Source organism: Henckelia pumila, chromosome 3 (genome assembly GCF_033568475.1).
Source record: "Henckelia pumila isolate YLH828 chromosome 3, ASM3356847v2, whole genome shotgun sequence".
NCBI classification, from domain to species: Eukaryota; Viridiplantae; Streptophyta; class Magnoliopsida; order Lamiales; family Gesneriaceae; genus Henckelia; species Henckelia pumila.
The window spans coordinates 71643121-71715209 of record NC_133122.1 but is presented as its reverse complement, the minus strand read 5'-3'; the positions used below and the strand labels follow the sequence as shown (position 1 = coordinate 71715209).

At 37.3% G+C, this 72089-nt stretch overlaps 1 long non-coding RNA gene and 2 pseudogenes across 1 annotated transcript; 2 read left to right on the top strand and 1 right to left on the bottom strand.

The window, feature by feature from the left end:
• The first annotated feature begins 25095 nt into the window (after window positions 1-25095).
• LOC140888998 (6,7,8-trihydroxycoumarin synthase-like) lies at window positions 25096-37122 on the top strand (annotated as a pseudogene).
• LOC140893205 (uncharacterized) lies at window positions 33337-34933 on the bottom strand. Its single transcript, XR_012153060.1, has 3 exons — window positions 34800-34933; window positions 34689-34712; window positions 33337-34343 (listed from the first exon to the last, which is right to left on the bottom strand). It is a non-coding gene; the product is annotated as an uncharacterized lncRNA (long non-coding RNA).
• Window positions 37123-41406: 4284 nt separating the features above from the next.
• On the top strand, window positions 41407-44114 carry LOC140888997 (6,7,8-trihydroxycoumarin synthase-like; annotated as a pseudogene).
• The last annotated feature ends 27975 nt before the right edge of the window (window positions 44115-72089 follow it).

The window sequence follows — 72089 nt, the reverse complement described above, 5'->3', positions numbered from 1 at the left end:
TTTTTTTAATGTATATTTATTAAAAAGTATTTACGAAATTAATATCATTTACATGCAGGCCTGCATCTAGTTGACAAGGTCTATTAAATTTTTAAAAGTAACGGGGTTTCGAGTCTGACCCATCTTTTCATTTTTTTTTTACATTTTTATTACCTCTCTTGGGTTTAATATCTTAATTGTTCCACCTACAATCTTTACAAAATTTGTTGGAAAAAAAATTAATTTTTGAACTTTAAATTAACTTTCAAAAATAAAGTGTAAAATGACACCAAAAAATATTAAAGTTTTTATTAAGTTAAAATTTGATAGTAGATCTCTCTGACCCCTAAAATGTTAAAACCTTATTTCTTTATAGAATAACACTTACACATATATATGTGTGTACACACACAAACACACATATATTATTTATTGACAATCCAGTATATATTTATTGCTGGTAGATTTGTTTCTTTCTCATATTTGAATCTTAGAGAATTGGGGTTATTGATTGTTTTGGGTTGAAAATCATCACTGTCGTTACAAGTGGAGTCGTTTGTGGGAAACGGTATAGTGATGGGATTGGGAACAATGAAGCTTGACATTGAGAAATTTACTGTGAAGAATGATTTCTCCCTGTGGAGAATCAAAATGAGGGCAATACTAATTCAACAAGGTATTCTTGTGGCATTGAAAAAGAAGGATGAAATGTCTAGTATAATCAAAGATAAGGATGAAATCAAGGCGAATGCACACAGTGCCATTATACTGTGCTTAGGTGATAAACCCCTTCGAGAGGTTGTGAGAACCCAACCTATGATGAGCCATAACCGAAGAAATGAAGGCATGAGCCATAACCGAAGTCAGATTTTGTTTCAAATTCAAAACTGAAGAGTTGTAACAGCTAGTGTAACAGTCATGTAATGGAGATTAGCATGGGAGGCTTTTCAGTAGCTACTTGAAGCCTATAAGTTATGGATTTAGCTGATGGGAAACACACCAATTTCGAGCACTCCAATACTCCATACTCGAGCAGCAGCAGCAACATTTCTTAAGCTTTGATTTTTGTTCAGTTCGAGCTTCAGTTTTCAGTCATTCTAAGCATCGAATTTCTGTCTAGTTGGCAAGGTTTCAAGCAGCTGATTTCTGGCCCATTTCACGGATCAGTAGCAGCAAATTGAATCGAGCAATTCAAAGCATTAAGTTGCTGCCCAGAATCCTCAAAGAGATCGGCATCATATCGGAAGGATTTTTTTTGCTATCTTCGAAAACCAGTAAGCAAAAATCTGAGATCATATTTCTGTCCAAATTTTGAGCGTATCTCCTTCCTAAATTCGAATCCAAATAGCAGCAGTTGAAGCCTTGAATTCTGCTCATTGTCGAGTGCAAAATTTTGCCTAGAACATCGAGTGCGGCATCGGTTCGAAACTGAATTTTTGTCCATCTTTTGAGCAGAGTTTTGGTCCAAAGTTTGAACAACTTCTGGAAATTCTTGAAGCTTCTGAGTCTGCCCAAATCTGAGCTCCAGCAGTAGGAATTGAAGCTCTAGGTTCTGCTCATTTTCAAGCACCTTTGTTGTCCAGAAAACTCGAGAACGCGGCATCATTTTGAGAAAAGGATTCTGGCCATTTCGAAATACGTAAGCAATATTCTGAGATCAAGTTTATGTTATGTTTTGAAGCCTTTGGATTTGTCTAAGCGTTGCAACAAACACCTGCAGCAGCCATCAAAGATTTAGAAGCGATCAAAGTTCATAAACAGTCCAAAGCAGTGCTACATTCGATCAAGAAGTTTCATTGTTTTCTGTCCAAAGTCCAAACAATACCTTCGGTCCTTCACTTGGTTTTGAGGATTGCTTAAATTCGAGATCATATAACAACATCTACTCCTTCACAATTTTCTTAGAAATCGAATACTGTAAGTGGGCTTCTACCTTTCTTTTGTGTGATATAAGTTTCTATACTTATATTTATTTTGTGTGTGAGTTAAGTTTTATAAAATAAATAATTATGCTTTTGAAAATTCGATCGACATGATATGTATATTCGTTCCACTTTGATAAATATTATTTGTTGGATATTCGTGATATTATTTGAAACATGTTAGAATTAATTGGAAATATTTGAGATGCACTGTTAAGATTCGATTTAGAAATGGATAAGGAATTTCCGATGATTTGATTTGATTTGATATGGCCCTGATGCGGTGGGTTATAATAACCGTTCCTTTGGCCTCGCCCCTTAGAGAAGTAACATATAGGGAACTGATCAGTAAAACCACAGAAAATGAGATAATTAACAGTGCAATATTTGCTTCGTATTTGTTCGAATTCAGCATGCTTATTTTGTTTCGAGATTATGAAATATACATGTGTACATGTAAATATATTTTTGGTGTTTATCGTGCTCGATCGGCCCCCACTTGCTGAGTGTTTTCCAAAACACTCACCCCCTTACTTTCCTCCCCAGATACCGAAGAACAGTTAGAAGAGGATGAACAATATGCATTCTGGGGTTGGTGTTCTGTTTGAAGTTTTATTAGTAGTTATTTTCTGTTATTTTGTCGCTTCCGCTATTGTCGTATTCCCTATTTTGTAAAAACATATTTGATTATGTAGAAAACTGGTTGAAGACTATTTTCTATACTACGTGGCTTGTTGTTTTACAATTCGAAATGTTAAACAACGTCAATGTTAACTAGGCTCGGTTTTGGGGCGTGACAGAGGTGGCCAAGGAAATGAGTGCAGCAAGTGGGTTAAGCTGGAATCATTGTACATGACTAAATATTTTGCAAATAGATTGTACTTGAAACAGAGGCTGTACACCTTCAAGATTAAAGAGGGTCCCAGTCTTGAGGATCAGATCGAAGTGTTTTAATACAAGGAAATGGTTTTTTTATGAATCAAAGATGGGCTATCTCTAGAAAGACAAAAATTTAGGACTTGAAGCCATTGAAGGTGGTAAATATCAAGTTGAGATGGAACATTGCACTGAGCAGGTATCACAAGAAAAGGAAGAGATAAACAAATCTGATGATAGTCTACAAGATTCAACACAAGGTTGGGAACCGTCAAAAGATCTCAGTACATACAAATTAGCAAGAGACAGAAAAAGGAGACAGCTAAAGCCACCAATCAAGTATGGTCGTGCTGACCTAACATGATATACCTTAACTGTCACGCCCCGAGATCAGAACGCATCATTGGCGTTGTTAACAATCTTAAATCGTAAAACAACAAGCCATGTAGTGTAAAAATAGCCTTCAACCAGTCTTTTACAAATCCAGAAATGTCTTTACAATATCAAAACATGACAATAGCGGAAGCGAAACATAAAAGATAATAAAACTAATAAGACTGCTAGCATTTCCATAATTTTAGACTTGATCACCAACCTCGGAATGCGTGTTGTTCATCATCATCCAACTGCTCTTCGGTATCTGGGACGGGAAATAAGGGGGATGAGTGTTATGGAAAACACTCAGCAAGAGGAGACCAATCGTACATGCAAATGTCGAAAATACATATATATAGGAGTTCAAAGGGAGCATGTTCCAACACATGTCGCAACATAAATCAAGACAAGGTAAAACTCGAAACTGAGCATCAACGCATATCATGACTGAAACGTAAACTTAGACATAACACTGTTATTCATCTCGTTAATCATGGCTACTGACCAGTCCCGAATTTTTACTCCTCTAAGGGGGCGAGACCTTAAACGGTTATTATAACCCACCGCATCAGGGCCATATCATATCTTCTCATGTTTTCGGAATTCCTTACCACTTCTTAAGTCGAATTCTAACAGTTCATAACAAGGAGTTTCATGGAATAAACATGTACGAAATTCAAAGAAATTTGAACCAGGCTATGTACGATTGAACTTTCACAAAAAATATCATGAACGTTTTTAAAACATATATAGATATAAGCCCTCTTACCTTATGTGATTTGTAAGAAAATCGTGCAGAAACTGATGTTGATGGTAAGCCTCAAACGTGAGCAGAAAACTTCTTCAAAAATAGAACAGAAAGCTTGCTTTGAACTGACGCCGTATTCCAAGACTTCTGGCAGACCTTGTACTCAAAAATCCAAGCTTCAAAATGTTACAGCTGGCTTCGAATTACAGCTGAAATCTCCCAACTTCAGCAGCCCTTGGTTCACTCGAAAATAACCAGAAATTGGTGCACGAAAATGAACAGATCAGCAGAGTTGCACTCAGTTTTGTTGCTCGAAATTGGTGTGATTTCCCTTATGAATCTGCCACTATTTATATGTGTAAGAAGCAGCTGAAGGGCCTCCCATTCATGGTCAATAACTCATATTAACAGCCATCATTCTCCATAATTGTGGATGTTACATTTCTGGCTGTTACATGCAGCATGAATTCGAAATTGACAGCATACTCCATCAGTTTCAGCAGCCACTAATCTCCATCATTGTGACTGTTACCATTCCTCATGTTCAGTTGGTTCTTGCCCCTTTGTATTTCGAAATTGAATATCATTATACCATCAGTTACATTTGATTGTATATGACTGATAAAGTTACAACTTTTGCCTTCAAGTACATGCATATAACTGTGGCTTCACATTCCTCCCACCTTGGGATAAGTTTCATCCTCGAAACTTGGATTGGCTTGTTCTGCAAAGAGGTAGGGATACAGGTTGCGCATCTTCTCTTCCAATTCCCAAGTGGCCTCCCTTTTCGTTTGATTAGACCATTGGACCTTTACATACATAATGGTCCTTCGCCTCAAAATTTGATCCTTAGTATCAACTACTCAAATTGGAACCTCTTCATACTTGAGCTCCTTATTCAGATTCCCTTCAATTACAAGAGGTTCAATTTCAAGGGCATGAATGGGGTCCGGGATGTACTTTATTAATTGAGAAACATGGAAAACATTGTGAATCCTTGACATATCTGGTGGTAAGGCCAGTCTATACGCCAAGGTTCCTACTTTGTCCAGAATCTCGAATGTTCCGACATATCTGGGATTCAATTTTCCAGTTTTACCAAATCGAACTAATCCTTTCATGGGTGAGATTTTTACATACGCCTTTTCACCTACTTCCAATTCCAACGGTCGTCTCTTCATATCAGCCCAACTATTTTGTCGATCTTGAGCAGCTTTGAGTCTTTCCTTGATGATGGTTACTTTTTCTACCATTTCTTGAACCAATTCAGGTCCAATGATGGCTTTCTCTCCTATTTCATCCCGGTATAAAGGTGAGCGACACTTTCTCTCATATAAGGCTTCGTATGGTGTCATTCCAATACTATTGTGGTAACTATTGTTGTAAGCAAACTCGATTAAAGGCAAGTGTTAACTCCAGTTACCACTAAAGTCTAGAGCACAAGCCCTCAGCATGTCCTCCAATGTTTGGATCTTTCTCTTTGTTTGGCCATCAGTTTGAGGGTGATAGGTCGTACTGAGAGTGACCTTGGTTCCCATGACGTCCTGAAAGCTTTTCCAAAATCTGGACACAAACCTCAGGTCCCTATCTAACAAAATACTAGCAGGTACCCCTTGTAATCTTATGATATTGTCCATGTACAAGGTAGCTAGCTTATTCAGGTTGTAGTTCATGCGGACCGGTAGGAAATGCGCGGTCTTTGTAAGTCTGTCTACAATTACCCATATTCCGTCATGACTCTGCCTTGACTTGGGTAAGCCGACAACAAAATCCATAGAAATGTGTTCCCACTTCCATTCTGGAATTTCCAAAGGTTGAAGTAATCCTCCAGGTCGTTGATGTTCAACTTTAACTTTCTGACAGACCTGACATCGAGACACAAACTCAGCGACATCCTTCTTCATTCCATTCCACCAAAACTTTCCTTTTGAATCTTGATACATCTTGGTACTGCCGGGATGAACTGAAAATTTTGATTTGTGTGCTTCAGACATTACCTCCTGACGAATATTGTCAATGTCAGGTACACACAATCGTCCTTTCATCCACATAACTCCATTTTTATCTATTTCAAGATTTGGTGCCTTTCCTTCTCCTGCTTGCTCCCTGAGTTTTACTAAAGAAGGATCTTGGTTCTGTTTCCACTTGACTGTTTCTCGAAGACATGGTTGCGCTGAGAGTGAGGCTAAGATCACTTTACCTATGTTCTTCCGACTTAGAGCATCAGCTACCTTGTTTGCTTTTCCAGGGTGGTAGCTTATTGTCAAGTCATAATCCTTCAATAGTTCAATCCACCTTCTCTGTCTCATATTCAAATCTTTTTGAGTAAAAAAGTACTTGAGACTTTGGTGATCAGTAAATATTTCACACTTTGCACCGTAAAGATAATGTCTTCAAATCTTTAGTGCAAAGACCACTGCGGCTAATTCGAGGTCATGCGTGGGGTAGTTTTGCTCATACGACTTTAGTTGTCTTGAAGCATAAGCAATTAACCTTCCATCTTGCATGAGCACGCATCTCAATCCTCCTTTTGACGCATCCCTATAGATGGTAAAATCTTTGTCTTCGGACGGTAGTGCCAATACTGGTGTAGGTGCCAACTTTTTCTTCAAAATTTCGAAGCTCTTTTCACAAGTTTCATCCCAGTTGAACTTAGAGTTATTTTGTGTGAGTTTGCTGAGAGGTATAGCTATTGAGGAAAAACATTCCACAAATTTTTGATAGTAGCCAGCCAAACCTAGAAAGCTTCGAATTTCAGTTACAGTTTTTGGTCTAAGCCAATCCATAACTGCCTCCACTTTCTTAGGATCCATAGATACTCCATCTTTGGATATTATATGTCCCAAGAAGGTGACGCTTTTAAGCCAAAATTCACACTTCTTGAATTTGTCATAGAGTTATTTCTCTCTCAGCGTCTGGAGAGTGAGCCGGAGATGCTTTTTGTGGTCTTCTTCACTTGGTGAATATACGAGGATGTCGTCAATAAACACCACCACAAACTTGTCGAGGAACGGCTTGAATACTCTATTCATGAGGTCCATGAATGTTGCCGGTGCGTTGGTTAACCCGAAAGCCATCACCATGAACTCGTAATGTCCATACCTTGTCCGGAAAGCTATTTTCGGAACGTCTTCTGCCTTGACTTTCAATTGGTGATAGCCTGACCTTAGATCGAGCTTGGAAAAGACTGTAGCTCCTTTGAGTTGTTCAAACAAATCATCAATTCTTGGAAGGGGGCACTTGTTCTTAATTGTGATCTTATTGAGTTCTCGATAGTCGATACACAACCTCATACTCCCATCTTTCTTCTTCACAAATAGGACCGGGGTTCCCCAAGGAGATGCGCTTGGTCGTATTTGCTTTTTATCCAACAACTCTTGCAGTTGATCTTTTAATTCTTTCAATTCCGCTGGAGTCATTCGATATGGTGCTTTTGAGATAGGTGCAGCACCAGGTACCAGATTAATCTCAAATTCCACCTCGCGGTCAGGAATTACTCCAGGGAGTTCTTCAGGGAACATATCCGGAAACTCTTGTACAATCGGGATCTCTTCTAATTCAAGGGTAACTTCTTCCTTTATCTCGCCTAGTATGGCTAGATATACTTCTTCTCCACTTTTCATAGCTTTCCAAGCTTGAGAAGCAGATAAAAGAAACTTCTGCTCCTTGACTTTACCATGATAAATGACTTGGTCGAGGTTTGAAGTTCGCATTTTGACATTCATCATGAGACAATCAACTAATGCATGGTTATTTCTAGCCAATCCATCCATAGAATAGCATCGAATTCTACCATGTTTAGTTGAATCAGTTCAGCTTGAAATACATGTTCACTAATGTCGATTATGCAATCTCGGTGTACCCTATGCATTTCAATTGCCTTACTAGTGGGAGTTGCTACCCTAAAAGGTTCCACAAGTACTTCAGGAATAAGTCCTAACTTCTTAGCAAACCTCTTAGATATAAACGAATGCGTAGCACCACAATCAAACAACATATAAGCGGGAGATTGATTGATTAAGATGGTACCTGCCATGACATCGTTAGATTTTCATGCCTCCTCTTGAGTTAAGGCAAACACACGTGCATTCGTCTTGTTCTTCTTTGTTTTATTCGGAGTAGAACTGCCTTTTGCCTCAGTTTCTTTGCCCTTGTTTTCTGGACAATCTGCAATGTGGTGTCCAGTCTTCACACATCCAAAACAGGCACCAAATGCTTTGTGGCATTCTCCAAAGTGTTTAAATCCACAGGTACTACATGGTTTGGTTTCTTGATTACTTGGTTTTGAAGGAGCGCTCTTGTTTGTCCGAGAAAACTGATATGGTTTCTTGAATGGCTGTTTTCCTGTTGAATATTTCCCCACAAGAGGTCTCTTGTTCGTGTTCTCGTCTTCCCTTCGCTTGATATTGGTCTCAGCTCGAATTGCAGCTCCCATTAAATCAACGAAGCTTGTGGCATGGTATACTGCTAAAGCTGTCTGAATACGACTGCTCAAGCCTCTTTTGAAATGGTGCATCTTCAAGACATCATCAACCATGATAGTAGGATCATATGTTCCGAGTGAATTGAATTTTTAAATGTATTCAACCACGGACATATCCTGAGTCTGAGTGAAATTTTTGAACTCACTTAATTTTTGCAATCTGACTTCTGCCGGATAAACTGCTTCAAGAACACATCCTTAAATTATCGCCACGTGATTGGACCGGCTACAATCATAGGTGGTGAAACTGCCTCCCACCACTTGGTTGCTTTTTCTTCCAAAAATGGTGTCACGACATCCACTTTAAACTCGTCAGGAATCTCGAGTAGGCGAAGTTTAGTCTCGATATTCTTGAGCCAATTTTGGCAAACCTCAGGATCTGGATCTCCTTTAAAGGTTTGGGCTCGATTCTTTCTCAGTGACTCGTAAGGATACTTCACCCCTTGCACCTGTGGTACTGCCTGTGGTGGTAGATTTCCATTGGCAGGCGGGTTTCCCAGCCTTTGAATGGTGGTAGCCACAATGGTTGCTAATCTGCATGATTCAAGCCTAACCCTGGTGGTGGTGGTGGTGTATTCCCTTCATTGTTGTTGTTGCGGTTTTGATAGCGTGGGTTGCAATTGTTGCGTACCGGTCTCTCGTCCGTCCTTCGGTTGCGTAAAGTTTCTAAGATTTTGATAGATTTATGTATTAGAAGTATAAATGAACAAGTTGGACACATAGATAATCAAAAGATCATTCACTGAATCTCAAAATAACAACTGAATCAACATAACAACTGATAGTTTGGTTGGAATTTAAAGCAACAACTTAATTGGAAATAAGTGGCAAAGAAACATAGCTAAATAGTGACAAATGCATCCATACTAATCTAAGTCTATAACTTCTCCATCCCCCACGGCTTCGACGGGCTCTTCCTCAACCTCTATCTTTTCCGGATCTTCCTCGGGTTCCTCCTCGGAATCCTCTTCTTTCAGCTGATTTAAAGCCTGGATTAGAATGACATTATGATTATTCAAGTTTGTCACTGTACCCTGCAATTGCTGGACTTGAGCTTCCAGCTGCTGGATGCGATCTCGCATCTATTGACGAAGCTGCCTATGTTCTGTGCAGGACTGCTGCCCCAACTTCTTCTCATGATCCACTTGTTTAGTCAAGTGGCTAACAACACCAGACAGCTCTGCTATGGTGTCATGTGATGTCCCCAATATGTCTTTCGTCTGCTTATGCTCTATTTTAGCTTCCTCCATTTTTCCTTTCTTCTTGTTATGCTCTTCTTCAAACTTAATCACTTGGTTGCACAGAGCTTCTTCATGGAAGTGATTAAGGTCCATGTCATCACGGAGGTATATGTTATCCCCCTCACTTGCTCTAACTCATAGAAGTATTTGTTGGCCCTCTTCTCCCACTCTCGTTGCTCATGTCTAGCAATAACAACTTTAGCACAAAGTCGAGTAATCTTATGCTTCTGGTTATCAATAACCAGTTGCTTCATGCGAAAGATGGAATGGGCACGGGTACGAGGAAAACTTGGCGCCATTTCCTGAAAGAAAACAAATGGAAAGGCAATGCTTAGAACAAAATATCAGAAATAAAAAATTAATCAACACATGAACAGTTTCAATAATTACAAATGAAACGGGACTTTTTGGAAAACTTTTCCAAAAATGAAAAATTTTGAGATTTTTAGTTGAGCTGACAGTATCGATTGTGAGGATCGTGACACAATCGAAGGAATTGGATTTCGAGTTTTTTTTTATAAAAAGTTATAAGCATTCTAAATCTTTCCTAAAACGGCAAAAACGCAATTTCGGAGGCCTAAACGAATGAGTTCAGCCAAAATAAGAGTTTCATCATGGCGAAATGGAATTTCGCGATGACTTTGATTTGTGAGATCATTTCGGAGAGGACTACATTGGCCTTTTGGCATACTATGAGATACTGCCAAAAATTTTCTAAGGAATTCCCACCCGGGTTATGAACCTGGCGGCTCTGATACCACAAAAATGTCACGCCCCGAGATCGAAACGCAGCATCGGCGTTTTTAACAATCTTAAATCGTAAAACAACAAGCCATGTAGTGTAAAAATAGCCTTCAACCAGTCTTTTACAAATCCAGAAATGTCTTCACAATATCAAAACATGACAATAGCGGAAGCGAAACATAAAAGATAATAAAACTAAAAAGACTGCTAGCATTTTCATAATTTTAGACTTGATCACCAACCCCAGAATGCGTGTTGTTCATCATCATCCAACTGCTCTTTGGTATCTGGGAAGGGAAGTAAGGGGGATGAGTGTTTTGGAAAACACTCAGCAAGAGGGGGCCAATCGTGCATGAAAATGTCGAAAATAAATATATATAGGAGTTCAAGGGGAGCATGTTCCAACACATGTTGCAACATAAATCAAGACAAGGTAAAACTCGAAACTGAGCATCAACGCATATCATGACTGAAACGTAAACTTAGACATATCACTGTTATTCATCTCGTTAATCATGGCTACTGATCAGTCCTTAATTTTTACTCCTGTAAGGGGTCGAGGCCTTAAACGGTTATTATAACCTACCGCATCAGGGCCATATCATATCTTCTCATGTTTTCGGAATTCCTTACAACTTCTTAAGTCGAATTCTAACAGTGCATAACAAGGAGTTTCATGGAATAAACATGTACGAAATTCAAAGAAATATGAACCAGGCTATGTACGATTGAACTTTCACAAAAAAGATCATGAACGTTTTTAAAACATATATAGATATAAGCCCTCTTACCTTATGTGATTTGTAAGAAAATCGTGCAGAAACTGATGTTGATGGTAAGCCTCAAACGTGAGCAGAAAACTTCTTCAAAAATAGAACAGAAAGCTTGCTTTGAACTGACGTCGTATTCCAAGACTTCTGGCAGACCTTGTACTCAAAAATACAAGCTTCAAAATGTTACAGCTGGCTTCGAATTTCTGCTTAAATCTCCCAACTTCAGCAGCCCTTGGTTCACTCGAAAATAACCAGAAAGTGGTGCACGAAAATGAATAGATCAGCAGAGTTGCACTCAGTTTTGTTGCTCGAAATTGGTGCGATTTCCCTTTTGAATCTGCCACTATTTATATGTGTAAGAAGCAGCTGAAGGGCTTCCTATTCATGGCCAATAACTCATATTAACAGCCATCATTTTCCATAATTGTGGCTGTTACATTTCTGGTTGTTACATGCAGCATGAATTTCAAAATTGACAGCATACTCCATCAGTTTCAGCAGCCACTACTCTCCATCATTGTGACTGTTATCATTCCTCATGTTCAGTTGGTTCTTGCCCCTTTGTATTTCGAAATTGAATATCATTATACCAGCAGTTAAATTTGATTGTATATGACTGATAGAGTTACATCTTTTGCCTTCAAGTACATGCATATAACCGTGACTTCACATTAACTATGTAAATTCACAAATAAACTCACAGTGCATATCAAATAAGTAAAAAAATCAAATAATAAATAGTATATGTATAAAACTTTTGTTTTTTATTTGAAATAGTGCATGATATACTTTTTTTAAATAAATTACTTAATTAGTTGAATAGTCAAATAAAAAAATAATTGAAAAAACACATTAATTATGTAGTATTAATGGAAAAGGGTAGCCATGTAAATTTACAAATAAACTCACATATTTATATTATTTAATCAAAAATAAGGATGAAATCAAGGACAAGGCACACAGTGCCATTATACCGTGCTTATGTGAAAAACTCCTTCGAGAGGTGGTCAAAGAAATGAGTGCAGCAGGTGGGTTAAGCTGGAACCATTGTACATGACTAAATCTTTAGCAAATAGATTGTACTTGAAACAAAGGCTTTACTCCTTCAAGATTAAAGAGGGTCCCAGTCTTGAGGATCAGATCGAAGAGTTTTAATACAAAAAAAAACGTTTTCTTTGATGAATCAAAGATGGGCTATCTCTGGAAATTAGACAAAAATCCAGGACTTGAAGCTATTAAAGGTGGTAAATATCAAGTTGAGATGGAACATTGCACTAAGCAGGTGTCACAAGAAAAGGAAGAGATAAACAAATCTGATGATAGTCTACAAGAGTCACAAAAGGTTGGGATGCATCAAAATATCTCAGTACATACAAATTAGCAATAGACAGACAAAAAAGACAGATAAATCCACCAATCAAGTATGGTCGTGCTGACCTAACATGGTATACCTTAACTATATAAATTCACAAATAAACTCACAATGCATATCAAATAAGAGAAAAAAAAATCCTATAATAAATATTAGATGGATAAAATTTTAATTTTTTATTTTAAATAGTGCATGATATACTTTTTAAAATAAATTACTTAATTAGTTTAATAGACAAATTGTGGGGCCTCGGGTTGCTAATCTCAAATCTTAAGGGGCAATTAATGAATAAGCATCATTAATCTAATAAGGAAAGAATAAGGATCAATAATTTTTTTATTTTTTTTTCAAAAGGGGGTGGGCTCGGGCGGTCAAAAACTACCGCCCGGGCGCCCCTGATTTTTTCTAAAACAGAAGGCTCGCTCTCGGGCTGCTAAAAACTGCAGCTCGGGCGCTTACTAGGCAGAATTTCACCCTATTTTTCAGCAGTCATTCTTGATCCTTTCCATCCATTCCAAGCTATCAAATTCAAGTATAAAACATGTATATAAGGTCCAAATCATGCATATAAACATAAACAAGGTCTCAAACATCTATACATGTATTTTTTACATCGAACAAGTCGCTAAATAATGATAAACGACATAAACTATCTCAAGTTTCATACATGCATTCCAAACCAACAAGTTCTAAGGTTTGATGCTTTTAGATCTCAAGACTTCATCTACAACTCGAGTCCTCACGTGCTAGACTCTCTCCCAGCTGTCAATAACGTCGATGACCAGCTTCTGCCCCATCTGTTGTCATGCACACATACAAAACAAGACAACAGCCGGATAAACTCCGGTGAGAAATCAATCTCAGTATAACCAACATATAGAAAGCGTTAAATAAATCATATCGACTCTATTTAAACTCGAATCAACAAATAGAGTAAATTAACGCTTCGCATAAGAACTGATTCATATAACTTCGAGGCCATCAAGATTCATAAATGATCTTGACATGGATATCCATCTATCGTAGCCATTTCGGGCTAGAAAATAAGGTTAACAGCAACCTTGGCATATAATCAATTCAATATAGCATCATATCAACTCAAATTTAAAGATCCACTACCTGGGATGGATCGACAACATCACAATCAAATCAAAAACATAAACAAGTATGTGGTTTTTACGGGCCAACTCAAAAATAGTCGTTCTTGAGTTTCAAAGTCCCTACTTCGCGATGTCGTTATTATACCTTCTAATATCTCGGTTCTGAACTCTTCAATCTGAAATATAACAACCAAAATACTCATATCAAACTTCATTCAAGACTATTATTTCAGAAACAAATCAAAACCATTAATCGATCGTCAATCAAACTCATTTCAAACCTCAACTCTTTCTTCTTTGGTTTAACTCGGTGTCTTGAATCGTTGGCCTTCAAACTCGACTGAAATTGAAGAATAAAAATGCTATAACATTCATAACATCTATATAACAACTTCAATTTAGATATAGGCTATCAAAACGGTCCAAAAACTCGAATCGACGGCGTAGCGATTGAAAATCAGTAACCAACGTAATCCCGAAATCAGTTCTAACTTCAACACCAGTTATACGTGTATTCAATTCAACAAACCAGCTGATATATCATTCCAAACCTCATCTCAATAGCTATAACAATTGATATACATGCTGGAATCAAAGTTGAATACAAATAACACAAATTCATCAATCCGATTTCGCAATAGAATCGCATAAACGTCGATATACATAATCAAGAACTCAAAATCTGTTATCTGCCATTTACTGATTTCGAAATACATATAACACAACATAAAACTTACACGAGATCGAAGCCTTCATTGCAAGGATTCCAGAACACTTTTTGGAATCGAAAACGGACGATCGAATCAAAAGATACAAGGATTTGAAAATCAAAACTCAAAAGAAAAGAAAGGATCTCGGCTCCTATGTTCTTATTTCTGAATTCCTTAGACAATAACACGTTGACATGCTGAGTATTCAATTAAAATCTGATAACTTTAGCCAAAATTGCACTTTGGCCCCTCAATTCCTCATAAATTGCAATTCAATCCTCGACCCTTATTTTAATTAAATTTCAATCCTAAATAATTTAAGAATATTAGAATTCTAATCGAAACTCTAAATATTTCCAAATTAAATATACTCGGATTAAAATTAAATAAGTTCGGATTAATATTAATTAATCCCGGGCCTTACATTTCTCCCCCACTAAGACATGAGTTCGTCCTCGAATTCATAAACAGTATAGATATGCAGACTGCATGCTCATAAGAATAAAGAATAACTGAAAACTGAATAAGAACTCACATCAGTGGAATAGATAAGGAAATCGTTGCTTCATATCATCTTCAACTTCCCACGTCGCTTCTTCAACTCCGTGCCGACTCCATTGAATCTTCACCAATGGAATGGTCTTCGATCGGAGTTGTTTTGTCTTCCTATCAAGAATCTGAATAGGTCGCTCGAAGTAGCAAAGAGTGTCATCCAACTCAGCTTCATCATATCGAATTACATGAGATGCATCAGATATATACTTCCTCAATATCGATACATGAAAGACATCATGTATTCCAGATAAAGACATAGGAAGAGCGAGTCGAAAAGCTAGATTGCCTATCTTCTCGAGAATCTCATACGGCCCAATATACCTCGGAGATAATTTTCCTCGTTTTCCAAATCGAACTGTGCCCCTGAACGGTGAAATCTTCAGAAACACTTTATCTCCCTGATCAAAAGATAATGGCCGTCGTCGTATATCTGCATATCTGGACTGCCTGTGCTGTTCTGTTCTCATTCTCTGCTGTATCAGTTTCACCTTCTCAGTCATCTGTCTGATCATATCTGGCCCTAACTCAGGTACCTCAGAAACATCATCCCAATACAAAGGCGATCGACACTTCTTTCCATATAATGCTTCAAATGGTGTCATCTCTATACTCGTCTGATAACTATTGTTATAAGAAAATTCCACAAGTGGTATAGAATTTTGCCATGTAACACCAAAATCAAGTACTACAGCTCTAAGAATATCCTCAAGCGTCTGAATAGTTCGTTCAGATTGACCGTCAGTTTGAGGATGATAAGCGGTACTCAAATGTAAACGCGTACCTAGATATTCCTGTAGGCTATGCCAAAAGTGCGAAGTAAACCTCGGATCTCGGTCAGATACAATCGACTTTGGCGCACCGTGTAGTCTTACCACTTCTCGAATATAGAGATCCGCCATTTGATCATGACGATAAGTCATTCGGTAAGGAATAAAGCACGCAGATTTCGTCAATCTGTCAATGATCACCCAAACAGCATCGCATCCTCGAGATGATCGTGGTAACTTCGTTACAAAGTCCATGGAAATGTGATCCCATTTCCATTCAGAAATCGATAAACTCTGTAATAAGCCACCCGGTTTCTTTCTTTCAGCCTTCACCTGTTGGCAATTCAAACATTTAGATACAAATTCAGTTACACCAGACTTCATTTGTTTCCACCAGTACTGACTCTTCAAGTCATTGTACATCTTTCTGCCTCCAGGGTGAACACTATAGAAACTGCAATGGGCTTCTTTCAAAATATTTTGTCTCAAGTCTGCAATATTGGGAACAATTATTCGGTCATTCACATACAAGATATCATCGTCACTAACCTTGTACTCAGACTGATGTCCTGATCGGATCATTTCAATCGATTTCTGTATATTCTGATCAGCTTTCTATGCTTCTTTGATACGAATTAGCAATTCTGGCTCAGCACTGATTGCATACACTCTCATCGGTCTTTTATCTGTCTCAAATACATACCCAGAACTACAACAATCTTCAATAAAATTAGATATACCTACCGTAGACAAGGATAAAGCACATACCTTTCTACTCAGGGCATCCGCTGCTGCATTAGATTTTCCCAGATAGTATTTGATTTCACAATCAAAATCCTTCAATAAATCAAGCCATCGTCGTTGTCTCATATTCAGTTCGGATTGTGAGAACAGATACTTCAGACTTTTGTGATCAGAAAAGATTTCAAACTTCTCGTCGTATAAGTAATGTCTCCAGATCTTTAATGCAAAGACGATTGCAGCCAATTCAAGATCATGAATCGGATACCTGACTTTATGTGGTTTTCAGTTGTCGAGAAGCATAAGCGACAACATGTCCTTTCTGCATTAAAATACATCCCAAACCCTGGTGAGAAGCATCACAATAAACAACAAAATCACCAGTACCTGTAGGGATTTTCAAAACCGATGCTGTAGTCAATCTCTTCTTTAGTTCGATAAAACTCCTTTCACACGCTTCAGACCAAATAAATGATGCATTCTTCTGTGTAAGCTGTGTAATAGGCTTCGCTATCGATGAAAAATCTCGAATGAATCGACGGTAATAACCAGCTAAGCCCATAAAACTTCGAATTTTTGGCACAGATGTCGGTCTCTGCCAACTAATCACAGCTTCAACTTTACTCGGATCAACCGAAATGCCATCTCCTGAAATTATATGAACAAGAAAAACAACTCTCTGCAACCAAAATTCACATTTGGATAACTTGGCATACAATTTCTCTTCTCTTAATGTTCTCAGTACAATTCGAAGATGATCAGCATGTTCACACAGATTCTTAGAGTATATCAAAATATCATCGATAAAGATAATCACAAAGTCATCTAAATATCTTTGAAATACTCTATTCATCAATCCCATAAAAACTGCTGGTGCATTTGTTAGACCAAAAGGCATGACTATGAATTCATAATGGCCATACCTGGTTCTAAATGCAGTCTTAGGAATATCCTCGTCTCTAACCCTCAACTGATGATAACCGGATCGTAGATCAATCTTCGAATATACCGACGATCCCTGAAATTGATCAAATAAATCATCGATACGAGGTAAAGGATAATGATTCTTTACCGTTGCTTTGTTCAATTGCCGGTAGTCAATACATAATCTCATCGATCCGTCTTTCTTCCTAACATATAATACCGGAGTACCCCATGGGGATACACTCGGTCTGATATATCCTTTGGCCAACAAATCTTCGAGTTGGTCTTTCAGTTCTTTCAGTTCAATTGGTGTCATTCGGTAAGGTGCTTTAGATATCGGTTGTGTGCCTGGCATCAATTCAATACCGAAGTCTACCTCTCTGTACGGTGGCAATCCCGGAATCTTGTCAGGGAATACATCCGCAAACTCATTCACCACTGGTAGATCAGTCAATTTCGGACTAGTCCTCAGCATATCGACTGCATAGATCAAAAATCTCTCTGCTCCCTTCTGTAACAAATCAGTCATAGCAATAACAGATATCAAAGGAATTCTGGCTCGTGATCCCTTACCATAGAATTTCCATTCATCAGTCATATCAGGTTTGAACTTCACGATCTTCTGAAAATAGTCAACTGTTGCTCTGTACTTGGTTAACATATCGATACCGATTATACAGTAAAAATCAGACAAACCAAGAACGATATAGTCAAGTTCAACTTCATTACCTTCGTACTGTAGTACACAGTTTCTAACAGATTTCACTGACACTATACCTTTTCCCAACGGTGAAGATATAGACACTACAATATTTAATGACTCAACAGGCAATGAATACAACGTAGCAAAGTGTTCAGATATGAAGGTATGCGATGCACCCGTATCGAATAAGACATAGGTAGGATAACCATAAAGAGAACAGTTACCTGCAATCACATCGTCTGGTGCCGCTTGTGCTTTCTCTTCAGTCAATGCAAACACTCTTGCTTGTTGCCTCGAAGGTTGATTCACTGACTGACCTCCTCCTCCTCCTGTTCTACCCTGTGCTGCTGGTTGTGACTGAAATGAATGCACAGAAGATCCTGATTGAACCACTGGTCTCAATGATCCAGCACCCTGTGCACCTCCAGAACCGCGTTGTGGGCAGACTCGTGCAAAATGACCTGTCTGATTGCAAATGTGACAAGTACCAAAAACTCCTCGGCATTGTTCACTGGTATGTCGACCTCCACACTTGGTGCAATATACATCGGACCTCTGTCCAGCTTGAGACTGTCGAGATCCACTGGAACTAGAAGAACTACCACCAGGACGTTTAAATTGTTTCCCTTTGCCCTTGAAGAAATTTTTCTTTCCACTACTACTTCCTCCAGCTTCAAATCGAGGTGGTGGTGGAATCTGTGGCTGCTCTTGCGGCTGTCTCACTGGCTGTGGCACAAACTGTGCTCCTCTTTGTCTCAGTATCCCTGCTTCAGCTCCCTTTGCACGATTCAGAGCATCGGCAAAGGTATTCAGTCTTCCCGAATTTACAAGTGTGAACACATCAGGATTCAAGCCATTGATAAATTGATCGGCTTGAGATTCATCACTAACAGCAATATGTGGAGCAAACTTCAACAGGCTAGTAAACTTTGCAACACATTCCTCAATATTTAACTGTCCCTGTTGCAAACTCGCAAACTCTGCTCCTTTGTCCTTGCGATAAGACACAGGAAAGAAACGCTGATAGAAAGCAGTTCGAAATACAGACCAGGTAATAACAGTACCTTGGTTTTCCAATGCTCTCTTCGTCTCTATCCACAAACTCTTGGCAAGGCCATGTAATTGATGAATCACAAGTCTGACACGACGATCATCTATATAGTCGAGGGACTCAAATAACTGCTCAATATCTTCCAACCAATTTTCACATTCCACAGCATTCTCAGTTCCTTTCAATTTCGGTGGTTTGAATGATTGGAATCGTTTCAAAAGTTTTTCCATCGGATTAGCATCACTGAACTCATCAGTAGAAGTACTACCCTGTCCATGTTCAGTTGCTGTCACTGGGACCTGTGCAGCATTGGTCTGTTCTGGTTCATTCACTGCCAATGTATGTCTAACTCTCGGTGCTGGTCGGGGAGGCATATCTAATAATCAAATATATTAGTGTACAGTTCAATCTCAGATAGAACAAGTCTGTTTCAGTCCACAATGCCTTCTCAAAAGATTGAATCTGATTCAGTCTTAGTCATTCATGCTTCCAATCATATCAGATAATAGATAGCATGCAATTCTTAAAGCTGTAAAACAAGTCAGATAATAAACATGCTTCAAGAAGAACTAAATCAGAATAAAAGACTCGATCTACCCCGCTCATCTATTCTCAGTCCGAGAAACTTATGCTTTGATACCACCTGTTGTGGGGCCTTGGGTTGCTAATCTCAAATCTTAAGGGGCAATTAATGAATAAGCATCATTAATCTAATAAGGAAAGAATAAGGATCAATAATTTTTTTTTTTCAAAAGGGGGTGGGCTCGGGCGGTCAAAAACTACCGCCCGGGCGCCCCTGATTTTTTCTAAAACAGAAGGCTCGCGCTCGGGCTGCTAAAAACTGCAGCTCGGGCGCTTCTTGGGCAGAATTTCACCCTGTTTTTCAGCAGCCATTCTTGATCCTTTCCATCCATTCCAAGCTATCAAATTCAAGTCTAAAACATGTATATAAGGTCCAAATCATGCATATAAACATAAACAAGGTCTCAAACATCTATACATGTATTTGATACATCGAACAAGTCGCTAAATAACGATAAATGACATAAACTATCTCAAGTTTCATACATGCATTCCAAACCAACAAGTTCTAAGGTTTGATGCTTTTAGATCTCAAGATTTCATCTACAACCCGAGTCCTCACGTGCTAGACTCTCTCCCAGCTGTCAATAACGTCGATGACCAGCTTCTACCCATCTGTTGTTATGCACACATACAAAACAAGACAACAGCCGGATAAACTCCGGTGAGAAATCAATCTCAGTATAACCAACATATAGAAAGCATTAAATAAATCATATCGACTTTATTTAAACTCGACTCAACAAATAGAGTAAATTAACGCTTCACATAAGAACTGATTCATATAACTTCGAGGCCATCAAGATTCATAAATGATCTTGACATGGATATCCATCTATCGTAGCCATTCCGGGCTAGAAAATAAGGTTAACAGCAACCTTGGCATATAATCAATTCAATATAGCATCATATCAACTCAAATTTAAAGATCCACTACCTGGGATGGATCGACAACATCACAATCAAATCAAAAACATAAACAAGTATGTGGTTTTTACGGGCCAACTCAAAAATAGTCGTTCTTGTGTTTCAAAATCCCTACTTCGCGATGTCGTCATTATACCTTCTAATATCTCGGTTCTGAACTCTTCAATCTGAAATATAACAACCAAAATACTCATATCAAACTTCATTCAAGACTATTATTTCATAAACGAATCAAAACCATTAATCGATCGTCAATCAAACTCATTTCAAACCTCAGCTCTTTCTTCTTCGGTTTAACTCGGCGTCTTGAATCGTTGGCCTTCAAACTCGACTGAAATTGAAGAATAAAAATGCTATAACATTCATAAAATCTAAATAACAACTTCAATTCAGATATAGACTATCAAAACGGTCCAAAAACTTGAATCGACGGCGTAGCGATTGAAAATCGGTAACCGACGTAATCCCGAAATCAGTTCTAACTTCAACACCAGTTATACGTGTATTCAATTCAACAAACCAGCTGATATATCATTCCAAACCTCATCTCAATAGCTATAACAATTGATATACATGCTGAAATCAAAGTTGAATACAAATAACACAAATTCATCAATCCGGTTTCGCAATAGAATCGCATAAACGTCGATATACATAATCAAGAACTCAAAATCTGTTATCTGCCATTTACTGATTTCTAAATCCGTATAACACAACATAAAACTTACACGAGATCGAAGCCTTCGTTGCAAGGATTCCAGAACACTTTTCGGAATCAAAAACGGACGATCGAATCAAAAGATACGAGGATTTGAAAATCAAAACTCAAAAGAAAAGAAAAGATCTCGGCTCCTCTGTTCTTATTTCTGAATTCCTTAGACAATAACACGTTGACATGCTGAGTATTCAATTAAAATCTGATAACTTTAGCCAAAATTGCACTTTGGCCCCTCAATTCCTCATAAATTGCAATTCAGTCCTCGGCCCTTATTTTAATTCAATTTCAATCCTAAATAATTTAAGAATATTACAATTTAAATCGAAACTCTAAATATTCCCAAATTAAATATACTCGGATTAAAATTAAATAAGTTCGGATTAATATTAATTAATCCCGGGTCTTACACAAATAAATAAATAATTGAAAAACACATTAATTATGCACTATTAATGAAAAATGGTAGTCATGTAAATTCACAAATAAACTCACATATTTATAATATAATAAATTAAAATAAATTACTTAATTATTTTAATAGTCAAATAAATAAATAATTGAAAAACGCATTAATTATGCAGTATTAATGAAAAAGCGTAGTCATATAAATTCACAAATACACTCACATATTTATAATATAATAAATAATAATAATATAATATAATATAATATAATATAATATAATATAATATAATATAATATAATATAATATAATATAATATAATATAATATAATATAATATAATATAATATAATATAATATAATATAATATAATATAATGATAATAATAGATATGTAATAGATAATTAGTTGAATAGTCACATAAATAAATTATTGAAAAACCATATTAATTATGTAGTATTAATGAAAAAGGGTAGCTATGTAAATTCACAAATAAACTCAAAGTGCATATCAAATAAGAGAAAAATCAAATAATAAATAGTAGGTAGATAAAATTTTAATTTTTTATTTGAAATAATGCATTATATACTTTTTTAAATAAATTATTTAATTATTTGAATAGTCAAATAAATAAATAATTGAAAAATCACATTAATTATGTAGTATTAATAGAAAAAGGTAGTCATGTAAATTCACAAATAAACTAGCATATTTATATGTGTGTACGTAATAGAATAATATAATAAAATATATAATATATTTATATAAATAATATATATTAGATATATTATATTTATACTATATATAATAGTTGAGAACCTTAGAGTGAGAACACAATTTGTTTTTCAAAATTATCCTTAACACTATATAAAGAGGTAAAACTGATTTTATTTATATATATTAAGGAAAATAAGTTTTTTGGTCCAATAAATTTACCACCTTTGGGTTTTGGTCCATTAAATTTTTCGATGTGTGTTTTGGTACACTAACTTAGCATTTTCAATGTTTGAGTTATTTGCTCCAAACACCCTTGTGAAATATTGAAAATGCACATTTCTCCCCTGTGAAATTTTAATAGGCATTTTCAACCTTAATCTTTTAAAAAATTAGCACACTCGCCCCTTCAAATGATGATTGTTGCGCACGCGCCCCTCATGCGATTGGGCAAAAATTTTGATATTTTTTTTGCACCAAATACTCCTGTGAAATATTTAAAAAGCATATTTGAACCCTGTAAAAATAATTTTTAAATCTATTCGACTAATAATACACGGTTTTTATTAAAATCTAATTATAAAATATTTAGCAAATATTTTTGTTTTATTAATTTTATTTTTATTTTAATTTATTATGATTATATAATTGTTTTCTAAAAAATATTATTATTTTTTCTTGTTATCATTATTTTATTAAACTTTCTTCTTGTTTTCAACTTCTCCATTAAAAATGCATTCATAAACGAGATTTAAATACCTAAAGTATCAAAATATTAAATCAAAATGATAAGTGCATGATAAGTACCAAAAATTTTTATTTTTATTTTTATTTATTTTTATTTTTTATTTTAAATTTTTAATTAATTTATTTCTAAAAAAATTATTACTTTATCTCGGTATCATTATTTTAAGAAATCACTTCGTGTTTTCAACTTTTCCATTAAACATGATTTATAAATAAGGATTTAAATATCTAAAAATACCAAAATATTGAACCAAATGATAAGTTCATGAATGTTACTTTTTCGATTTAGAATTATATAAGCATGTTATTTGTTTATTATTTATTACAAATTGTGCAATGTATATTATCGAAAAATTTAAATTTTGGTTCAATAATATATAGTCCTAAATCGAAAAATCAATATGTTTAAACCTATCAGTTTAGTTCAATATTTTCGTACTTGAAATTATTTAAATACTTGTTTATGAATGCATGTTTAATGGAAAAGTTAAAAATACGAAGTGAGTTTAATAAAATAATGATAACAGGATAAAGTAATAATATTTTTTTGAAAATAATTAATTAATAATAATACATTTAAAATAAAAAATAATAAATAATAAAACAAAAAATGTTTTCTAAATATTTATAATTGGATTTTATTAAAAATTATGTATTATGGGCTGAATAGATTTAAAAATTATTTTCACAGGAATCAAATATGCATTTTTAATATTTCACAGGGGTATTTGGTCCAAAAAAAATATCAAAATCTTTGCCTAGTCGCATGAGAGGCGCGCGCGCAACATTCACTCATCTGAAAGGGCGAGTGTGCTAATTTTTTAAAAGGTCAGGGTTGAAGATGCCTATCAAAATTTCACAGGAAAAAAATGTGCATTTTCAATATTTCACAGGGGTGGTTGGTGCAAATAACTCTTCAGTGTTTTTTGGTCCAACTGCATACGTGTCAGCTTCTGATTGGTCCACGTCATCATTTTGGACCAATCAGAAGTTGACACGTATGCAGTTGGACCAACAAACACTAAAAATGCTAAGTTAGTGTAGCAAAACTCACATCGAAAAAGTTTTGGACCAAAACCAAAACATGGACAAGTTAATAGACCAAAAAAATTATTTTTCCTAATATTTACATATTTTTTTCGACTAACTATTATATATCGGATATAATGATAAATAACTTTTAAATTTATTTTATATTATTTTAGAAATTGAAAAAAAAATTATTTATAACATATGATACAAATATATTATATAATTTTATATACACACAGCACATATGTGCGGTTATGCTAGTAATATATATAGAGAGAGAGCTGCACACTACTAGAGTAATTATATTTGGATCACGTGCATATGTATTTTCGATCGATTTTCCGAAAATATTCAAAAAAAAATACAAAAAATATATATAGAAAGCATTGACTAAAACCCACTAGGGTGCATGTTTTAGTTGTTTTGTTTTTCAGAAACCTCTCAAGCAAAATAATAATAATAAGTACACCAAATTAAATTGACAACTTAATTGACATATATATATATATATATATATATATATATATATATATATATAAAAAACAAATAATAGATAGATTTTTGCGGTATGCCTATGTACATACACATGTTACATGTATGAACATTTATCACAAGTTAAACATGCATATTTATTTTCGATTATTTTCCCAAAAAAAAATATAAAGCATTGACTAATAGTGTACTTCCCTAATTTAAACATATACGTCTCAACATACTTCTTTAAACATGATGTACATCTCTCTATATATATTAATATTAGCACCCAAGAAAACTCTAGCATATCACAAAGGGTAATGCTACATGTACACGGAGGGTTACACTTTGGGTTACACAATACACTTAAAATTACATGATTATCCCTACACTTTATTTGAAAAAAAATCTTTCAAAAATGCATGTTGGATAATCATGAAATTTCAAGTACATTGTGTAACCCAACGTGTAACCCTCCGTGTAATTGTAGCATTACTCAACCCGAAAAAAGCAGCAAAATCCCGTAATCCGCCATCTCCTCGGGCCTCCCTATCATTGGAAACCGTCACCAATTTGAGTCATGCAATACTCACCTCTATCTATTCAAACTCGCCAAAAAATATGGTCCTCTCATGTCCATGAAGCTAGGCAAAGTTCAAGTTCTCATAGTTTCTTCAGCAAAAATGACAAAAGAAGTTCTAAAAACCCACGACCTCGCCTTCTGCAGCAGGCCGCCATATCTTGGCATGCAGAAATTAAGCTACGAGGATTGGATATAGGTTTTTTCCCCGTACAATGATTCTTGGAGGGAGTTGAGAAAGATCTGTGTTCTTCACCTGTTAAGCAACAAACAGGTCCAATCCTTCCAGTCGATTCGGGAAGAGCAAGTGTTTGCTATGATCAAAAGTATAGCAAACGTCACTAACTCATTAGATGGTGTCAATTTGAGTACCATAATGCTTGAATTGACTAGTACTTTGATCTGTAGGATTGCTTTGGCATGAAATCAGATGAAGATGAATCGAACAAACAGAGATTCATCGATCTTCTATTTCAAATCGAGGCCATGCAGGGAGGGTTCTTTGTTTCTGAATATTTACCTTTATATAGTTGGGTGGATAAGCTATCAGGGATGTTATCCAAGCTTGATAAGGCTTTTAGAGACATGGATGAGTTCAACGCAACCAACGATTGATTGATGAGCATCTGGATACAAGTTATAGGGATAAAATGATAAATCCCAACAATATTCTTGACTAGTTAATCCAACTTAAGGAAGATAAGTCGTGTTCTACTGTGAGGGCCCATGCTCCTGATTAATGTTTAATGACCAAACAACCAGGATTAATTAGTATAAACAGCGAAAACGAGTAAAAATTTTCCTTTTTGGGCCTACAGAACTATCGGCATGACCTCCCCATAAATAGGACATCCCGAAAAATCCAAACAACACAACACAACATTATATACTTGAAAATAGAGTCACATTCAACAAACACAATTCATACAGCCGCACTGGCCAGGACTAAACACAAGCAGAGCCGGCAATGCTCGATCGCTCCACAATCAAATCAAACCAACAATAGAGTATATAATACAACTACTCGGGGAATCTCCCCGGAAAAATACCAAACCAGACACAATACATATAAGTATATCTGGGAACACAACAACTACTAGCCGTCACTGGGCACCGCTACCTGATGCTCCAACAGACGCGTCAAAAGTCCCCGAAATCCTGTCATGGCATCAAAAACAACCACGACATAAAAGAAAAACAGGGGTCGGACCCCAGTACGACAAACCAGTAAATTGCGATGTGAATAAATGACATGTAATAATACCAAGTAAATGAAATGCAATGCTATGCAATGCTTGAACGGCAACAAATGGAATAACGGATATCAAGTGGATTACTAACAAATAACGTCAACAACAGTGGCCACCCATTCCAGGAATGCAGCATCAAATCGCCGCTCGTCCATGCACGTAGCTCTAGAAATGCGGTTTGCAAGGCCGTTCGTCCCGAGCAGTCATCTGGGAATGTGGCTAAAACTATCCCACTCGTTCCTCTGATGACTCAACATACATCTCAAGAGTCCAACAAAATAGCCGTCAAAGGAGTCAAGGCTCAACATGCTATGCCATTCGATTAATGTGAATAGTTGACGAATATCCTTTTTTAATTTATTTAAAAAGAAAAAATATTATTTATTTAAAAATAAAAACTAGGGATAATTACTCAACTCAGCACATAATCTCAATTTATGTATGAATGCACATATAGTCATCCAAGGCACATAATAGCAATTAATAAGCACTTAATACAATTACATGACTTCATAAACATCGTAAAATACCGTTTTGAGCGTACCTCACTGAACACTTAAATTTACCACAATTCTTAAGGACTTTCTGAAAACTCCAAACCTGTGGCAAATATTTATTTCCAAAATTAACTTATATAAAATTCCAACAATTGACTTATTTAGCCTAAAATTCCAAAATAATTTCTAAGGCTAACATATGACAATCCTAAGGCATAATATGATGGAATAACCAATTTCTACAACCTTAGAATTTTCAAAAACCCAATTCATACTATTCTGAATTTTTCAGAAATTCCACAAAATTCCTAAAATTCATATTTACACTTTCTAATACTTCTAATCATCCAAACACAATTTATTAAGCACTAGAACTCGACAAATCCCAATTAATAAATCTGAAATTTTCGAATTAATGCTTAAATAAATTCCAAAAAATAACCAATACCTCAATTCGGCTCAAATATAGCACTTACAACCAAGAATTAAACTTATATCAATTATAGGAACTCGATTGAGCCAAAATAATCAAATTAAAACCCTAGTTCAAAAATTTTACCTCAAGGCTTCAAACTACAGGTCCAAACACTCGAAACAACCCTCCTCTAGACTCCGGCGGTGGTCGGCGGCAATAGGGGCGAACGGCTCTAGCTGCCCGAAATGGGTTCCGAAAAACAAGCTAAAAAATTGGGGAAATCGGTACCAAAACGAAGATCTCGTCGCGAGGATTCCGAAATTATTTTTGGATTTGAAATCGGGTGACCGACGGCGAAGATATAGCCGGTCAAAGGAACGAAATTGGAAATGGGAAAAGGAAACAGAAACGGGGCGTGAATAATGGAGAAGGAGATAGGAAAGGAATAATATTATCTTGTATGCATATGTGTGTGTCTATTTATTTAATTGAGTCCAGACTTGACCCAGTCAATTTTATTCCAACTCCTGTGTGCCATAAAAATTAAATATGTACTTTTATATCGTCTATATTCCGATATTTTTGCTAATACATATTTTTAACACATAATTTATTATTTGGCTTAATTATTCTAATTTAGCACTTTAAAATAATTATTAACAAATCTTGCCAAATAACAGAGTAATTAGCATCGGGTCCTCACAATTCTCCCCCACTAAAATAAATATTTCGTCCTCGAAATCAAACACACACAAGACCACATACAAAGTGGTTTAAGCATCTACCACTGATAATACACGTACAGGAAATTCAGAGTACAAGAAGTAATTCGTCACACTCTCAAATAAATGAGGCCATTCCTGACGCATTCTCGCCTCTAACTCCCAAGTAGCCTCTTCTTTCCCATGTCTACTCCACTGAACCAAAACTAAAGGAATCTTCTTGTTCCTCAGTTGTTTCTCCTTGCGATCCAAAATCTGCATTGGCTGCTCAACATAGCTAAGGGAACTGTCTAACTCCACATCTTCGGTCCTCAAAACATGAGATGGATCTGGCTCGTACTTCCGCAACATAGACACGTGAAATACATCATGTATCAAGGACAAACTTTGCGGCAAGTCCAAACGATAAACCAAAATACCAATATTCTCAACAATCGCATAAGGGCCGATATAACGAGGAGCTAACTTCCCTTTATGCCCAAATCTCATGGTACCACGAAACGGTGATACTTTCAAGAAAACAAAATCGCCAACTTGAAATTCTAAAGGTCTGCGCCTTTTATTAGCATAGCTGGCTTGATGATCTTGAGCTGCTTTCATCCTTTTTCTTATTAACTCAATTTTGTCTTTCATCTCTTGAAGAAATTCTGGTCCCGACATTAGTCATTCTCCTATCTCTTCCCAACTTATCGGAGACCTACACTTTCTGCCATATAAAGCTTCAAATGGTGCCATTCCAATTGACACTTGGTAACTATTATTGTAAGAGAATTCTACCAGAGATAAGGATTCTTTCCAACTACCACTAAAATCCATTACAACAGCTCGCAACAAATCTTCGAGTGTTTGGATGGTTCTCTCATACTGACCATCTGTCTGAGGGTGATAAGAAGTACTCATTGCCAACTTCGAACCCAAAGCTGATTGCAAATTACCCCAAAACTTTGAAGTAAATCGAGGATCACGATCTGACACTATAGTCACTGGCACACCATGCAATCTCACTATATGATCAATGTACAAATTGCCATTTTCTTATAGGTACTAGTACGATCATAAGGAATGAAATGGGCTGATTTAGACAATCTATCAACAATCACCCAAATTGCATCACAACCACGACTGGAACGAGGCAGGTGTGTCACAAAATCCATAGAAATGTGTTCTCAATTCCATTGTGGAACTTCCAAACTATGTAACATACCACCAAGTCTCATTCTTTCAGTCTTAACTTGTTGGCACGTCAAACACTTAGCCACAAAATTGGATATCTATTTCTTCATACCTTCCCACCAATAGTGAGATCTCAGGATATGATACATTTTTTTGATTTCTGGGTGAACGCTATGACGACTACAATGTGCTTCACGCAGCAAAGCTTCTTTCAAATCTATCAAATTTGGAACCACAATTCTTCCATTATAGCGCAAACATCCATCTGAAGAAACATTGAACTTGTCTGACTGTCTTGTTTGAGATAATTCTTTCAATCTATGGATGTGAGGATCAGTCCTCTGAGCTTCTTTGATGTTGGAAATTAACTGTGGTTCGACTTGGATAGATGAAACTATAAAGTAGTTACCACTCGGTTGATACGTCCATCCCGAAGTACCCAAATGTTCGTGAACCTTGTAGATGGTAAGAGATGCCATCATAGCATTCTGAACTTTTCTGCTGAGAGCATCTGCAACTTTATTCATTCGCCCTGGCTGATATTGGATCTCACAATCAAAATCCTTAAGTAATTCCATCCATCTACGCTGTCTCATATTCAAATCGGACTGTGTGAAAAGATATTTCAGAATTTTGTGATCAGAATAAATCACAAATTGTTCACCATACAGATAATGACACCATATTTTCAGTGTAAACACAATGGCCGCCAACTCTAAGTCATGAACTGGATATCTGGTTTCATGTGGCTTTAACTGACGGGATGCATATGCAATCACTCGTCCGTTTTGCATCAATACACAACTCAGTCCAGTAAGAGAAGCATCTATACACACAACAAATCCACCTGAGCCTGAAGGTAAGGCTAACACTGGTGTTGTGGTCAATTTTTCTTTCAAGGTCTGGAAACAAGACTCACACTCCTTAGTCCACACAAAACGACAATCCTTTTGTGTCAGTTGGGTCATAGGCTTGGCTATACTAGAGAATCCTTCAATAAATCGTCTATAAAAACCAGCCAAACCCCAAGAAACTGCGAATTTCAAAAACATTGCTCGGTCTTGGCCAACTGATAACAGCCACAAATTTACTAGGATCAACGGAGACTCCTTGAGCTGATATAACATGACCTAAGAACACCACTCTTTCCAACCAGAATTCACACTTCGAAAACTTTGCATACAACTGAGCTGCCCTAAGCATCTGCAGGACAAGTTTCAAGTGTTCTTTGTGTTCCTTTTTCGACTTTGAATAAATCAAAATGTCATCAATAAAGACGATAACAAATTTGTCGATGAATTCTGGGAACAAATGGTTCATTAAGTCCATAAAAATAGCTGGCGCATTAGTCAATCCAAAAGGCATGACTAAAAACTCAAAATGTCCATAACGGGTACTAAAGGCTGTCTTGGGAATATCTTCTTCTCTAACTCTGAGCTGATGATAACCAGAACGAAGGTCGATTTTGGAATACACCGATGTACCCTGTAACTGATCGAACAGATCATCGATACGTGGCAGAGGATATTTATTTTTCACTGTAGCACCGTTCAACTGCCTGTAATCGATACACATTCGCATTGTTCCATCTTTCTTCTTCACAAACAGGATTGGAGCTCCCCAAGGCGACATACTTGGCCTGATATAGCCCTTATCCATAAGATCCTGCAATTGTTCCTTAAGTTCTTTCAACTCAGCTGGGGCTAAACGGTATGGTGCTATAGAAGTAGGATTCGTTCCTGGCATTAAATCAATGTTGAAATCTATTTCTCTTTGAGGCGGAAAGCCTGGAATATCATCTGGAAACACATCAAGAAAATCTCTAACAACAGGAATGTCTGACACTGTCAATCCTATTTCCTGGGTTGCGTCAAGAGCATAAATCATGAACCCTTCATTCTCAGCTGATAACAATCGGAACATTTCCATTGCTGATACCAATGGTATACGAGACTGCGAATCACTATCATAAAAATTCCATTTACTACCATAGAACGGCCTGAATCTCACAACTCCGTGAAAACAATCAACAGTAGCTCGATAATTAGTCAATGTATCCATACCCAGAATACAATCAAAATCGGACACATATAATTTGATTAGATTAGTTATCATAATATTTTCATCGAATCTAATCATGAAGTTCAAGACTATCTCATGAGACCTCAAATAGACGCCAGCAGGATTAGAAACAGACAAGGTATCCATCAAAGACGTAGTAGCAATCTCATACTCATCGATGAACTTATCAGATAAAAATGAATGAGATGCCCCAGTGTCTACTAAAATACGTGCAAGGTGATCAAAGATATAACAAATACCTGCAATAACACCTCCTACTGCATCTCTAGCTTGGTCTTGCATCAGTGCATGCACTTGAGCCTGTTGTGGCCCTGAAAATTGCTGCTGATAGGGACCACTAGGTGGTGGATGGCTGGACTGATGTGATGACTGAGCATGAACATATGGTCTGACTGTTGGTCCTCTAGGACCCTGACTATACTGTGAAGGCCGAAATTGTTGTTTCTCACCATTAGGACAGGCCCTAGCATAGTGCCCTGTCTGACCACAAACATGACAAGTCCCCTGGACTCCAATACACTGAGCAGTGAAGTGCTTACCACCACAATGGTCACAAAACACATCATTAGTTATTCCAGCTGATCCTCCAAATGAACCTCCTCCACGACCACTAGAGCTTGAGGAACTGCTTTGAGATTTCTTTTTAAACTGTTTCCCTTTGGCTTTGAATTTCTGCTGCCTTGGCTGCTGAGATGGTTGTGAAGGTGAATACGACAATAAAGGTCGGTATAGAGGCGCACCCAACGACATTGGAGCATTGCCCCCAAAGTTCTGAGGATACATATGATTATCCTGGGGTTCTTCCAATAGTAAACCTTCCTCTATTTCCTTTGCACTCTCAACAGCATCAGCATAATTAGTAGGCTTACTGGTCTTCACCAAAGTGTAAATGGTTCGGTTCAGCCCTTGCATAAATTGTGACAACTTGTTCTTGTTATTTGATGCAACATGTGGTACGTAAGCAAGAAGAGATGAGAACTTCGAGTGATACTCCCCCACTATGGAGTTCCCCTGAACTAGTCTGTTAAACTCAGCTTATTTGGAAGAGAAGTAAGACGGTGGTGCAAATTCTTGAACAAACTGAGCACAAAATGATTCCCAATTTATTTCCTGACATGCACCAATCAAGATAGCTTCTGTAGCTTCCCACCATAGCTGGGCTCTGTCCTTGAGTTGACAAATAGCCAAATCCAGCTTCTCCTCGGAGGTATATCCCATCACTCTAAACAGGATTTTCATGCATTTCATCCAACCAGCAGCTTTCTCACCATCTTCAGTACCAAAGAATCGAGCTGGACGCATACTCTGAAATCGTGCCATCATCAACTCCATTCCCCCAATTCTTCTAGTCAAAAGCTCTACATTGTGATCAAGTTCAACATTTCTGACTTCTTGTCTTACTCTTGGGATACGTGGTACTTTCTCAACTTCAGCCTCTTAAATCACAATATGAGCTGCCCCACCAGCTGGGCGACCACGCTTTCCCTTGATGATATCATCCAGTGCCCTAAAGTTATGAGCTCCAGATTCTTGTACCACTCGCTTGCCTTTACCACCTCTCATTCTAGGCGCCATCTAAAAAGATACAATGGTTAATCCTAAAACAGAAACGACTAAAAGCAGATCTTAGTCTAATAAGGCAAAATACTAAACTAAGAATTAAAACTTAAGTCAAATACTAGCTCTGATTATGCTGAGTCAATTAATATATAACAAATAAGCAGTCAAGAGTAAGTAATCAGCCACATGTGCAATCATTTATACGTGTCTAGACTCGAGTGTCTTAGACTCTAATTCGAGCATATCCCAGTTACGCTCTAATACCAAATGAGAGGGCTCGTGCTCCTGATTAATGTTTAATGACCAAATAACCAGGATTAATTAGTATAAACAGCGAAAACGAGTAACAATTTTCCTTTTTGGGCCTACAGAATTTTCGGCATGACCTCCCCGTAAATAGGACATCCCGAAAAATCCAAACAACACAACACAACATTATATACTCGAAAATAGAGTCACATTCAACAAACACAATTCCTACAGCCGCACTGGCCAGGACTAAACACAAGCAGAGCCGGCAAGGCTCGATCTCTCCACAATCAAATCAAACCAACAATAGAGTATACAATACAACTACTCGGGGCATCTCCCCGGAAAAATACCAAACCAGACACAATACATATAAGTATATCTGGGAACACAACAACTACTAGCCGTCACTGGGCACCGCTACCTGACACTCCAACAGACGCGTCAGAAGTCCCTGGAAATCCTGTCATGGCATCAAAAACAACCACGACATAAAAGAAAAATAGAGGTCGGACCCCAGTACGACAAACCAGTAAATTGCGATGTAAATAAATGACATGTAATAATACCAAGTAAATGAAATGCAATGCTATTCAATGCTTGAACGGCAAAAAATGAAATAACGGATACCAAGTGGAGTACTAACAAATAACGTCAACAACAGTGGCCAACCATGCCAGGAATGCAGCATCAAATCGCCACTCGTCCATGCACGTAGCTCTAGGAATGCGGTTTGCAAGGTCGCTCGTCCCGAGCAGTCATCTGGGAATGTGGCTAAACCTATCCCACTAGTCCCTCTGATGACTCAACATACATCTCAAGAGTCCAACAAAATAGCCGTCAAAGGAGTCAAGGCTCAACATGCTATGCCATTCGATTAATGTGACTAGTTGACGAATATCCCTTTTTAATTTATTTAAAAAGAAAAAAATATTATTCATTTAAAAATAAAAACTAGGGATAATTACTCAACTCACACATAATCTCAATTTATGCATGAATGCACATATAGTCATTCAAGGCACATAATAGTAATTAATAAGCACTTAATACAATTAAATGACTTCATAAACATCGTAAAATACCGTTTTGAGCGTACCTCACTGAACACTTAAATTTACCACAATTCTTAAGGACTTTCTGAAGACTCCAAACCTGTGGCAAATATTTATTTCCAAAATTAACTTATATAAAATTCCAACAATTCACTTATTTAACCTAAAATTCCAAAATAATTTTTAAGGCTAACATATGACAATCCTAAGGCATAATATGATCGAATAACCAATTTCTACAACCTTAAAATTTTTGAAAACCCAATTCATACTATTCTGAATTTTTCAGAAATTCCACAAAATTCCTAAAATTCATATTTACACTTTCTAATACGTCTAATCATCCAAACACAATTTATTAAGCACTAGAGCTCGACAATTCCAAATTAATAAATCCGAAATTTTCGAATTAATGCTTAAATAAATTCCGAAAAATAACCAATACCTCAATTCGGCTCAAATATAGCACCTACAACCAAGAATTAAACTTATATCAATTATAGGAACTCGATTGAACCAAAATACTCAAATTAAAACCCTAGTTCGAAAATTATACCTCAAGGCTTCAAACTACAGGTCCAAACACCTGAAACAACCCTCCTCTAGACTCAGTGGCGGTCGGCGGCAATAGGGGGGCGAACGGCGCTAGCTGCCTGAAATGGGTTCCGAAAAACGAGCTCAAAAATTGGGAAATCGGTACCAAAACGAAGATATCATCGCGAGGATTCCGAAACTATTTTTTGATTTGAAATCGGGTGAACAACGGCAAAGATATCGCCGGTCAAAGGAACGCAAATGGAAATAAGGAAAGAAAACAAAAACGGGGCGTGAATTGTGGAGGAGGATAGAGGAAAGTAATAATATTATTTTGTATGCATATGTGTGTCTATTAATTTAATTGAGTCCAGACTTGACCCGATCAATTTTATTCCAACTTCTATGTGCCATAAAAATTAAATATGTATTTTTATATCGTCTATATTCCGATATTTATTAATACATATTTTTAACACGCAATTTATTATTTGGCTTAATTATTCTAATTTAGCACTTTAAAATAATTATTAACAAATCTAGCCAAATAACAGAGTAATTAGCATCGGGTCCTCACATCTATTGACCTGACATGGGATCACATCAAGGTTGTGCTATATGTGAGTTATCCTATCTCATTTGCATCACCATATTCGTAATTCTTTGAAACCCTCAACTGACCATATTTATACTATTACTATTAGGGAAAAGTGCAATTTTAGTCTTTTATGTTTGTCACTTCGCAATTTCGGTCCTCTATATTTTCATATTTCAGTTTTAGTTCTGTATGTTTCGATTTTTGGCAATTTCAGTCATTTTTTATTCAAAAATGCTTACATGGCACTATACACGTCAGCTCCACATCAGCACTACATTGGTGCCACATCAGCGCCACATCAGAAAAATGACTAAAATTGCCAAAAAAATAAAGATAGCGGACTAAAACTGAAATCTGAAGATATAAAGGACCAAAATCGCAAAGTGACAAACATACAGGATTAAAAAATCAATTTTCTCATTACTATTATTTAGAGTTGTTAAAGTAGATTGAGCAGGTTGGGTTGGCCTACCCTGCCCCGCCATGCTATATATATATATAGGTGGGTTGAGTTAAAAATGTTCAACTTGCCCAAATGGTAGGTTGGCCCGCCTCGTCAAGTGGTGGGTTGTGTGTCAACCCACCCAATCTACCAAATATAACTAAAAATTGGCGGGTCAGTTTCCCGCACCGTCAAATAGACAGGTTGGGTTGATAATTTCCTAACCCACCTAAATGGAGGCCCGTCCCGCCCCACCAACTTGTTGGTTTTGGTGGGTTACGGGTTAGCCCACACCATCGACCCGTCTTGACAGCTATATTATTATTACTATTATTATTATTGATGAATATATTGGTACGTTATGTCTCATATGACCGACTCAATATTTTTCAAAATTTGTGGAGTAACATAAAATATTTAGCATTGAATTATTTATTTAAATTGAAATTTTTTATCTGAATGATAGTTTGTAAGAAACCTATTCATGTCTACCAATTTCGTACTTCACGAGGGCTGCATCAAACAAACATGTTTTGCTAACATTACTTATACCATACGCATTTGCACTTGTTTAAAAAAAATTATAAATTGATGATAATAGTTTCCAGAAAATATGAAAATTACACAAATGAGATTATATAAATGTTTTTGCTAGATGTAATTACTAGTGAGTCCTTAATTATTTAGCAGGAAAACGAGACTGAATCTATTTCTTAAGCTTCATCTCTAGGATGTATTTATCGGTGGAATCGGCACAACTGCAGCTGCAATAACGTATATGGGCAATGACTGCAAATGCGATGAAGAAACTTCAACCGAAATCAGAGGAACCATTGGTGAAAAAGGTTTAGTAAATGAAGACGATTTGTCTCGACTTCCATATCTCAAAGCAGTGGTAAAGGAGACATTGAGATTGTATCCACCGGGTCCACTTCTAATACCTAGAGAAATTTCCAAATAATGCTACATAGAAGGTTGCACGATCCCGCCTAAAACTCTAGTCCACATCAATGCCTGGGCTATTGAAAAAGACCCGAAATATTGGAAAAACCCAGATGAATTCATGCCAGAGAGATTCTTGAATAGTTGTATCGATATAATCGGCCAAGATTTTAAGGCCATGCCTTTTGGTGGGGGAAGAAGGGGGTGTCCTGGGATATCGTTAGGGCTTGCAACTATGGAGCTTGCACTAGCCAATGTTTCAAGAAAGTGGACATAGATGTTGAAGCCTCACATGGGCTGACTTTGCACAAGAAAATTCAACTTTGCCTAATACCAACCAAATATATATATATTTGTGCTTGAACTACAAATATATGCACTTTGAGGTTTACCATGTTGTTCATCTACTTCACCAATCTTAATATTGCTCAACATAATGTGATATGATCATATGCTGGCATCAGTGAGAGAGCGACCAATACCTTTAATAAAGAATAATTGTGATGCATTTGAACTTGTATGTAACGTTGTTCAGGTTTCCTATATTGTAATAATACTACGAGTACTTGAACAAAAAAATGTGAAAGGGAAAATTAATTGAGCAAGTTCTACGTCTCGACACTGAATTTTTTATAACATTTTGAGAAATATAGTTCTACAGCATTTTAATGACGAAGAACGTCGAGCAAGTTAAAAATGGAATAAACAATTTATAAGCAGTTTCATTATATATCATGAGTGGATCTAAAATAATATATTAATTTGTATGCATTATTATTTTGATTGAATTTGTCAATCAAGTTTGTCAAAGTATAGCATTTAATATTTTAGGTTGTGTGAAGTGAGTGAATTGAAAAGTAGCTAGGCACACGCTTCATTTAATGTATTGCATGCGTAGAATTTGTGGTTTAAGTTTAGTGTATTGTAGGTAGAATTATTGCCTATGAATGGGCTTGCAAGAATGAAGAAAAACAGATTTTCATTTCCCCAATTAAATTTCTAGTCTTACTGCTTGTTCTTCATATTTCTTCTCTTGCTCATTATTCATCCTAATTCAACGTTTCCAAAATTATATTATTTACTCGTCATAATATATCTTAATCAATGTCCTTGCATACGGTTGTTACTGGATCAAATACATACAATGATAGACCTAATATGAAAATGGATCACCAGTCACCACACCAAGAACAACACAACATATAATGAACGATCACCAAAAACAAGAAATGAAAAAGGAACACAAAACAATATATAGTGGTTCAGGTTTATTGAATCTCTCCCATGCTGCATACAATGCTCTCCATATTACTGGGTAAAACTCGTGAATACTTGTCAATGGAACATCTCAAAGTATTACACCAGATGAATTCCAGCAAAAATAAAATAGAAAACGGTAGATCATGCAGGAATAAAATAGAATAAAGAAATAAAATAAAAAAATAACTAAAGATAACAAAAAGTAGAAATTGTCTATTCAATTCTCGGTAGCGGCGCCAAAAACTTGATCGAGCAAATACTACCACTGAAAATCAACCTAAATATATATATCAATTAAGCTCGAATATACGCAAATGCACGAGTCAAGTAAAAATATAGTGTATAGAGTACGAGTATCGTCCCACAGAGATTGATTCACGACAAAATTACTCAAGTATACTCTTTAGTTAATTATGATGAAATGGATAATAAAATAATTAATGAGAAAAATAAATATATGAAATAAAAGCAAAACAGATAAATTAAATTCAAAAAATAAATAAACGATTATTAGGATCTCGGTTCACCTACCATTTTCATTCTCTAATGATTGAATTTCAATTCTAAAGTTGTGCTTTTGACGGAATTCCCTAATCTATCTAACAATATACTCTCTCGAGCTATAGTAATCTAATTAACGAATTGTAATAACCAAGTGTCCTTGTGTTATTTAACAATTATTTGCAATTGCATTAACGTTTTGTGGAATCCTCTAGCTTTCGCCCTATTGGACTATGACTATCAACATGTATCCAACCTCATATCTTTATGCAAGTTGTAGATCCATGGATTATATTACCCGATCATGTCATAAAATCTCTTCTGATCAGTATCAATTATAACACATAAAGTCATGCCAATAAGAAGTTGATCAATCTCCAAAATTACAATAAACACAATAATATTATAATCAAGAACGCTTAAAAACCAAATTCAATCTTCAAAAAGAAATTAAAACATAGTTTTGGGGGTACGATCCCTTAAATCCCAACAAATAAAAGAAAAGTGAAAGAGAAAACTAGTTTGTGCGGTTCTTGAGTTCTTCAAGTTTTCTCCCTCTTTTCGTTCTTCTCCTTGGATGGCCGCCTCCTTTGTTCATTTTCTGATGATGTCCCCTCCTCAAAACGTAAGTCTTTCATCTATTGAGCGAAGGGGAGTGACGATCGATTGAGCAATTCGGAGAGACGGGCAACGATAGACAAATAAATTAAGAGCATGGATGAGGTTGAGAGAACAGAGAAGGCGTGGAGACTTGAGTGTTAATGGGATTTGGGAAAATGGCGCAATTTTTTTTTAATTTTATTTTAGTATTATTAACAGCGGTCAGAGCAAGCGATAAATAATTTTAACATCATTCTTTTAATTCGCTGCGGAAACAATTATTTACAGCGTGCTTTTACTGCATGCTGTTGTTTGTGTGAGATCTAATAATATTAAGAGCGTTCATGTACAAGCACGCCGTAACTAATAACATTAATAGCGTGCTTTTAATGTGTGCCGTAAATATTATGCAGTGAAAACTCATATTTCTTTTAGTGAGTTATTCTTTCCTTTCAAAAAACCAGAGAAAAATCCCATTTCTTCTATGCAAGAGCGCCCGGGCGGTAAGAAGTGGCAGCCCGAGCGCCATGGCACTCTGTCCCGGGGTGAAATTTCTTCGCAGGCGCGCCGCGCGGCAAGAAATTTCCTCTCGGGCGCGGCCCTGTTTTGTCCCAGAGCGCATCATTTTTGAAAAATTCATAACTTTAGTTCTAACCGTCGGATCGAGCTAAAATTTTGACAGAAGCTTTAAACATCCTAAACTACAATCTGAACAATGGAGATTGGATTTTGTTCACGCTAGAGTCAAAATTAAATTTTGGACCATTAATGTTTTGCGATTCCTACTTGTGTTACTTCTCTGTGCTCAAACTCTTTATTTTCTCCATCTTTTGCCTACAACCAATCAAAAATCATGAGGAGTCATCCGAATACAACAAATATTCAAAGCCTAAATATGAATGACCTTAACAAAACAAAATCATGCAAAACAAATGCAAAATAATGCAATAAAACACGTAAAAATAACTCATTTCAATTGATCAAATAAATAAATTATTGAAAAAAACACATTAATTATGTAGTATTGATGGAAAAAGATAGCCATGTAAATTTACAAATAAACTCACATATGTAAGATGTAATAGATATATAGATAATAGAATAATATAATAAAATATATAGTATATATTACATAAATAATATATATTAGATATATTATATTATACTATATATAATAGTTGAGCACCTTAGAATGAGAACATCAACTTTTTTATTTCAAAATTATCCTTAACACTATATAAATAGGTAAAACTGATATTATTTATATATATTTACATATTTTTCTCGACTAACTATTATATATCGGATAAAATGATAAATGAATTTTAAATTTATTTTATATTATATTTTTAGAAATTGAAAAAAAATTATATATAACATATGAAACTAAATATATTATATGATTTTATATACACGCAGTGCATATATGCAGTTATGCTAGTTATATATATAGAGAGAGAGCTGCTCACTACTAGAGTAATTATATTTCGATCACGTGCATATGTATTTTCGATTTTCTGAAAAACCGAGAAAAATACAAAAAAATATATATAGAAAGCATTGACTAAAACCCACTTGGTTTCATGTTTTAGAGGTTTTGTTTTTCAGAAACCTCTCAAGCACATTGGTCGCTCATGAAAATATAATCTTGCACAAACATTTAATGAGAAAATGCAAAAATAATAATAATAATAATAATAATAATAATAATAATAATAATAATAATAATAATAATAATAATAATAATGACACCAAATTAAATTGACAACTTAAACTACATATTTATATATATATATGGAAAATTGATTTTTTTTTGTCCTGTATGTTTGTCATTTTTCGATTTTAGTTCTTTAGATTTTTATATTTCAGTTTTAGTCTGCTATCTTTATGTTTTTTGCAATTTTAGTCATTTTTCCGGCGTGAAGCTGACGTGGCACAAATTTAGTGTTGATTTGGAGCTGATGTGTACAGTGTCACATAAGCATTTTCGAGTAAAAAAAACCAAAATTGCCAAAAATCGGAATATGGAAGATTAAAACTGAAATATAAAAAAATAAAGGACCAAAATTACAAAAAGACAAACATATAGGACCAAATTTGAAGTTTTCCCTATATATAAATAAATAATAATAGATAGACTTTTGCGGTATGCTTATGTACATATTTATTTTCGATTTTCCCAAAAAAATATAAAGTATTGACTAATAGTGTACCAGCTCCCTACTTCAAACATATACGTCTCAACATACTTTTTTAAACATGATATACATCTCTCTCTATATGAAAATGCTAGCAGATCACAAAACACTAAAGATGGCCGTTCTCCTCGTGACCTTGATCTTGCTCGTTGTCGTCTTCTTCCTCTTGAAAAACCGGCCGAAAAAAGCAGCAAAATCCCGTAATCCGCCATCTCCTCCGGAGCCTCCCAATCATTGGAAACCTTCACCAATTCGAGTCATGCAATACTCACCTCTATCTATTCAAACTCGCCAAAAAAATATGGTCCTCTCATGTCCATGAAGCTAGGCAAAGTTCAAGTTCTCATAGTTTCTTCAGCGAAAATGGCGAAAGAAGTTCTAAAAACCAACGACCTCGCCTTCTGCAGCAGGCCGCCATCTCTTGGCATGCAGAAATTAAGCTACGGAGGATTGGATATAGGTTTTTCCCCGTACAACGATTCTTGGAGGGAGTTGAGAAAGATCTGTGTTCTTCACCTGTTAAGCAACAAACAGGTCCAATCCTTCCAGTCGATACGGGAAGAGCAAAGTATAGCAAACGTCACTAACTCATCAGATGGTGTCAATTTGAGTACCATAATGCTTGAATTGACTAGTACTTTGATCTGTAGGATTGCTTTTGGCATGAAATCAGATGAAGATGAATCGAATAAATGGAGATTCATCGATCTTCTGTTTCAAGTCGAGGCCATGCAGGGAGGGTTCTTTGTTTCTGACTATTTACCTTTATGTAGTTGCGTGGATAAGCTATCAGGGATTTATCCAAGCTTGATAAGGCTTTTAAAGACATGGATGAGTTCAACCAAGGATTGATTGATGAGCATCTGGATTCAAGTTATAGGGATAAAATGATGAATCCCAACAATATTCTTGACTTGTTAATCAAACTTAAGGAACAGAGGATTTGTTCTATTGACCTGACACGGGATCATATTAAGGTGGTGCTATATGTGAGTTATCCTATCTCATGATTTGCATCACCATATTCGTAATTTTTTGAAACCCTCAACTGACCATATTTATACTATTACTATTATTATTGATTGATATATTGCTATCTCCTGCGCTAGTTGTAAAAACCACTTGTAGCTGACTTAGGGCCTCTCCTACGGACACTACACCATGATCCATATAAGGGTGCATGCATGGAGATTTTATCCATTGGAAAAAATAGCGACCTCATGACACGTATTGATAAATCTCCATCCTTAAATATACTTTGGGGGTAGTGTTTGTATAGGTAGCATCTCACTTGGAGGACTTTTGTAAGGCTTGTTGTCAGGGTTACCGATTTTTTCCCCCAAATTTCTAAAGTTAGGCCCCTCGAATAATAGACTATATAGGTCAAAATTGTTTTCATTGAAAATGATATTTTTCAAATTTTGTGTGGTAGAAAGTATAAACACAAAGTCAAAAATATTAATATATAGATCAACACAACAGATTTTATATATGTCTGCTCGTTCGATGTAATTAAGTCGTGGATTTTCGTACTTCACGAGAGTTGCAAGTATTGATCAACACAAAAGATATTGATAACAATTACGTACCTTACATTAATTGTTAGTCAGAGTTGCCAAAGAATAGTCACGTTTGAAAGTTCCCCAAATGTGATTCCATAATGGTTTCGGCGAGATCTAACAAGTACTTGAGACCGTATATAATAATAATAACAAAAAATAATAGATGTACACTTTGGCTAACCCCCATTTACAATTCCCCTCATTAAATACAAAACTAAACATTTATCTAGTTAGCATAGTTTGCAGGCTATTACGTTAGTTCGGGAATTTATCCAATGCGCACCGAAAGGTAGCGATTGCTGAGTTCCCACGTCATTAAAAAAATGAGATTGATTTATTTCCTAAGCTTTTGAGTTTGATCAACACAACATAATTTCTATATGGAACATATATAATAAAATAATTCAATTTTATTTTTTTATGTTTTTGAAGTTCGAGCCGAGTAACTCGATATATATGTACGAGTCGAGCTCGAGTAACTCGATATGCCAAAGAATAATTACTTTTGGAAATTCCACAAATGGAATTACATAATGGTTTTTGCGAGATCTAACAAGTGAGACCATACAAATTTAGGGAGAAAAACGAGATTGATTTATTTCATAAGCTTCATCTCTAGGATATATTTGTGGCTGGAATCGGCACAAGTGCAGCTGCAATGATATGGGGAATGACTGCCCTCGTGAAATATCCAAATGCGATGAAAAAACTTCAGACCGAAATCAGAGGAACCATTGGTAAAAAAGGTTTAGTAAATGAAGATGATTTGTCTCGACTTCCATATCTCAAAGCATTGGTAAAGGAGACATTGAGATTGTATCCACCGGGTCCACTTCTAATACCTAGAGAAACTTCCAAAGAATGCTACATAGAAAGTTACACGATCCCGCCTAAAACTCGAGTCCACATCAATGCCTGGGCTATTGGAAGAGACCCGCGGGAATATTGGAAAAACCCAGATGAATTCATGCCAGAGAGATTCTTGAATAGTTGTATCGATATAATCGGCCAAGATTTTGAGGCCATCCCTTTTGTTGGGGGAAGAAGGGGGTGTCCCGGGATATCGTTAGGGCTTGCAACTATGGAGTTTGTGCTAGCCAATCTTGTTTACTCTTTCGACTGGGAGCTGCCAGAGGGTTTCAAGAAAGAGGACATAGATGTTGAAGCCTCACATGGGCTGACTTTGCACAAGAAAATTCCACTTTGCCTAATACCAACAAAATATAGATGTTGAGATATATGCACTTTGAGGTTTACCATGTTGTTCATCTACTTCACCAATCTTAATATTATATGATCATATGCTGGCATTAGTGAGAGAGCGACCAATACCATTAATAAAGAATAATTGTGATGCATTTGAACTTGTATATAACGTTGTTCAGGTTTCCTCTATTGTAATAATACTATGAGTACTTGACCAAAAGAATGTGAAAGGGCAAATTAGTTGAGCAAGTTCTACGTCTCGACACTGAATTTTTGGAATAAAAAATTTATAAGCAGTCTCAATATATGAGTCGATGCTGGCCCTAGGTTTACTGCCCTAGGCCAGTCATCGCACGACACATGGCGTTGAGTTTTAAAATTTTTTTAAATAAGATAATGCATGAATTTTGGGCTCACTCTTGTCGTATGTCTAACCATGGTTAGGACCAAAAAATTGAAAAGATACGCCCTTCGCGCTCATCTCACCATCATCCTCCAAACGAAAAAATTGAAACAATCTGCTCGTTGCGCTCAACCCACCATCATCGTCCCAGCCCTAAATTTGATATCTTAGAAACGGAGTAATATTTGGCGAATTACCGACCCTTTATCATGTTTGAGAGATTTCCAGATTTTTTGTGCCACCGAAGGAATTCCCATAGATGAGATGAACGAGAGAGAGTGGAAGAAACACTGGTTCTGGCGTAGGTTCTTCAGGAATGATCAACAAGAAGGTCACCAATCTTGTGTGGAATTTTGATTTAGTTCATTTTTTAATTTTTTGGTTCCACTGTTTTACATCTTAGGATTTATATTTTGATTTTTTTTCTTAGGATTTATGTTTAGATATTTTTACATAGGATTTATGTTTGTTTTTTATTGGGTTCGGTTGTTTTATAGTTCTTAAGATTAATGTTAGATTATTTTATACGATTAAATATTTTGGATTAACGTTTAGATTTTGCTGTTCTATGCCGAACCTCTCCATCGATTTGATTACTATTTCAATTAAAAATACCATATAATTTTTCATTTGCTCTTTCTTTACAGAATTCATATTCATATCATAGAAACGGGGGTAATTTTTCGAACATTACCGGCCTGTTTGAGGGATTCTCAGATTATGAGAAATTGAGAAACGAAGTGAACAATATTAATCGAATTACTGATCCGCTACGAAGGACATAGAGAGTTCATTTTTGCTTTGAACTCGACTAGTGCACGCCGCAGCTGCTCATTCACGATCCCGCCACATTCGAAAGTTCTGTTCTTGGCACTCAACCCACCTTCATCCTCTATTTCACGATTTAAAAAAATTTCCGCCAACAAAGATACTTCACCTAAGGTATCTTTCTTTGTAATTTCAGAAGTAATTTAGTTAAATGACGTCGTAATCGATTCGTGAAATTGTTTAATTAGCTTGGAACCACCTTGAAGCAATTTACTCATCACCGTTGAAAGTAAACCTTCATATTTTGACTACCGTTTTGGATATGCCTAGAATGTTAATTATTGGTCTTGCTTCATTGATCACTTTCTTTGAATTTAACATTGAAATATTTTGTTGACCAAGTATTAATTTGATTTTTGCTTCAGTTAGAAATTTTTGCAAATAGAGTATTGGAAAATTGTGAGTTATGACATTTTTTTAACATTTGAAGCGTTGTGAGTAAATTCTTAGAACATTGTTTTTTGGACAAATTATATCTCTTTATTTACTTTGAATCATTTTTCTTTAATTATAGACTTGATGGGAGACAACATTGAAGAGGTTGAAGTTGCAAATTCAGAATATGCGATTCCTGAAAAATGTTGAGGTATTATCTACCAACTCTATTGTAGATCAATTGGAGAGTAAACTACTCATTGGTCAAGTAGTCAAAAGCGTCGAAGATGTGTATTTATTCTTTTGCAATTATGCGCATGCTAAAGGGTTCAACCTTAAAAAAGGTGACGAGGGACATAATGATCATAATTGATCTCTTTCACTTTTTTTTCCTAATTTTGGCAGGGACATGATAATTATGCGCATGCTAAAGGGTTCAGCGTTAAAAAAGGTGACGAGGGACATAATGATCATAATTGATTTCTTTCACTTTTTTTTCCTAATTTTGGCAGGGACTTGATGATCATAACCATAGGTAGTTCAGCGTTAAAAAAGGCGCTAACATTTTTTTTCGATCAATTCAAATCATAGGAAAGAAAGTCACATAATTTCAGATTCGAATCTCTTCTCCAACGAAATACTAGAGTTAACGTAACCAACTAGTTGTTGTCTTGGTTACTTCATCGTTGTTTTAGTTGCGGGAGTTGTGTTGGAACCAGTGTTTTCATAACCGGACCGATGATCGAACCGGTTTACTTAAAAAAATGGTCCAACCGGTCGGACCGTTTTAACCGAACGGTCGAACGGAAAACCGTTTATATAAATTAATATAATAAATAATATATTTTGAAATTTTAAAAACTCAAAAATTATATAAATAGACATAAAATATATATTTAACATAGTTTAAAAGCTAAATAAATATGTAAATATATTTAAAATATCAATTATAGTTATAAATTATTTAAAAAATAAATTATTTATTTTTTAAAAACCAATAATTATTAAAATATATTTTTCAAATGAAGTAGAAGTTTCAAATAATAATTTATTTATATATAAAAATATTAAATCTAAGGTTTAAAAATAAAAAAAATTAAATTTTCAAAAAAAAAATAAAAAAAATTTGAAAAACCGGTTCTTGACCGGTTTTGACCGGTTCTGACCGGTTGGACCGGTTTTCCGGTTTTTGGGGTCGGACCGGATCCGGTCCGGTTCCAAAAACACTGGTTGGAACTAGTTGGTTGTGTTAACTCTCGTATTTCTTTGGAACTAGTTGGTTGCTGTCTTGGTTTCTTCCTAGGTCAAGCCCAGGCGCTAACATTTTTTTTTCTTCCCTTCCTTTTCATTTTCCTTTTCCTTTCTGTTTTCAGAGCTTCTCTATGCTTAAATGCTTATCTTGTGATTTTGAAGGTTTTATGGAAACTAAGCCGCAAAAAAGTTGAAAAAGGGATTCGTCATTTCAGATCTAATGTCAATGCAAAGCAATGCGAAGGAAGATGGTTTTGCTTGATTGAATCATAAGTTGTATTTATTCCAATTGGATCACTATCAAGTCATGCTTGATGCTTTAGACAGTAGATTATGTATTTTGTTTCTGGCCCTGATGCTTGCCATATCCCGTATTTTCAGTTTCTTATTCAGTTTAAAATTAGCTGGCATTGACAAGGAGTCTATGTATGAAAACCAAATATTTTGCATTGCATTAACATCTTTCATATATTGAAATGGTTAGATATTCTCCTACAATCATGTAAAAAGTTTAGAATTTGTAAGTAAATATCTTTTGCATTGAATAATGGCGTTCCAGTCATTGGTGAGCGGGAGAGGAATGAGGGAGAAGATAGCAGAAGCATGGGAAGTGCAGAAGCAGCGCAGGAGTAAAAATAAAAGAGCCTGCTATTGAGAAACTTAGTGTGTGGGATAAAAATGGAAGAGACTGTTGTTCAGTAGGTGGTTGTGGATTTGTTGCAATTACAAGAATCCGTTTTTATAAAAATTAGTTAGTTGTCGCTCATACAATACAGTGTCTTAAGATTTGCAATGAGAGTTTTAGTTTAAAAAAAAAATTATTATATTTTTTAATAAAACAGTTGAACAATGAAACAGTGGAGAATTTTTCAATTCTTGTTGTGAAAGTTTACTTTTCATAAAATTTAGTGACAAATCTTCGAATAAATGCCAATACACATTTATGATCATCTAAAATCTTCGAATAAATGTCAAATTAATACACATTCACGATAGTCTAATATATTCGAATAAATACCAAATCAATACAAATTTACGATCGTCTAAAATCTTCGAACAAATAGCAAATCTACAACCTAGGAGAAAATACGATGAAGTCTTCAACTTTCTAAACATCGCGATTCAATCGTATCTTTTGAACCAGAAATGCATGAGTATGGTTCTCACTTTCCTCACATTGCACTCGAAACCAGTGTTTTTGGAACCGAACCGGTTCGACCGGGAATCGGTCGCCGGACCGGTCCGGTCCGACCCCAAAAACCGGAAAACCGGTCCAACCGGTCAGAACCGGTCAAAACCGGTCAAGAACTGGCTGGACCGGTCAAGAACCGGAAAACCGGTTCAACCGGTTGAACCGCTTTTTCGAATTTTTTTTATTTTTTTTTGAAAATTTAATTTTTTTTACTTTTAAACCTTAGATTTAATATTTTTATATATAAATAAATTATTATTTGAAACTTCTACTTCATTTGAAAAATATATTTTAATAATTATTGGTTTTTTAAAAAATAAATAATTTATTTTTTAAATAATTTATAACTATAATTGATATTTTAAATATATTTACATATTTATTTAGCTTTTAAACTATGTTAAATATATATTTTATGTCTATTTATATAATTTTTGAGTTTTTAAAATTTCAAAAAATATTATTTATTATATTAATTTATATAAACGGTTTTTCGGTTCGACCGTCCGGTTAAAATGGTCCGACCGGTTTGACCATTTTTTTAAGTAAACCGGTTCGATTACCGGTCCGGTTATGAAAACACTGCTCGAAACAAACAATTTCACTACTCCTCCTGCATCAACAATTAAAAAATATAAGGTACAAGTCGAATTAATATTTTTATCTTAAGAAATGCAAATAAATCTTACACAATACCGTACAAACTTTGTATCATAATATACCGAAAAAATCTTAATAATGTGCCTAACAAATTTTAATTAATGCTAACATTATCAATATATATTAAGACGAGACAAAAAAACACAGGAGACTTTTCATTTCTATGATTCAGAAAACCTTGTCCATTAAAATGTTTGTTGCGGATTTGGTTCCTAGATATTCGTTTTCTTATTCGAAAGATTGACAAGCGAGGTTTCGATTAGCAAGACAAACCAATAAATTAGATTCAAGCCCTCATATTACAGAACGTCCGAACAAACAATCATGACATGAGTTAAAAAGCCCTTACCTACATGCTTTCATAAACTAAAAATCAAGAAATGTAACAAACCTTCAAGTTCACAAGGGTTGAAGTCTAAAACAGTGACAAGTTCCAAATTAATACGCTTGCTACGGATTTGGTTACCACATATTCATTTTCTTTTTCGAAATATTGGCAAGCAAGATATCGATTAGCAAGCAAGTGAAGAATATCGTTCAAAAAAAAAAATTTGCACCTCTTCGATGGCATGAGTTAAACTGTAAATAAGGGGATAAACAAGCCTTAAACACTAATTCATTCGGAAAATTACCGTTCAGAAATCAGTTGGCCCCCAAAAAATATCTGCATCAAAGAATACGGTAAAAAAAAAGTCCACCTCTTCGATCTTTCAAACCAATACTATGTAAGAGGCTTTTTTGCACAACCTAAAAGAATATGGTTAGAAAAATACCGACTAATAATGGAGCCCTTGAATATCGATCTGCACCTCTTCGATCTGAGACACTAATCTTCCTCTTTAGATCTGCTATTTCTACTGCCTTCTTTTCCAAAGTAGAGTGGATTGAATAAAAATCAAAAAAATTCGTGAAACCGTTTTTTCATCGTCGTGATTTTTCTTCCAAAAAAATGGAAAAGAATGTTAGGTAAATTTGAGAGAATGAGAGATGAATCGATTAAAAGATTCTCAGATCTAACCAACGAGTATACCATGGTTAACCATGGTCAAGGTGGATGAGTCTTTTTAATTTAAAAAATCCCCGTTTTATTAAAAGTGAGCCCAAAATTCGAGAATTTTTATTTTTTTAAAAAATTTAATACTCAACGCCACGTGTCGTTCGATTACTAGCCTATGGTAAGCATCGACTCATCAGTAAAAAAATATATTGATTTGTATGCAATATTATTTTGATGAATTTGTCAATCAAGTTTGTCAAAGTAGCATTTAATATTTTAGGCTGTGTGAAGTGAGTGAATTGAAAAGTAGCTAGGCACATGCTTCATTTAATGTATTGCATGCGTAGAATTTGTTTGTGGTTTAAGTTTCGTATATTTTAGGTTGCATTATTGTAGTGACCCGCAATTAATCAAGGTAATTAAGGAAAATTAATTACTAAATTTTGCCTAAAATTATTCGAAGTGGATCGGAAGCTCCGAAGCACGGATCGGAAGCTCCGATCGGGATCGGACGTTCTGTTTGAGAATCGGAGGTTCCGTTCTGGCTAGGGCTGGCGTCATCACTGACGTCAGCAAGATGACGTCACTGCTTACGCACGTGAGGTGACATCGGACGTTCCGATATCACGATCGGACGCTCCGTTCGCGATCGGACGTTCCGATGAGGGATCGGACGTTCCGATCGCCGTCTATAAATAAGGGGTCCGAGCCCTCATTCTGTGCACCGATTTCCCCTCCTTTCCTCTAGTTTTCGAACCTTCTTACTTAGATCTACGGAGTTCTAGGCATCCTATTGGGAATCCGGAAGTTGCCTAGCGATCCCGGCGTCGTAGCGGAGGTGTGCCTAAGTTTTGAGGCGATTCTACACCAGCGGGCTGACGACGGACGAAGGTATAATTTGGCTTCCTAAAAATATTTAGGAGTATGAAATAGCTTAGTTAAGGCTTTTAGAGCGTTTATAGTGATGCATGGACTTTTGCATGTGTAGACGCAGTAGAGCAGACTTGTAGGCTTTGGACCTAGACGGGTGTGCTAGGAGTTGACCTGCAGTGTTAGAGGTACGTAAGTACTGACCGAGATAGCCTGCATGATATTTATACATATGTGTGTGATGCATGATGTATGTGCTGTATTGGCTATGTTTTACTGTTTTTAGCACATGCATATGTTTTTACGGAGACTGCATCGGGTATGATGTGAGTCATGACAGTTTCCATCAGTCGAGGCGATTCTTCCTGAGGATTCGTGTCTTGGGAATATACGAGTACCACGCGGAGTCGCTCTCTTGCCCGATATTGTGTATTTCAGGCGCCATGAGTAAAGTGATTTAACCCTGATTTTTAAAGTCATGTGCATGCTCATATTTGTATTTATATCATTACTTTCGTATTGAGCGTAGTCGCTCACGACCTTTATGTTTCGTGTTTTGAGACACCTTGTGGCGGGTCAGGTCTGAGGCTGGAAAGGTCTCGATGGTTGCCAACAGGGTTGAGGTTGCTACCGTGCAGAGGTAGTTTGTTAGGGATTCTAATACCCTAATTTTGATTTGGTTGTATAAAGAATTATACACTGTTTTTATCGTCGGTTGTATTCTGCCGATTGGATTTGTTGTACTTTGGAATTATCCGCTATTTAACGCTTTAATTATTGTTGCTTGCGCTAATCACACTGATTAGGTAGTGGATCCGGGTAGAGACGCTACATTTATTGGTATCAGAGCGCATTGCAACTGGGAATTAGTAAAGCGGATTTTAAGATTTGTCCTGTTGTTATTGACAGATGGCAGATGATGATTACGAGAGTCAGGCTAGCGGTGGTCGTTGGGGTGATCCACCAAGGAGACATCACCGTAGACATCATCATGAGGATCATAGGCATTTTAGTATGAACCGTTTTCTTCAGATGGCTCCTAAGCCATTGGTGGGTGGCGAGGCTCCTGCAGTTGCTGAGGACTGGTTGGAGCATATGGAGAGTTGTTTTCAGGAGTATCAGTGTACTGAAGCCCAGAAGATGGATACTTTAGCTTTTGTTCTAGAGGGAAATGCGAAGAGGTGGTGGAGAGCTACTTCTACTCCGTTTATTGCCGCTAGGGGTACCGCTACTTGGGCTGAGTTTAAGTCTTCCTTTGAGAAGCATTACTTTCCTCCAGCTTTGCGTCAGACGAAGGCGAGCAAGTTGCTGAGTTTGCGACAGGGTACTATGACCATTGATGAGTACCAGCAGAAATTCTTTGAGCTTCTTTCTTTCAGTCCCCATATTGCGAGTAGCTCAGAGACGATGCACGATCTATTTCTTCAGGGCCTTAACCCTGACGTACTTCTTCTTCTTCTTTCGGATCTGGCGGTGTTCATCGTTTTGGTGATTCACGACGTTGTCGTCAGTGCAAACGGAAGCATCACCCAGGACCGTGTCCTCATATCACTGGTGTTTGTTTTCAGTGCGGCCAGGAGGGTCACATGAAGAGAGATTGTCCCACTTTGGCCGGTACAGTGAGTGGTTCGGGGAGTATTGGTGGTTCTCAGACCACTATCTATCAGCCACCGCAGTATCAGCAGCAGCCTTCGCAGCAGCAACGTCAGCAGTCGCAGCCATCGCAGCGACATCATTCTCAGTCTTCTTCGAGAGGACAGTCATCGCGCCCGCGTGCTCAGGGGCAGGTGTTTGCGCTGAACCAGGAGCAGGCTCAGGCAGACAGTGAGAACATGATTGCAGGTACTTTTAGTTTGTGCGGTTTTCCTGCTTATCTTTTGATCGATACCGGTGCTTCGCATTCATTCATATCAGCTCGGTTTGTTAAGAGGCATAGATTACCTTTTGTTTCTTTAGACGTCTTGTTAGCGGTTTCGACTCCGATGGGTCAGGAAGTCTTAGATAAGCGTCTTGTTTTGGGTTGTATTTTGGGATTTGAGGGACATCTTTTGAGCGCTAACCTGATGGTTTTAGCGATGGATGACTTTGATGGTATCATCGGGATTGATCTTCTGACTTCATATCGAGCGGTAGTGGATTGCTACCAGAGATTTGTCCAGTTTCGCCCGAGGCTGAGGATGCTTGGTATTTCTATGGTGAGGGAGCGCGACCCCCGATGCCAGTGGTTTCTGCTCTGAAAGCCCGACGTGCTTTAGAGTCTGGCGGGGAAGGCTACCTGATCTATGCGATTGATGCATCCTTAGAGGGTCCGGACATGGAGGAGATACCAGTAGTCAGTGAATTCCCGAATGTGTTTCCCGACGAGATTCCAGGGTTACCACCTGTGCGAGAGATCGAGTTTGGCATTGACTTGTTGCCAGGGACAGCACCGATTTCCCGAGCACCGTACCGATTAGCTCCATCTGAGATGCGAGAGTTGCAGCAGCAGTTGCAGGATCTTCTTGATAAGGGCTACATTCGACCCAGTGTTTCACCTTGGGGAGCCCCGGTTCTATTCGTCAAGAAGAAGGATGGTTCGATGCGTTTGTGCATTGACTATCGTCAGTTGAACAAAGTGACAGTAAAGAACAAGTATCCTCTCCCGCGGATTGACGATCTGTTTGATCAATTGCAGGGTACTTCTTTCTATTCCAAGATCGACTTGTGTTCTGGGTATCATCAGTTGCGAGTTAGAGACGAGGATGTTTCGAAGACAGCATTTCGTACTCGATATGGGCACTATGAGTTCTTAGTGATGCCATTTGGTCTGACGAATGCTCCAGCTGTTTTCATGGATTTGATGAACAGGGTTTTCCGAGAGCTCTTGGATAAGTTCGTTGTAGTGTTCATCGATGACATCCTTGTGTATTCTCGTAGCATGGATGAGCATGCCTTTCATCTTCGTACTATTTTACAGACCTTGCGAGAGCATCAGTTGTATGCTAAGCTCAGCAAGTGTGACTTTTGGATTGACCGAGTTGTATTCCTTGGTCATGTCATTTCTAGAGATGGAGTATCAGTGGATCCTAGCAAGACAGAGGCTATTCTTAATTGGTCGCGCCCAACGACAGCATCTGAGATTCATAGTTTCTTGGGTTTGGCCGGATACTACCGTCGATTCGTGGAGAAATTCTCTCAGATAGTCAGGCCTTTGACACAGTTGACGCGAAAGGATGTTTCTTTTGAGTGGTCTTCCGCGTGCGAAGACAGTTTTTGTGAGTTGAGACGTCGATTGACGACTGCTACAGTACTATCCTTGCCGACTGGATCTGGTGGTTTCGTAGTCCACACCGATGCTTCACTTCAGGGTTTGGGGTGTGTGTTGACTCAAAATGGGCATGTGATTGCCTATGCCTCCAGGCAACTAAAGACTCACGAGGGGAATTATCCCGTACATGATCTAGAGCTTGCAGCCATTGTCTTTGCTCTGAAGATATGGCGTCATTATTTGTACGGTGAACGATTCCAAATTTTTACTGATCATAAGAGTTTGAAGTACCTATTCACTCAGGCAGAGTTGAACATGCGACAGCGCCGTTGGATGGACTTGCTGAAGGACTATGATTGCGAAATCAATTACCATCCAGGATCTTCTAATCCGGTTGCTGATGCGCTTAGTCGCAAGATTTATTTGAGTTCCCTTCGTACCAGTGCAGTGTCACGAATGGTCTAAGAGTGTTGTTCCTTGGGTTTCACTTTCCATCATAAGAAGTAACAACAGGGATTTCGTGTTGCATCTGTGCTTGCCGAGCCAGCCTTGTATAGACGTATTCGTGAGGCACAGGGTGTTGATCCCAAGATTCAAAGATTTGCCCGATTCACTGAGGGTGAGAATTCAGCTGGTTTTCATTTTCAGGCAGATGGTTTGTTGTGTCTTTCTGGCCGTGTGGTTGTGCCTGATGATTCCACACTTAGAGATGAGATCTTATCGCAAGCTCATCATAGTAGGTTCTCAGTACATCCTGGCAGCATGAAGATGTACAAGGATCTACGTACTCGATTTTGGTGGAAAGGAATGAAGCGCAGCGTTTATCAGTTCGTGTCCCGATGCCTTGTGTGACAGCAGGTCAAGGCAGACTATCGTCGACCCGGAGGTCTACTTCACAATCTCGATATTCCTGAGTGGAAGTGGGAGCATGTGACGATGAACTTTGTCACCCACTTGCCTATGTCTTCCAGGAATTGAGACGCGATTTGGGTTGTTGTTGACCGATTGTCGAAATCCGCGCATTTCTTACCATATAACCGGGATTTCACCTTCGACAGGATGGCACAGCTGTATATGCAAGAGATTGTCCGTTTGCATGGTATTCCACTGAGTATTGTGAGCGACAGAGATCCTCGTTTCACCTCAAGATTTTGGGGGAGTTTTCAGCGTGCTCTTGGTACCACTTTGAGTTTGAGCACAGCGTATCATCCAAGACTGATGGGCAATCGGAGACGACTATCCGTACTCTCGAGGACATGCTTCGAGCTACCGTAATGGATTTTGGCCCAGCATGGCACGATCATTTTCCATTGGTGGAGTTCGCTTATAACAATAGCTACCATAGCAGCATTGGCATGGCACCATTTGAGGCTCTTTATGGACGTCGTTGTCGTACACCTTTGTTTTGGGCCGAGGTTGGTGAGCGGCAGGTGGAGGGTCCTCAGATGATTCAGCAGATGACTGATGCAGTAGAATTGATCCGACGCAGGATTAAGGCATCCCAGGATCGACAGGCTAGCTACGCGAACACTCACCGCATGCCACTTCATTTTGAAGAAGGAGAGAGTGTATTCTTGCGTGTATCACCTTTCCGGAAGGTGATGAGGTTCGGTCTCAAGGGTAAGTTGTCACCAAGATTTATTGGTCCTTTCGAGATTCTCGAGAAAGTTGAAGACGTGGCTTATCGTCTAGCCTTGCCACCAAATCTTTCGGAGATCCATGATGTGTTCCACGTGTCCTTGTTGAGACAGTACGTGGCGGATCAGTCCCACATCTTGCGTCCGACTGAGGTGCAACTAGACCACAATTTGTCATATGTGGAGAAACCTCTCAGGATTCTCAATAGGAAGGACAAGGTGCTTCGTAACAAGCGCATACCGTTGGTGATGGTACAGTGGCAACGCAGAGGTAAAGAGGAAGCTACTTGGGAGTTGGAGAGTCGGATGTTAGCCGAGCACCCCGAGTTGTTTTAAAATTTTGTACTCTGTTGTATCGAATGTATATTGTTCAGTTGTAATAAGATCATAGATTTTGCGTACTATGTTTTCCTTAAGATGTAATTTTGAGGACGAAATTTCTTAAGTGGGGGAGAATGTAGTGACCCGCAATTAATCAAGGTAATTAAGGAAATTAATTACTAAATTTTGCCTAAAATTATCCGAAGTGGATCGGAAGCTCCGAAGCACGGATCGGAAACTCCGATCGGGATCGGACGTTCCGTTGGAGAATCGGAGGTTCCGTTCTTGCTAGGGCTGGCATCATCACCGACGTCAGCAAGATGACGTCACTGCTTACGCACGTGAGGTGACATCGGACGTTCCAATGTCACGATCGGAAGCTCCGTTCGCGATCGGACGTTCCGATGAGGGATCGGACGTTCCGATCGCCATCTATAAATAAGGGGTCCGAGCCCTCATTCTGTACACCGATTTCCCCTCCTTTCCTCTGGTTTTCGAACCTTCTTACTTAGATCTACGGAGTTCTAGGCATCCTATTGGGAATCCAGAAGTTGCGTAGCGATCCCGGCGTCATAGCGGAGGTGTGCCTAAGTTTTGAGGCGATTCTACACCAGCGGGCTGACGACGGACGAAGGTATAATTTTGCTTCCTAAAAATATTTAAGAGTATGAAATAGCTTAGTTAAGGCTTTTAGAGCGTTTATAGTGATGCATGGACTTTTGCATGTGTAGACGCAGTAGAGAAGACTTGTAGGCTTTGGACCTAGACGGGTGTGCTAGGAGTTGACCTGCAGTGTTAGAGGTACGTAAGTACTAACCTAAATAGCCGGCATGTTATTTATACATATGTGTGTGATGCATGATGTATGTGCTGTATTGGCTATGTTTTACTGTTTTTAGCACATGCATATGTTTTTACGGAGACTGCATCGGGTATGATGTGAGTCATGACAGTTTCCATCAGTCGAGGCAATTCTTCCTGAGGATTCGTGTCTTGGGAATATACGAGTACCACGCGGAGTCGTTCTCTTGCCCGGTACTGTGTATTCCAGGCGTCATGAGTAAAGTGATTTAACCCTGATTTTTAAAGTCATGTGCATGCTCATATTTGTATTTATATCATTGCTTCTATATTGAGCGTAGTCGCTCACGCCCTTTATGTTTCATGTTTTGGGACACCTTGTGGTGGGTCAGGTTTGAGGCTGGACGGTCCCGGTGGTTCCCAGCAGGGTTGAGGTTGCTACCGTGCAGAGGTAGTTTGTTAGAGATTCTGATAACCTAATTTCGATTTGGTTGTATAAAGAATTATACACTGTTTCTATCGTCGGTTGTATTCTGCCGATTGGATTTGTTGTACTTTGGAATTATCCGCTATTTAACGCTTTAATTATTGTTGCTTGCGCTAATCACTCTGATTAGGTAGTGGATCCGGGTAGGGTCGCTACAATTATTGCCTATGAATGGGCTTGATAGAATGAACAAAAACAGATTTTCATTTCCTCATTAAATTTCTAGTCTTACTTGTTCTTCATATTTCTTCTCTTGTTCATTATTCATCCTAATTCAACGTTTCCAACATTATATTATTTACTCGTCATAATATATCTTAATCAATGTCCTTGCATACGGTTGTTACTGGATCCAATACATACAATGATAGATCTAAGATGAAAACGGATCACCACACCAAGAACAACACAACATATAATGAACCGATCAATCACCAAAGGCAAGAAAAGAAAAAGGAGCACAAAACGATATATAGTGGTTCAGGTCTATTAATTGATCCAACAAACACTTGGCCCAAGGCTCATATCCACTAAATCCATGAATAAAAAAATGTTCAATGTTTACATTCACCATTCACTACTTATGCTTCTATCATTTAATTTGCATGCAATGATAAAATTTGGAGATACAAGACTCTCATCATGAAGATCAATCCACTGATCTAATAGCCCTAGGAAGATTACAAAGAAAGGAGAAAATAATGTGAATGCATCTGGTAATCGATCACACATGCAGAGTGTTGCATCGTCTCTCTTTTCTCCTCTAATCTTCACCGCAACAGTGCTTCAGGTTTTTATCATGTGGCCATTAGATTAGTTACAATGAGCTCTTATATATCTTCTGCATGCATCCAGTTCCTTGCCTTTCTTGTGCACCTTAGGTAGTCGTCCACTCACGTGAATAATAAATCCAACACATCAAAACTCCACCTTGGATTTCTCATGAACCTTGGGCCTATCTTCCAGCATCTAAGGAACATCTTCAAGTTCTCCAGCATTGATAGGAAATGTTGGAATTTCATGCTAGGGACAGATTTATTTAGCATATCCGCAGGGTTATCTTTAGTTGATATCTTCTCCATCTCAACTTCTCCGTGCTCCACCGGATCCCCAATAAAGTGCAATTTGATGTCTATATGCTTAGTCCTCTCATGATGCATGGGATTCTTAGTCAAGTGTAAAGAAATTTGTCTATTGGTGAAGATTTTATTTCCTACTCTTTCTCCCAGTAGCTCTGTCAAAATCCCTTTCAGCCAAATCCCTTTGTTTGCTGCTTCAAAAATGGAAACATATTCTACCTCTGTGGTGGATAGTGCCACTATGGCTTGTTGTTAAGATATCAAATATCTAAGTTTTAGTGTTTAACAAAAATTAGGTATTTCAGACATCAACTTGATATATAAAAAATTGGAAGCAGTTTGAGAAGAGCAAAAGCAGAAGCAGAAGAGTAGATGCTCTCCATGAAACAATTAAAGCTATTAACCAAAGGTCTCTAGTACACTGATTAGACTCAGATATACACAGCTAAAGTGTACCTTCTTACAGTGAACTAAAAGACAAGAAAACGACTAGTTACCAACGGATGCATTTGAATAAAAGATGATTGTTATCTTGCAGATATAAATTGAGATCACATCCAAACGGAAGAACTGTCCGGCTCCCAAGAACTCACAATTACTTACAACTTATCAAAGGACTACGGAACACTTTCAGTTGTTCATATCCACAGAAAAAGAGTTCAAATGCTTACATAGAAGATCATACATAAGCCGAAGAACACCAACACACGCATCAAGTCTATCAGATCTTTTGGGATCATATTGTGCTAAGTGTTAAACTGTACAAATATTGTATTTATAACCGTTGAGGTACTGTAAACCTCAGTAACCTAATTTCAGCAAAGGGCCTGAAAACAATAGATTAACTAGAGTCTCAACAGTAAGAAGTCAGGTAAGTCCTGTCTGAGGTGGGCCGTTGTGTCAAATTCTTCTAGTGATACCTTCTGGAAACAGATGAAGGGGTGACGTAGGAGCAGTTGAATCTCCGAACATCTAAAAACAAATTGTTGTGTTGATTACTTTTCGCTGAACACACAAACACAACCAGTAGAGCCAGCTGATGCAAGTTCAATCTCCTAGTTTACTTTTTTCCGCACATCCGTATAGTTGTTGGTTGACTCTTAGAGATCCAAGAGAAAAGAGAATTTAGCGGCTAACACTACTGAACTCACTAGTAGCAGTCAGGTACTAATTCATGCAACAAGTTCTAGAACAGTAGTAGCTCACTACTCGTTCTACCTCAGTAGCAGTAGCTCATCGATCCTGACACTTGTAAACTTGATTTCCAAATGATCACACTTCCAATATAGGTTAATGTGTATCCAAATAGTTTAACTCCATCTGTGGGGACTCGGGTTGCTAATCTCATCTTAGGGCAATTAACGATTAATAAATAATTAATCAAACAATAAAAGAATATTCAAACCAAGAGCTAAATTTTTTTAAAAAAAAAAAAACTGAGCACCTCGCTCGATCGGGTAAATTCACCCGATCAAGCTGGCAAGAAAGTCCAGCTCTCGGGTCTGAAACAATTTTGGCCTCGCTCGATCGGTGGAAATCACCCGATCAAGCGAGCCCAAAAGCTCAATACTCTGTTTTTGCAAACACAGGCCGCGCTCGATCCGTGGAGTTTACCCGATCGAGCGGGCACTCTGTCCAGAAAAATAAAATGAATCTTGTTGCACAAAGTGATTCCAAATCTCATACAAACTTCATATAAACTTCTCAACATAATTCTAGATAATTTACATGCATTCAAACTAATATCAAGTGATCTAGAATACATGAACTCTCAAGTATAAATCAATACTTGACAAAAACAACATACAAAGGTTCTTGCTTTCTAACATGTTTACCAAATCATAAATACATGTCATCTGCTTAAAACCCGAATCATCACATGCTATCTCTCTTCTCAAGCTATCCAAGCCAACTCTAGCTTGATCATGCCCCAACCTGATGCAATGCACACATACAAATAAAGCAACAACCGGATAACTCCGATGAGAATAAATCTCAGTATGAATAACATGTATATACATCATTTAAGCATATAACTCATTCATATCATGAACGTTACATAATAACATAACATGCTAGCATTTATAAACGCATATTCTAAACCATAAAAATCTCTAGGTTAATGCATAAATGCAATGCATGTGCCAAGGCTGTAAGAGTGGGTGCCCAGTGAGCCAACCGTGTGGCTCTGGGCTTTGATGACTTTTTGTATAAACAATCTTTTGTTTAATATTATTTACACTTTTATTAATGGCAATGACTTTATATTACTTCATATTGTTATATTGTGATATACTATTGTTGTTTTGATAAAGACCTTGAATATACTATAGTGTATGTAAGATGTGGTAGAACATGGGGATGTCTATCATGAAATACATCTTATAGTCACTGTATATTCTAAAACCGTTCCTAGTCGATTGAGCCGTCCGATAATAAGGATAAGGATCGCTCGAGTTTGAGACTAGCATTTGCGATGCGGAGTACCACGTTTCATTGGTAGGGAACATGGAGATGTTCGAAGCATGCAAATGGATATTCATAGGATGAATAATCGAACTACCCTATCCGGACTTTCCAAGTGGTTATCACTTATCGAGTGGATAAAGTCCGCGGTTTTGGTTGTACACCATTAGTCCTTACGACTTGAAACATCATGGAGACTCTATATGCTAGTGATGTGCTTTGACTCGTTTACCGACTCTATGGGGGTCATCAGGTGTCGAGATTGGGTACAGTTACGACACATATAGGAGTCAATGCATTGTTGTCAAGGATTCACCACATACTTGCGAGTGTGGATATCCTATGCGATCTGAGGAGATATTAGTGTGGACAAATCTCTGGCCAGAGTACTTGATGTGATTTAAGAAATGGTTTCTTAGTATCACATGCGATGTCACTAATTTGATCTTCAAGATGTATTGCATAGTTATCGAATCTTGAGCGACTCTCGATATACCAATGGTTGTTGATTCGATCGGGATATTTGGATGAAGGGACCGTACTGTACGCTAACCAAAATCTACTGGTTCTTGTAGGCACTATCAGTGATACCTAGGGAATCATGGGGCGATGTTGCTAGGCGCTTTACCTTGATTCGTTGGGCAAGTCGGAAAGTGTTGTTCCGAGTCACAAGGAGTTGTGAGCCCACGGCTAGCTGTATCCCTGAACCATTGAGGGTCACACAGTGTAATGGAGTTTTAATCCCCGTTGAGATAGTTAAATTTAAAGAGTTAAATTTAATGAACTAAGGAGTTGGACTTCTTAAATAAGAGTAAGGGAGTAGGATTTCCTAAAATGACATAGGGATGGACATTTTTGGAAACCACTGAATTCGGATTCAGGAAAATTTATTTTGACTTTAAAATGTGCAGAAATGGTTTCTGTGCACATTGGTGAAATCGGTTCATCAATCGGAGTCACGATGAATTTTATATTAATTTCTGAACGTGCGGGCTTTGCTTGTCGGGCCCTAGCTTATGACTAATGGGCCCTAAGGTGTTAGTGGCCTGCATTATAAATAAGTTATTGCAGTACAGAAATTACACACAACAGGTCATTATTTTTTAGAGCAAAAAATTTCGAACCCTAGCCCCTCTCTCATAAAGTTTCGGCCGAACACTCCTACTCTGTCAGAGAAAATTTCGGTCTGTGATTTTGAATCGCAGTCAGGAATAACGAATCAGATTCGTTTAATCTCTTCGCAGAAAACTTCTGATAGATTTTCTAGTGCAATCTATCAGAGGGATTTAAACCCCATTCGTGGACCTGATTGAAGGAGTTCATCAGTTCCTGGGAGATACAAGAAGCGCAGAGAAATCTGTGTGGTGTCCAATAATCTCGCTTCGAGATTGAAGGTAGAATTTAATTAATTGTTATTTGAATTTTACACACACAATAATTTAATCGTTGAATGGTTGATACCCACACCATGGAATTGTTCCATGATAAAAATTTTTAAACTTCCGCTGCACCGGGTATCAATCGTGATTGATCTGACCGCCAGTTTTCCAACAGTGGTATCAGAGCCAGGTTGCTCAGATCAAACGATTGAATTAATCAATTGTACAAAATTTTTGAGTCTCGGTTTTTGAAACAAAATAAATATTTTTAAATAAAATTTTTTTTTTTTCGGGGCAAAACCCGGGCAGCGATTGGATCGCTGCCCGGAGGGGGCGGCGATGGTCGCTGCCCCCGGGGGAGGCGCACGGCGCCGCCCAAAGGGGGCGCACGGCGCCGCCCAGGGCGGCGATCGTCGCCGCCCAAAGGGGGCGCACGGCGCCGCCCAGGGCAGCGCTGTGCGCTGCCCAGCGCAGCGCTGGGCGCTGCGCAGGGCAGCGCTCGGCGCTGCCCAGGGCGGCGCACAGCGCCGCCCAGGGGCGGCACCAGGCGCCGCCAGGGCAGCGAGAGTCGCTGCCCTAAGGGGGCAGCCAGGCTGCCCCCGGCCCGCGCCCCGGGTGCGGGCCGGCCCGGGAGTGTCCCGGGCGGCCCGCGGGAAAAATTAAATTTTTATTTAAAATTAATTTTAATGTGATAAAATTTTATTTTTGGTCCGGTCAAAAATTGTTTTTGATTGGTTCACGAGATTTCGGATCGAATTGTTCGAGTCCGTAAATTTTAAAATTGATTTTGGATAAATTTGAATTTTTGGAAAATTTTAATATTTTATCCGTAAATTGAATTTTGAAATCAATTATTTTGGTACAATTGATGATAAGATATGATCTTATGATATATTGAGTAAAATATGATTTTATTTGTAAAATTGGATTTTATAGATAAAATATGATTTTATTTGATATAGAGATAAAATATGATTTTATATGTGAAATGAGATTTTATATATAAAATATGATTTTATCTTGTTTAAATTTGAATTGCCACTGCATGTTATCCAATAAATTAATTTTGAATTAAATGTTATTGGATAAGGATGATCGATTGCCATGACCAATTTTGTAGGTGTATGTTAGGAATTTACATTTTGTTTTATTGTTGTTGGTTTTATTAATGGGCCTGGTTTATGGCCCGATATGAATGTCATATGTAATAAAAGTGGGCTTGGTTTATAGCCCGTTCCCACCCCTAAAAATGTATCCCTACTTGTCATTGTTATTTATTGTAAATACATTAGATTTAGTGGGAGATCAAGATTTGAAGACGGTGGGCCCAGCAGACAATAAAGACTGAAGAAATGTAAATTGGAAGCACATGTAATAGGATTGCATTGCATACTGCATATTACCTAGGATTGGACTAAGACCCGTGATTGGCAACCACGGGTCAATTAGAAATGGAATCGATCATCCTATATAATATTTGATATTATGATTGTATGCATGTTTAGACATAATTGCGTGAATCCGGCAAGCATGCAATAAATTGAATATGATGAGACAAATAATTTTATAATTAAAAATTCCTCATTTTAAATATGATTTAAAATTGATATCAAGATAAATAAAGGAAATTTAAATTTGTTTAAATGTTCCTACCTTCCATCAACGGTCAATGTATGTGATGCTACCCGCGGATACGGTCCGGCTCATATTATTGGGGGGCCCGTCCGTCGGAAAGCTGTACATTGGATCGACTAATGTTGTAAGTTGGGTGGAACTCCCATGGGATCGGCTCATATTATTGGGGGATCCACATGGCGACCGTCCATCACAACTTAATATTGATGGGTCATCTTGACATGTCACTTTAAACGGCGTCATATTATTGGGCCCTTATTGGACATGAGGTAAATACATGGGGGTTGCTTAGGAAGCAATTGGGCTCTACCTTTTGAGAATTATGGTTGGCTGATATTATTCGGGACCATAAGTTTGTCAATTGGACTCCATGTTCTCACTAAGGAAAAAGTTTCCCGTTTTCACTAGAGGGTGGTGAAATCGTTTAAAATAGTGGGAGTGAGATTCATAAAATTAAATTCGCCTATTTTATGTCTTAGTAAATTGTTAAAACAATCATTGATATATGTCTGTTTTCTTTTCAGTATTTCATACAATGAATTCGCGAAATCCATTATTCTCGATCCTCGAACAAAACAAGTTGACTGGCGCCAACTATACGGAATGGTTCCGGAAGTTGAAGATTGTCTTAACTTCGGAGAAAATGCTCTACGTGTTAGAGAAAGCACCTCCGAAGGAAGCACCAGCTGACATAAGTCCGGAGGAATTGGCCAAACTTGATGCATGGTGTGACCATGACATCAAGACCAAATGCTATATGCAAGCCTCGATGTCTGATGAACTCCAGAGGCGATTTGAGGACACCGTGAATGCTGCTGACATTCACGCTCAACTCAAGGAACTTTTTGGGGCTCAATCGAGGGCTGAAAGGTTCGCTACTGTTAAGGAGCTAATGACGTGTTGCATGCGTGAAGGGACTTCGGTCCGTGATCATGGGGTACGAGTGATTTGGCTCATACAGAAGTTGGCGACCCTAGATTTGGTGTTGGAACATGAACTCAATGTGGATTTATTGCTTCTGTCTCTTCCTTCTTCATTTGATGGATTTGTGATAAATTTTAATATGAACAAGATAGAGGCCACCCTTGAAGAGATGGTCAATATGCTCGTTACATATGAATCCACACTTAAGAAGGATAAGCCAGCTTTCTTGGTGGGCTCCTCATCTTCTGCTAAGAAGGGGCCAAGTATGAAGGGCAAGAAACGTTCTGCCCCACCCAAGAAAGTCGAGCCCGAGAAGAAGCAAAAGACAAAGGCTTCAAACAATGGAAAATCCAAGGATGTTTGCCATTACTGCAAGAAGCCGGGTCATTGGAAGCGCAACTGCAAGGAATATCTTGAGCAGTTGGGAACTGCAAAGGGTATGTTCTATATTGAAATAAACATGTCACTTAATACAACTTCTTGGGTATTGGATACCGGATGTGGATCTCACATTTGCAATGATTTGCAGGTGATGACAAGAAGTCGCAGGCTTAGAATGGGTGAGCCCCAGCTGAGGCTCGGGAATGGTTCCAGAGTTGAAGCTACGGCCATTGGAGATGTTTGTTTGACTTTGCAGAACGGTTTTAAATTATTGTTAAGAGATGTTTTATTTGTGCCAGATTTAATTAAAAACATTATTTCTATTTCTATGCTTGATAGAGATGGTTATTCTTGCAATTTTGTGAATGGGATTTGCAATATTTACAAGAATGAATGTTTAATTGGAAATGGACAACTTGAAAACGATCTATACAACTTAAAACTAAAAGACGTTCCAATAAATTATATTGATAAACCGGCGACAACAAACAAAAGGAAAATCGATAGTCAAAACCCGGCGAACCTTTGGCATGCTAGGCTAGGTCATATTTCCTCAAGGAGGATGAACAAGCTAGTGGGAGAGGGCATGTTTGATGTGTCTGATATTAACTCTCTACCTACTTGTGAATCCTGCCTAAAAGGAAAAATGACTAAAATCTCCTTTTAAGGGGAAACCTGAGCGTAGTCAGAATCTGTTGGATTTGATCCATACAGATGTTTGTGGTCCATTTAGAGTAGGGACTCAACATGGCCACACCTACTTCATTACCTTTACTGATGATTATTCAAGGTATGGGTATTTATATTTAATGAAATATAAGTCTGAAGCATTTGAAAAGTTCAAAGAATTCAAGGCTGAAGTAGAAAACAAGCTAGGTAAAAGTATTAAAGCACTTCGATCGGATCGAGGTGGAGAATACTTAAGTACCGAGTTTTTGGACTATCTAAAAGAGAATGGGATTCTCTTTCAGTGGACTCCTCCTATGACACCACAGCTTAATGGTGTATCGGAGCGTCGTAATCGAACCTTGTTGGACATGGTTCGATCCATGATGAGCTTCACTGAGCTTCCACCTTCGTTTTTGGGCTATGCGCTTGAAACGGCGATTTTATTGTTGAACAACGTCCACACTAAAGCAGTGGACAAGACACCATACGAGTTATGGAATGGCAAAGCTCCTAAGTATTCGTACTTGAGGATTTGGGGATGTCCTGCTTACGTGAAGCAGACAGTGGGAGACAAGTTGGATAGTCGATCCAGCTTATGTTATTTTGTGGGGTATCCGAAGAACTCAATCGGATATTATTTCTATTATCCTGCTGAAACAAAGGTGTTTGTTTCTAGGAATGCCACCTTCTTGGAGAAGGAGTTCTTATTGGATAAGAAAGGCGAGATGATGGAACTCGAAGAAGTTCGAGAAGAGCCCGAAATACAAAATAACGATCCTACACCTCAGGAACCATTGCTGGACACACCTGCACCTAGAAGATCCGAGAGGACTTCTAGACCTCCCATTCGATATGGTCTTCTTCTTGAAGGGGATCAAGATGAACCCGACATTGGATGTGATCCAAGAAACTTCAAGGAAGCAATTTCTGATGCGGATTCGAATTTATGGCTTGAAGCTATGCATTCAGAATTGGATTCGATGCATACAAACCAAGTCTGGTCTTTGGTAGATCCTCCCGACGGAATTGTTCCAATAGGGTGTAAATGGATCTACAAGAGAAAGCTTGGGCCTGATGGTAAGGTATTGACCTACAAGGCGCGATTGGTGGCTAAAGGTTATACTCAAAGGCAAGGAGTTGACTATGATGAAACCTTTTCACCAGTTGCAATGTTCAAGTCCATAAGAATCCTAATTGCCATAGCTGCATGGTATGACTATGAGATATGGCAAATGGATGTGAAGACTGCTTTTCTTAATGGAGACATTAAGGAAGAAATCTATATGAAGCAGCCAGAGGGGTACACATCCATGGGAAGCGAGCATAAGGTATGCAAGCTTCAGAGATCAATTTATGGTCTAAAACAAGCATCAAGAAGTTGGAACCAGAAATTTGATGAAACAATAAAAGATTTTTGGTTCCTAGTCGATTGAGCCGTCCGAGAATAAGGATAAGGATCGCTCGAGTTTGAGACTAGCATTTGCGATGCGGAGTACCACGTTTCATTGGTAGGAAACATGGAGATGTTCGAAGCATGCAAATGGATATTCATAGGATGAATAATCGAACTACCCTATCCGGACTTTCCAAGTGGTTATCACTTATCGAGTGGATAAAGTCCGCGGTTTTGGTTGTACACCATTAGTCCTTACGACTTGAAACATCATGGAGACTCTATATGCTAGTGATGTGCTTTGACTCGTTTACCGACTCTATGGGGTCATCAGGTGTCGAGATTGGGTACAGTTACGACACATATAGGAGTCAATGCATTGTTGTCAAGGATTCACCACATACTTGCGAGTGTGGATATCCTATGCGATCTGAGGAGATATTAGTGTGACAAATCTCTGGCCAGAGTACTTGATGTGATTTAAGAAATGGTTTCTTAGTAGCACATGCGATGTCACTAATTTGATCTTCAAGATGTATTGCATAGTTATCGAATCTTGAGCGACTCTCGATATACCAATGGTTGTTGATTCGATCGGGATATTTGGATGAAGGGACCGTACTGTACGCTAACCAAAATCTACTGGTTCTTGTAGGCACTATCAGTGATACCTAGGGAATCATGGGGCGATGTTGCTAGGCGCTTTACCTTGATTCGTTGGGCAAGTCGGAAAGTGTTGTTCCGAGTCACAAGGAGTTGTGAGCCCCACGGCTAGCTGTATCCCTGAACCATTGAGGGTCACACAGTGTAATGGAGTTTTAATCCCCGTTGAGATAGTTAAATTTAAAGAGTTAAATTTAATGAACTAAGGAGTTGGACTTCTTAAATAAGAGTAAGGGAGTAGGATTTCCTAAAATGACATAGGGATGGACATTTTTGGAAACCACTGAATTCGGATTCAGGAAAATTTATTTTGACTTTAAAATGTGCAGAAATGGTTTCTGTGCACATTGGTGAAATCGGTTCATCAATCGGAGTCACGATGAATTTTATATTAATTTCTGAACGTGCGGGCTTTGCTTGTCGGGCCCTAGCTTATGACTAATGGGCCCTAAGGTGTTAGTGGCCTGCATTATAAATAAGTTATTGCAGTACAGAAATTACACACAACAGGTCATTATTTTTTAGAGCAAAAAATTTCGAACCCTAGCCCCTCTCTCATAAAGTTTCGGCCGAACACTCCTACTCTGTCAGAGAAAATTTCGGTCTGTGATTTTGAATCGCAGTCAGGAATAACGAATCAGATTCGTTTAATCTCTTCGTAGAAAACTTCTGATAGATTTTCTAGTGCAATCTATCAGAGGGATTTAAACCCCATTCGTGGACCTGATTGAAGGAGTTCATCAGTTCCTGGGAGATACAAGAAGCGCAGAGAAATCTGTGTGGTGTCCAATAATCTCGCTTCGAGATTGAAGGTAGAATTTAATTAATTGTTATTTGAATTTTACACACACAATAATTTAATCGTTGAATGGTTGATACCCACACCATGGAATTGTTCCATGATAAAAATTTTTAAACTTCCGCTGCACCGGGTATCAATCGTGATTGATCTGACCGCCAGTTTTCCAACAAAGGCATAGGCTATCAAATCTGATATCAATAAATCGTAGTTCTGGGATCCCGAGAAAATAAAATCTTCAACAAACACCAACTCACCCAATCGAGGTGAAGTTGAATACTTCATTTCCCCTGACTTTGGTGCAACTATAGTGAGTCTTCTGGCTCTGGAAGTAAGTCTACATTCTGTGCCACTCAACTACAGCCCTCCAAACGTCATATGCACTCTAGGCCTTTCAACCCTCTATGCTTTACAGGCTAGAGTTCAAGATGAATGCAACATGTTCTGTATGCATTAAATGCTATAAAACACCTTGAACACATCAATCATATAATCATATGAGCATATAATCACTCAACGATACCGACAAATCTGTAAGTATCACATGTAATACATAAAACATGTTCAATACAGAAAATACTATAAATCAAATCAGACAAGTAAACATTTACATAAATATTCTGGGACTTCAAGAAAATAGCTATCTTGAATAATCTATCCCATTTATGTAAACGTAAACCATAACATATATGAAAACATGCATGTATGTGATTTTAGGCAAATCGATAAACAAAAACAATCTCGAGTTATTCTGCCCATCTTATTAATGTCTATTCATACCTTTCATCGCGATTCAAACATCTTGAATCTGTTGCCAATGCTGATCATCTCAAAGCTATCCAAATCAGTCATACAATTCTGCTCATTTCAATCAATGCTACTTGAAGATATTTATGATTCAACTTCAAACACTTCAAGTCATTCGAACTCGAACTCGCCGATTCAACTTCGATAATCTTCAATTCAAATCTGAAATATGTTATAACATATCTAAACATCAATTTCCAGTCTGAATCGATGATTCTTTAGAGCTTATTCAGTTCAAATCTTGCTAAGACAATCAGAATTCAAACCGACGTCGCAACTATTCGAGTCCGATAAATCTTTCGATTCAAATATCATTATATCATCATTCTAAACTCAATCTCATATTCAATTCATCCACAATAAACTTGAAGATGAGCTCTAGACATTTATAATGCATATCAATTCAAAATCTTGACCCGGCGGCGTAACGGTATGATTTCGGAAATCCCAAAGGCTTAAACAACAATATGATCATCAACTTAATAATATAACATCATCAATTCTTCAACTGAATTTTCGAAATATGCAGCCCCTAAAATCAGATTTCTAAAAATTCGTACAAAAATCGAAATCATGTTCAAACGACGATCTTTTCTTGATCCGTCTTAGATATGCTATCGTCGTATATACTAGAACACGTTTATACAATCAAATCGTAATTCTAACAACAACTTAAAATTCAAACATGGTAGAACTTCATAAAACTTACGTCAAAACGTAGCACTCGGATCTGTGATCACAAATATATGTTCAATCGGAAATTCTACCGGGCGGATCAAAAGTTATTGGTGCTTAAAGTGTCAAAAATAGCTTAACCATTCTCTTACCTTTTCTCTCTCGTTTGGTTCTGTTTTTTGGGCTGATAATCTGATCCCTTTTCATACAAAACACACGTATAAAGGGCCACTTGCAATGGAATTGCACTTTGGTCCTCCAACTTTGGCCTACTTGCATTTAAGTCCCCGAACAAGCGATTTAATTCAATTTCAATCCCAACTAATTTAAAAATAATAGAATTTAATTCTAAACTCTAAATATTCTCAAATTAAATATTCTTGAATTAAAATTAAATAATTTCGGACCTTATCGCATTTTAGTCCTTGAACTATTCAATATTTGCAAATTGGCCCTTGCTCGGATGTCATCCTCAAATTACATTCTTGATATTTATCATCTTGGAATTCACATCTTAAATTCCATAAATATCAATTCAAATATTTTTAATCTTTTAATTTAAGAATTCCGGATATTAAAATCTTAAAATCCGAAAAATCCTCAAATTAATTATTTTTGACCCGAAATTGAAATCTCCAATTTCCATACATTCTTAAATTCATCTTTTCTCTCTTATTCGGAATTTAAATCTTAAATCCCGTCATTAAGAATTTATTATTTTCGGGCCTTACATTTCCTCCCCTCTAAGGAATGATTTCGTCCTCGAAATCGCATTCGATCTTATTGATGATTCTCGTAAGCTGTATAGCTGACTGAAGTAATACTGACTTCAATTCTCTGAGCTTTCGATATCTATTCTGATATCTTCTCTTCTATCGTATATTAATCTTCTTTCTAATCACTTCTGCAAAACATATAATCACTGAGTCAACTTATATCTAAGTTGCTCTTTCTCGTGATCTACCTCTGCTTAGCTAGTCTGCCTTGCTTACAATCTTATCGACTTCTGTTGTATCTGAATTTAATGCACATACATATTCTAGCTCATATTCTTCAGTCAATGCATATGGATAACAATTCATCTATCTGACAATTCACGATTGAGTATTAATCAACTAGCTAGATCAAATACTCATAGCTTCTAAAATCTCTTTCTGAACCTAATGATGCTCGAAAAAGAAATTCTTAATATTCTGTTCAGGCTTCACATTTCTATCTGTTACTCGTTTGCTCATTCTGTCTATGCTGTTCTGTTCTTATTCTGTTCAAAGTCATCTTCACATTCTCTATCGTTTCTTGACTCTTATCTGGTCTGATAGCTGATATTTCTGTAAGATTGTTTCAATATAAAGACAATTCTGTGTTTCTGATCAATCAATCATCAAAATACTGTCTTTATATCTATCAAATAGCTGTCACAGGAATCATAGTAATCAAGTGGCAAATAATCAATCAACTAGTACCGAATCTAGTACTATAGTTCTGAGCATATCCTCGAAAATCTGGATAATCACATCTGATAGTCCACTAATCAGAGGATGGTATAATGAAATCTCATACAACCAAACACTCAGAACATCTGACAATCAATGCCACAATCTAGAAAATAAATCTAAAGTCTCTATCTCGACAATAGATTTCAAGAATTCCCGTAATCTGATCATCTTGCTAAATGCATAACCAGTATCTTTTTATGTTTGTATCATATCTAATACAACATATTCTTGAATCTGTCGAAATCTACTACACTCTAAATCGCAAAATCATGACGATTTAAGTAGATTCGAACCAAAGTCGTTCAAAAAGTTGATCTGATTTCAACTCTTATGTAACTAATCTGTTACAGAAACCACTTGAGTTCTTCTTTTCGACTTCTTTTACTGGAATTTTAGTATTCGTAATGGTAATTCTGTCGTATCTGCTTTCATTTCTTTCATCAATACTGATTCCAAGTAAATACTACATGTAAGTCATACATGTTTAGACAACTGAATAGATATTAAATATGTTGTCATATGCCTCTTTCAGAATCTGATATTCCATATCTAGACTATCTGGCATAAT